Source organism: Bombina bombina, chromosome 3 (genome assembly GCF_027579735.1).
Source record: "Bombina bombina isolate aBomBom1 chromosome 3, aBomBom1.pri, whole genome shotgun sequence".
Lineage (NCBI taxonomy): Eukaryota > Metazoa > Chordata > Amphibia > Anura > Bombinatoridae > Bombina > Bombina bombina.
The window spans coordinates 624020644-624092732 of NC_069501.1; the positions used below are offsets into that span (position 1 = coordinate 624020644).

Consider the following 72089-nt stretch of genomic DNA (forward strand, 5'->3'; position numbering starts at 1 on the left):
AATACTAAACAAGCCCCATTTATATCTAAGATTAGTAAACTCATAACGCAGTGGAAAAACTATAGGATGATAATAGGAGGGGATTTTAATATGACTTTAGACAACAAAATTGATAGGACTCCTAGAGATGATGGTGTACCTGCTAACCATAAAAATCCCCAAAAATTACTAAAACACTTCTTCTTAGATCAAAATCTAATAGACGGATGGAGAACTATGAATAAAAACACTAGGGATTATACATATTTCTCGACAGTTCATAGCACATACTCCAGAATTGACTATATCTTATTAAGCCAAATTTTATTACCTTTACTAACTAGAGCAAAGATTATTAATTGTCCCTGGTCGAGTTAACGCTAACAGGATTACTAAATTTAAATAGAACTAGATCTTGGTCCCTACATCCAAGTCTTCTAAAAGATAGCATTATTGTACAAAAGCTCCAAAAAGGCATCGTAGAATTTATTGCCATAAACGACGGCTCCACTGCAAACCCAATTTATACTTGGGGGGCACTTAAATTATTAATTAGAGGGCTCTTGATCCAACAAATTAAGGAATTGAGAAAAAAATAGACTAGCTAAGCTTAAACAAGAGATCTTCACCTTAAAAACTCAATCTATACAATGCCCTAGCAAAAACTTAACTAAGAAACTTAGAGAAAAAAATACAGAATTAAACCAAATACTTGACAAAGAGGCAATATGGGCAATTAAACTTATAGGCACTCAATATTATCTCTATAGGAATAAACCTGGCAAAATGCTGGCCAACAAGTTAAAGGAGATCACCAGAAACACCTCAGTTCCCCAAATACAGCAAAAAGATGGTAGAACCACTAACGATCCTCTGAAAATTGCTGACACCTTCGCGGATTACTATAATGATCTGTATAATCTTTCTCCCACCGCTACAAATTCATATAAAACAATAGAATTGGAGAACTTTCTAAATTCTTCCCACCTACCAGAAATAATTTTAGAAGATAAAGATGCCCTGAATGCACCAATAACATTTCGAGAGGTCTCCTTAGCAATTAAAGATCTTAAGAAAAATAAAATTCCAGGTCCAGATGGATTTGGGGGCTTCTTTTATAAAGAATTACAACATTTCTTATACCACAGTTAGTCAAACTATTTAATCTAATCATGCAAGGTAATGATATTCCTTCAGACATGTTAATGGCCCGTATCTCAGTTGTCCCCAAACCAGGTAAAAGCCCACAACACTGTCAGAACTATAGGGCCATTTCCCTCTTAAACCAAGACATTAAGCTATTCACAAAAATCTTAGCGAATAGATTGAACATTGTCATTAAAAACTTAATTAATAACAATCAGGTGGGATTTATCACGCAAAGAGAGGCCCCAGATAATGTTTGAAAGATCATAGATCTTATAAATTATGCGCAAATTAGGGAAGTGCCTTCTCTGTTCCTTTCATTGGATGCAGAGAAGGCATTTGATAGAGTTGACTGGGACTACTTACATGCGGTCTTGACTAAATTCAGTATTGTGGGGCCCTTCCATAATGCCATATCAAAATTATATTCTAATCCTGAAGCATTTGTGAGATTGGCAGACTACCAATCCAAGAGAATCAAAATTAGAAATGGGACTAGACAGGGTTGCCCCTTATCCCCCCTTTTATTCGCACTTAGCATCGAACCCTTAGCTACTAAGATTAGAAATGATACAGAGTTTGCTGGGGTTTTAGTGGGATCACAGAACTTTAAGATTTCTTTGTTTGCGGATGATATTATACTTTCTATTACAAAACCACTCTTGTCACTTCCACCCCTATATTCAATAATTCATACATTTGGCCAACTCTCTGGGTATAAAATTAATGACGAGAAGTGCGAAGCTATAGGGGTACAAATACCTCAACACACAAAAAAAGTTATTACATTGGAGCAAATTTGATAGTGAGAAACAATGGGTTAAATTGGAGGCAGATCATCTTAAAACAGACCAAATATGCAGAGTTTTATGGTCAGCTAAAAAATATAGACCTTCAAGACTTAAGCTGTTTATAGCAATAGAACACACCATTCATCTGTGGGACGTACTGACACGCAGATTTCCACTCCTTAGTGCTAAATCTATGCTGACTCCCTTAATTAACGTTAGGATCACCAATTGAAGACTTAGTTAAAAGTAAATGGGCTAATAAGGGACTATATAGGATTGCAGATGCCTTCTGACAAAATAAAACCCTACCCTTCATTCAATATAAAAGTTTAGACCCAACTGGAGGCCACTCCTGGTTCACTATCTCCAGTTAAAATCAAGAATATATGAAGTAATGGGACAGAGACCACACATATCTACTACTACCTTTGAAACAATATATCTCACTAGACAATTCCTGCGACACACAATCACAACATTACAGTGGCATCACTAGGGGGGTGCGGGCCGCACCCAGTTGACTACCTCCAGGGGGTGACACCACAAAAAAATTTTTTTATTTTTTTTTAAATTTTATTGAAATTCAAAGGAATACAATGTAGAGATGCAAATATTTTTTTATTAGAGGGACCAGCATTTGTGAACATTAGTGGGACTGGGGAAGTTGTAGACACTTCATTTTTTTGCCCCTTGAGCCAGCGCTGCAATTTCCACAAATAGTTTTCCCTGCTGCTTTTGCTTGTTTGTACTTTGCTCCTCCCCTGCTCAATTTAACTATGAATGTTGTGGGTGTGCCATGGGGCTTGCAAAGTTGCGCTGCTAGCCTAAACCTGCCTGCCTATCTGTGCTCACTGCTCAGTGACGTGTGGAGCAGTGGAGTCACTCACTGCTGTGCTGTCTCTATAAATGGGAACTGGGAAATCATGAGGGGGATGCCTGGCACCTGACCGCATGACTGTCTGACACTGTCTCTAAAGTGAAGGAGACACGTATGATGCCCACCAGACCGGTATGGTTACGGAACGCTAAGTGCACACTAAAGAGGTAGGAGGGGAGGGCAGACGGGGGTCTGGGGGTGGGCAGAGAGTAGAGGTGCTTGGCCATAAGAAGCGGTAGGCACGCGGCCCAGATATGTGCACTGACAGACTTGGAACAAAGTCAGAGAGCAGAATTTTCTTAGTTTGCGCGCCTAAACCTTTTCATTTACTGATTTATTTTTAGAGTGCTCTGTTTATATTTCATTTGATGCTCTGCTGAGCCAGGGAGCAGCTCTATGCATGAGCTTTATAATTAATGCAGTTTACATATTTTGTATGTGTGTGTCTGAGTTTTTGTGTGTCTGAGTGCTTTTGTGTGTGTCTGAGTGTTTCTGTGTGTGTGCCTGAGTGTTTGTGTCTAAGTGTTTGTGTGTGTGCCTGAGTGTTTTTGTGTGTGTGTGTGCTTTTGTGTGTGTGTGTGTCTGAGTGCTAAGTGTTTTTGTGTGTGTGTCTGAGTGTTTCTGTGTGTGTGCCTGAGTGTTTTTGTGTGTGTTTCTGAGTGTTTGTGTGTGCATCTGAGTGTGTTTTTAAGTGTGTCTGAGTGTTTGTATGTGTGTTTGCCTGTGTTTTTGTGTTTGTGTGTGTCTGCTTTCTGGGGGGAGGGGGGTGACACCATAACTTACCGCACCGGGTGACACCAACCCTAGTGACGCCACTGCAACATTATACTCTATCTTTAATAACCCTAATAAAGAGAATAAACCGGCTTTTATCAGGAAATGGGAAAGTGAATTGAATAATACATGGCCTTTTGATCAATGGGAGACACATTTGTTTAAGGGGTCACCCTTTACTGTAAATGCTTTTGTGAAGGAAAACTTCTTGAATGTGGCTTTCAGATGGTTTTTTGATACCCGAAAAAAATCCATAGTGGAACAGATTTAGTGACTCACCCCTGCTATAGGAATTGTAAAGAGGAAGGTACATAGCTTCATATGTGGTGGGGGTGTCCCAGGGTTAGAGAACTATGGGGTCAGACCTCCCGAATATTGAGTAAGTTTTTCTCTAAATCCATAACCCTTAAACCTGAACAAGCCCTCTTACACTTTCCAATAGATTGCATTCTCCCACACCAAAACAAACTAGCTGCAATGATATGTACTGTCACTAGATTGAGTATTGCAAGATTTTGGAAAACAGAACCCCCTCCATTTAGCTATGTTTTAAACAAATTAGAGTACCACTATCAAAGAAGCAGCTTAATAGCCAGTATGTTAATTCAACAAAATAAATTTGTTATGGTTTGTGAACCATATATCAAGTTCTCTGAAGAAATGAGGAGGATAGATAATAGAGATATGACTGTTGACCTGGGGCAAGATGCGGTTCGTAATTGGATAAGATGTCCGGATGCTGTTACTCCTGAGGTGAGACTTTAAATGCAGAAATTGTTTTGAGGTAGATTATTTTAAGCTATATCAACTGTGTAGTAGAACTTATCAAGAAACGCTCATCAATGTAAAGCGAGATTTGTTTGTCTATATTGGAAGGTATTTTGTTTTTGTACCACTCACATAAGAATGTGCATATATTGTATTGTATAACTGTGCAATATTTTAACAATAAAAATTATTTCATTAAAAAAAAAAAAAAAAAAATAGCAAGAGAACAAAAAAAAATTGGTAATAGGAGTAAATTAGAAAGTTGCTTAAAATTGCATACTCTATCTGAATCATGAAAGAAAAAATGTGGGTTCAGTGTCCCTTTAACCAGCTTATTGCACAAAGCTATACAACTACAGTTACGCCATTACACTTCCTACCTGGAACTCTCCCCTACACATGACAGCCTATCAGTATGCAGCACACCCTCTCATCTGAACTACACAGATCATAGAACTGCAGGTAAAAGTGTGGTCCCCTCTGCACTGAAGAAAATTGAGAATCCTACGTATTATGTCTGTATTGTTCAGTTTTATACCCTCACTCCTTACTCTATGTCCAATTCTATTTGCCCCTTTCGTGTTTGTAGCTAGATACACATCTGCTCTTCCTGTGTCTTTTCTCTCATCCAAAACTTACATTTCTTCCTTGTATCTTAGATATACCATTATACTTCTCACCTTGAATTACCTCTCCAGCACATCACATGCTGTCTACCTGCAACCACACACTCTTGTCTGAATTACATATAAACTCTTTACAATACCCTAATTTGTATTTCCCTTTTTTTGCTATCAGGTTCAATGAAAAATAAACAGCCCCTTATTCTCTCTGCCACTGTATTCCATGCACTCCTTATTCTGCTACAATGTTCTTTTTGGTGAAGCTTGTTATATAAGTATTGTCTATCTGATGTTTGTAATGCACCAAGTATAGTGTTGCATTAAATGTTAGCGTTTAATAAATGGAAATTATTAAAATGCACCTCCTCATTATCGTGGCCTCCTAAGGGGGCAAGAGGCAATTCTGAAATGCACATCAGGACAATACAGATCTGGTAAGGAACATTTTTTACAATCTAGTCACGGCTAAAATAAAAAAAAACACATCACCCATATTGAATCCCGGATCCTAGTTATTGAATAATGACCACAACTTTACCTGTATCAGGTAACACTGAAACCAACCTATATTCAGCTTTACTTTCACCTCTAAAACAGGCTTTAATCACTTCCCACACCTTCAGGATGGATACCATAATAACAGATGAACTATTATTTTACTGAATATAATGTTTACAAACCAACTGGAAACCATCTTTATTTCGAATCTGGTGAGATTAGGATAGGATGTGACCGTTTCCTATGTGGTGTTAAAGGGACACTTAAGTCAAAATGAAACTTTCATGATTCAGATAGAGCACACAATTTTAAACAACTTTCCAATTTGCTTCCATTATCAATTTGTGCAAACTTTTTATTTGCATACTTTCTGAGACACCAGCTACTACTGAGCATGTTCAAGAATTCAGTGTATACGTCCAAGTCTAATTGTTTGTCACATGATACAGTGGGCAGGGAAATAGAAGCAATCTTTGAAAGTTCTTAAAAAAACAAATCTACAATTTGAAATTCATAGTAAGTGCTATTACATTGTCTTGTTGTGGTGCATTTGTGTATTATGGAATTATACGGTATTTAATAGTCCTTTAAGGGTCACTAGACTCTCTGAGATTGTTACCTTTCAGTTTATTTATAACTTTCCCTATTTGTATGGTACATTAGATAAGAAGATAATTTAGTTACAACGAAGTGTATTGTCCGTTTAAAGTTAAGGTAAATTTTCATGTGAAAGTGCCCGGTTTTTAAAAAAACTATTAAAAACAGGGGCACTTTCATTCATGAAAATTGACATTGCACCGTATTTTAAAAATACCTTGTTCTTCTGAAACACGGATCGCCGTTCTAAAACGATGCCACGCATGCTTTTTCCTGGTTTACTTACCTGGCAATGACAAAACCCGGCTTTGGAGGATGCCGGAATCGTCATTGCGGACGTATGAAGAGGCTTGCGACGGGCTGGTGAAGCACTGGAGCGGCTTTAAGAAGAAAAGGTAAGTATATTTTAAGAAAACGGCTGAAATGTCAATTTTCATGATTGAAAGTGCCCTTGTTTTTAATAGTTTTTTTAAAAAACCAGGCACTTTCACATGAAAATTGACCTTCACTTTAAAAACTGGTCTATGTAAATACCAGGTAAACCAATTATTTGCTCAGGCAGTTAGGTTTTCTTAGACTGTGGGATGTTGTACCAACTGTCGTATCCTTCCTCGCCGTATATCCATTTTCTATGAAAAGATTTTGACAGTTAATATTGTGGAGCACCTTATAAAACAAAATGGAACATATGGATTTAGCTTAAATGACCATTAAATACAATACAAGTTCATAATACACAAATGCACCATAAAATGCAATGCAATAGCACTTACTCTGAATTTCAAATTGTTTGTAGATTTTTGTTCTAAGAAATTTCAGATTACTTCTATGTCCCTGCCCATTGTATCACGTGACAGTCATCAGACAATTAGAGACTCATATGTATACTGTGCACTCTAGCACATGCTCAGTAGGAGCTGGTTCCTCAGAAAGTGTGCTTATAAAAAGAGTGAGCACAAATTGATCATGAAAGTAAATTGGAAATTGTTTAAAATTGAATGTTCTATCTGAATCATTATTTTCATTTTGTGTTTAGTATCCCTTTAAGAAATCCCTTTTTCCTAAAGTGGACTGGAGGGGAACTGAAGGGTCAAGCATAGATTATTTGGAGGAAATACAGCATCCTACACAAGTTTTATAGTTACCCTAAAGTGAAAGTGAAGTTAATAGCCCCAGAATTCATCCATCAGAGCAAAATACTAACTGCAATATGGTCGCTAACTTTTTTAAATATTTTTTTTTCCAAAATTAGACTTTTTAACTATATATTTTATATCACTGTTGCTGGGCGAACTCCTCGCATTTGCTCGTGCACGAAGTCCCTTTCTAATGCGCATGCGCGAATCGTCCTGTCACAGTTTAACGCGCATGCGCTCCGCGGCGATACCATATACAAAATAGGAGCACGCTAATGCGCATGCGCGATACTGGAACGCGCTCTAAACACAATTAGTCATAAAAAAGGTGCACATGCGCAGACTAAGATGTGGGAGGGTGACGTAGTTTGACGGCCGCCTAACGGCCAGAATTTCAATTGGGTAGATCTAAAACGTGACCAAGGCAGGAAAAAAGTGAGTAAATAACGGGCTAATTTAGGAGATAGAAAAGATAGTCAAATACCCTATCATATATCATACCCTACTATCTGCCCATAGACCCTACCTACGATTGTTTGTCGCTCTGATATCATACCCTAAAATCGAATCTACCCTTTGGCAACTAGGTGCCAATTTATTAGAGCTGGAGGTCTGTTGTGTTATATAGTTGGCGCTTAGTTATCACTTTTTATCATTTTTAGGAGATAGAAAAAATGTAATTTATTGCGGCGATAACTCTGTAAATAGAAAAATAGGAAAAAAATTATGAATGAAACTGCTATTATTTTTGGGTAAATAATATAACTGTGGATCGCAAACGTAAGTTAACTTTCACTTAAAGTGAAGGTAAAGTTTGGGCATTAAAAAATGATATTTATAATCCTTTTCCTGTGCTAAACCCAGTCGCTAAGTTTTTTTTTGCAATAAGTCTATTTTTAACATTATTTATATACCGTTATTTTTATGCTCGTTGCCTTGCGATTCTCCTCCCATTCAGCATTTCCTGCTTTCTTAGACAGTGACGTATAGAGCGGTCCCACCCGCTCTATACGTGTCTACTGGGCTTGTGCACATCGAGCATCTAACCAGGGCGCATGCGCATACTTTTGCCGTTTGCGGATCCGATGCGGTTGTAACAATGCCTGCCAAATGATCGTGTTAATGCGCATGCGCTAAACGTGGACGCGCTCGCTTTGCTAGTATGAACTACAGAAGTTTACGCATGAGCAGAAAGAAGCATCCACTCATTACGTCATTTGACGGCCACCTAACGGCCAAAGAATCAATTGGATGATTAAACAATGTGACCGTTGTTTAGAAAAAAAAAAATTAATTACGGGTTGATTTTAGGATGGCATAATCGATGCGAAATAAAGCTAATATCTAAGGTAATATTGAAATTGAGAAATAATGATGAATGAACATAATATTGATTTTGCTTGATATATTCATTGCAGAGCAGTTTAGTTTACCTTCACTTTAACGTTGTGAAACCACTAAGTTGTATTTTATTGTACAAAGATGTTATAAAGGAATGACTAAACTCCCCAATTGAAATAAACTACCAATCAATCTTACATATGAAACATAATGATCTGAAGTTAGTCATGAAAACTGATTTTATTACCCACACACCTAATTCCAAGAAATTTCACACCTTCACTTTGCAATGTCTTGCTCCAAATCTTCTCAAACTCCACCCTGGGTGACAAACACACCCTATACCTTAGTCATACAATGGGTGTCACACACCCTTAATCATCCTAGACACGTAATGCACTCTGGCAAGTTGCCCCAGAAACTCCCCCACTACTCGGGCGCGGCCCCTTTAAGACAGTCTCAGCCCTCGGGCGTTGTCACGTGACAAGACTCTTTGTCCGAACATTCGGGCGACGGAAGCATCAACTGTGAACCCTAAAGCGGGTGTGAGCAGGAAAAAGGGAAAACTGGTAAGTGGAAATCACCGGTAGGGTTGTTTGTCTATGAATTAAAGCGTACACACTGCAGCCTGGTGACCCGGGAGCGGAAGGACATCGAGAGCTTTCATTGGGATATTACCTCTCGAACACTAGATGAGCAAATAAAACAAGGGTTCTACAGCTCTCGGGTCACATTCTACCCCTAGGATATGTGTTTAGTTACAGCACCACTCAGATACCCTCAGTGCACACCAGTAGTGCGCTCACTGTGTAAGTCAGGGTGTATTTGGCCATCCCCTGTGCCCTGAAACCCCGAAATGGGTGAGGGATGATAGACTGATAGTGCAACCAATCAGAGCACATCAGAAGTAAATATTTCCCACATTTTGAATGACAGCGACATGAGTCAATCAGAGTCTTTTGTAAAATAAGAGCAGCAAATAAACCACCAATGAGAAGCTTTATTATCTGAAAATACTGCCTCAGTTTGTTGTCATGGTAGCGCTTATGCAAAAGCCCCGCCCTTTAATACAACATGAATATTACGTTGGTTATGGATGGTGACTGTACGGTGTGATTTAAAATAAATTATTAATAATAATAACAATAATAAAGCGCTGCTAATACAAAATAAACAAATAAATGAGCATCCAACTGCAGTGGGTTTTCTTCTTTGACAGGAGGGACGGACTATAAGTATTTACCGGGGACTTATGTTTGAAAAACATATAAATATTGATTTTTTTTTTGCTGTCTCCTGTCATATTGTCCTACTGAGCTATGTAGTTGACAAGTGTCCCTTATGAAGAAGGCCTTCTTTTAGGATATGTATGCACTTTCCCATATGTTTTTTTCTAAATAAAAGAAATGCCATTGCAAAAAACTATTCTGGGTTCTGTAAGGGCAATTTATTTAAAGACATAGTCAATTTCAAACTCAGATGTTGTTTCAATTAACCATATGGCAAGTGAGGGAATAAGGAGCAAGCATATATATGTTTGACCTAAATGTACTCAGGAGTTAGAAGGTTTAATGCAGACCTGAGAAGCAGGGCCGGCCTTAGGTGTTCAGGCACCCTGTGCGCCCCCCCACGTTCACCTAAACATCAACAAAAAAGGAAAGGGAAAAAAATATGATGCCACGCTTGAAGTAAGTCCGTCCCATGCCGGTGTTCTGTTAAGGGGCCAAACTTTTGAAAAGAGCGAACCATGTCACTTCCTGTGACGTTACATCAGCTGTTGTACACATTTTGGCCCTAATGCGCATGCGTGCCAGCGTCATCACATACCTGGTCGCATACGTCACTGGGAAAATATTTAGACCTGTGAAATTCAGAAGCCTTTCTATAGCGCATGCATGGGATTTTCTATCACAAATGAGGGGGTTATGGAAAGCTGTTTATTCTTCTCCTCAGCAATATTCGGAAGTCCACTGCAACTACTCCCATTAAGCTGAGTCTCCGTGCGTGTATCGCCAATGCGTGTATCCAATGCTTACTGCTGCAACAAATGTTTAAACAATGACATTGAAGGGAGCCTGTGAAAAGCTTCATTGGATCAGCAGAAGAAGCAGTGGCGATAGCCGAGTGGCTGTTTGTCATTACACGCACGGAGACTCGGCTTAATGGGAGTAGTTGCAGTGGGGGGGCAGACTTCAGAATATTGCCGAGGAGAATAAACAGCTTTCCATAAACCCCCCCCATTTGTGATAGAAAATACCACGCATGCGCTATAGAAAGGCTTCTGAATTTCACAGGTCTAAATATTTTCCCAAAATATTTTCCCAGTGACGTATGCGGCCAGGTATGTGATGACGCTGGCATGCATGCGCTTTAGGGCCAAAATGTGTACAAAAGCTGATGTAACGTCACAGGAAGTGACATGGTTCGCTCTTTTCAAAAGTTCGGCCCCTTAACGTAACACCGGCACTGTGCATGTGATGTCATCGCATGTCAGTACGTGACCTTGCGCGCCTCTGCGCACTGGCATTACGTGACCTCCTCCACTATTAAATTGTTTGTGCAGCCCAATACTATTAACCCCTTAATGACCAGACATTTTTTCAATTTTCTTACCCTTAAAGGGACATTAAACCCAACAAAAATTATTTCATTATTTAGATAGAGAATACAATTTAAAAAAAGTTTCCAATTTACTTCTATTATCAAATTTGCTTCATTCTCATGTTATTCTTTGTTGAAGGGATACCTAGGTAGGTAGCGTGCACATGCCTGAAGCTCTACATGACAGGAAATAGTGCTGCCATCTAGTGCTCCTGCTAATGTATAACATTGTTGCATCCCAGCTTTTCAACAAAGGATAACAAGAAAACAAAGAAAATTGATAAGAGAAGTAAATCGAAAAGTTGTTTAAAATTGTGTGTTCTATCGTAATCATGAAAGAAAAAACTTGGGTTTTATGTCCCTTTAAGGACAAGGGCTATTTTTACATTTCTGCAGTGTTTGTGTTTAGCTGTAATTTTCCTCTTACCCCTTTACTGTACCCACACATATTATATACCGTTTTTCTCGCCATTAAATGGACTTTAAATAAAGATACCATTATTTTTATCATATCATATAATTTACTATAAAAAAAGATAAAATATGATAAAAAAATGGAAAAAAACACACTTTTTCTAACTTTGACCCCCACAATCTGTTACTCATCTACAACCACCAAAAAAACACCCATGCTAAATAGTTTCTAAATTTTGTCCTGAGTTTAGAAATACCCAATGTTTACATGTTCTTTGCTTTTTTTGCAAGTTATAGGGCAATAAGTAAAAGTAGCACTTTGCTATTTCCAAACCACTTTTTTTCCAAAATTAGCGATAGTTACATTGGAACACTATCTGTCAGGAATCCGTGAATATCTCTTGACATGTATATATTTTTTTTTTTTAGAAGACAACCCAAAGTATTGATCTAGGCCTATTTTGGTATATTTCATGCCACCATTTCACCGCCAAATGCGATCAAATAAAAAAAAATTGTTCACTTTTTCACAAATTATGTCACAAACTTTAGGTTTCTCACTGAAATTATTTACAAACAGCTTGTGCAATTATGGATTCCATTTCCAACTGCAGCAGCCTAGCCTGGGTACAAATGTGCACTAGGTCACCATAATATACCTAGTACGCTCCATTTGCACTAAAGTGTGCAACACAATTTGTGAGTATTCCTTTGTTACCGCAAGTTGATATTTACTTATCTCCACCATTGATTTGCACTAGGGGTCGCCCTCTTTTTTTCTATATATTTACAAATGGTTGTAAATGCTTCTCTGGGATCCCCTTTGTACAGAAATAGCAGACATATATGGCATTGACGTTCCTTTTTGTCAATTAGAAGGCCGCTAAATGTCGCTGCACACCACACTTGTATTATAACCAGCAGTGAAAGGGTTAATTCGGTAGCTTATAGGGAGCTTGCAGGGTTAATTTTAGCTTTAGTGTAGAGATCAGCCTCCCACCTGACACATCCCACCCCCTGATCCCTCCCAAACAGCTCTCTTCCCTCCCCCACTCCACAATTGTTCCCACCATCTTAAGTACTGGCAGAAAGTCTGCCAGTACTAAAATAAGTTGTTTTTTGTTGTTGTTTTTTTTTTTAAATTATTTATTCAGCTGTGATAGACCCCCCCCCCCCCCCTTAGCCCCCAATCTCCCTGACCCTCCCCCCGCTACCTATTTGCCTCTATCTTGGGTACTGGCAGCTGTCTGCCAGTACCCAGTTTGCCCCCAAAAACAAAGTTTTTTTTTTTTAATAAAATATAGCTTTATCTGTAGTGAATCTGCCCCCTCCCCCTCCCAAATCCTTTGATATTTATTTATTTTAATTCCCCCCCCCCCTCCCTCTCACGCTGCAATTCATTGATCATTGGTGGCAGTGGTTGATGCGTGCACGCACACACATGCGCACCCTCGCATGCTCCCGGCACATTGCACTTACAGGAACCGGATGCCGGGTAGCGATGGGCTGTCCACCCACCTCACTGCTAAGCTCCCACCCACCAACGATCGGCACCATCGCTCTCTCTGCATCAGAGAGTGTCTCTCTTTGCATTGGATGCTTGAAAAAGGCTATTGGAGGATGCCTCAATATCGAGGCATCACTGCAATACCCTGAGAGCTGCTGGAAGCAATCAATTAGACTAAGGACGTACCAGGTACGTCCATTGTCACTAACAGTTTTTGCAGGACGTCCCTGGAATGTCCTTGGTCGTTAAGGGGTTAAATTGTTTGCCAGCTGTTTTAAAAAAAAAAAAAAAACACAGAAAACTTGGCACTCGCCAGCAGATTCACAGTAATGTTTAAAAGCAAAACTGGGGGAAGTCAGTTACATTTGGTGCCAAAGGATCAAGCCCAGGACCACGACAAGGTCTCCCCCTTCCTGGGACCCTAAACCAGCACCCACACAATGCATACTTCCAAACAAACCAACTGGGAACCTCCCAGGGTGACACAGGCTTTTGTAACCTCCCCTATGTAAATACAAAACACAGGAATGGACCGCACTTACAGACTGGACTGGGTACACATCCTAAGCCACAGCAAACTCTACAGCCCTGAACACTGACGGACAGCTACATAGTTCCAAGCAACCCAGGCAGTTAATCCCAATGGAGCCTGGCGCAAATTTCGTTATTTTCTGCGTCTTTGTTGATGCTAGTTGTTTTGGCGCAAAATCTTGTTTGTTATGACGCGAGTTGTGTCATTTTCTGGTGTTGGTTTTGCACCAAAAATGTTTTACTTCCTTTTGCGTAATGCGTCATTCTTGGTGCCAAAATTTTGTTATTTTACCCTTCTCCCTCTATTGCTCGCTGTTTTCATGAATTTTGAAAGCTAGTATGCCTGCTTTTTTATTTTATTTTTTGTTTTTTAAATCTTCTTTTTCTTTTACATTTTGCGAGATGTCTCATTCTGATCCTGACTCTGTTACTGTAGAAACTATGATGCCCTGAAACACAATTCTACAAAGCTAAGTGTGTTCTTTTCATTATTAAGCTGTTGTTATTTCTTCAGCTCAATTATGTGGCATTTATTTATCATATTTTATGCTAGTAATGTTTCTACATGTACAATAACATTTACTGTTTTTTACTTACTTCATGTACTTGATTTCATCTGCTAACATCACATGTTTTTGCTTATATCATAAAAGGTTATGGCTGCTATTATGCCTTTAAGTAAACTTACGACATCTTTTCAAAATTGTTAAAGGGACACTGAACCCAAATTTTTTTCTTTCATGATTCAGATAGAGCATGCAATTTTAAGCAACTTTCTAATTTACTCCTATTATCATTTTTTCTTCGTTCTCTTGCTATCTTTATTTGAAAAAGAAAGTCAGAACCCTGGATAGCACTTGTTTATTGGTGGATAAATGTATCCACCAATCAGCAAGAACAACCCAAGTTGTTCATCAAAAATGGGCCGGCATCTAAACTTACATTCTTGCTTTTCAAATAAAAATACCAAGAGAATGAAGAACATTTGATAATAGGAGCAAATTAGAAAGTTGCTTAAAATTGCATGCTCTATCTGAATCACAAAAGAAAAAAATTGGGTTCAGTGTCACTTTAAGATTTAATTAATTCTGTTTTGACCGACAGCATACTTAAAGGGACACTGTACCCAAAAATTTTCTTTTGTGATTCAGATTGAGCATGAAATTTTAAGCAACTTTCTAATTTACTCCTATTATCAAATTTTCTTCATTCTCTTGGTATCTTTATTTGAAATGCAAGAATGTAAGTTTAGATGCCGGCCCATTTTTGGTGAACAACCTGGGTTGTCCTTGCTGATTGGTGGATAAATTCATCCACCAATAAAAAAGTGCTGTCCAGAGTACTGAAACCAAAAAAAAGCTTAGATGCCTTCTTTTTCAAATAATGATAGCAAGAGAACGAAGAAAAATTGATAATAGGAGTAAATTAGAAAGTTGCTTAAAATTGCATGCTCTTTCTGAATTACAAAAGAAAAAAATTGGGTACAGTGTCCCTTTAAGTTTATTTTACTGATTAAGGTTTCTTTGGCTCAAAGGATCCTGTATCAGACAGTTTGTTAAAAAAAATCCTTATTTTTCATTTCAACATTTTTTGTTCTTTGTTAAGGAAATTTTGTTATTTATAGCTTTTAGGAGTCTAGTCCTCCTATTAACTATGTTAATAATCCTTTTCAAATCTGGATTTTAATATTTTTACTCTTGAGGTCTTTTCCTATTCAATATACTATCTGTATTATATTCTAGAGAATGGTTATCCTGATTCCCTCTTGGGACTGTACTACTATTTCTATGGAAATTGGTACTTATTTTCAGGATTCTTTAGAATTTGAATATAACCTTAGTAGAGCATATTCACGTACTGTTTATATTTTTAGCTCAGCCTTATCTGTGGCTGACATTACTGTTCTCTCAACCTTTGTTGAACAGTTAGCATAAGCAGTTTCAGATTCTCAAGTATATAACTCTGTTTATTTACTTCAGATGTATTTATTTAATTATGATTACTATATCTATTATTATGGTTTCAAATATATTTTATTATCTCTATCTTGTTAGGATAATAATTTGTTTGATTTCTATTATCTCAACTATTTCTGGAGCTTTAGAGTTTTTCTGCCCTACTTTTAGTCCGGTGATGTAGATCAGTTGGGGAATGTCCTGACTAAAAACGTTTGTTCTAGATCCAAGGGTCATAGAGTCATATCCTCTGTAGGGTTAATACAGCCATTCTGCCTTTTGAGGTCAATTTATTGTATACCATTTATTTGGGTAATAATAACAACTGTTTTTATCAGCTGCTAATTTGGTTAACTCAGAGTGTCTGCACTGAAAAAGTGTTTTTTGTATCTTTCTGGGAGAAAAACGCTATATAATTACTTGTTATTAGACTGCATGAAGGTGCGGTTCTCAAACCAGTACTTTTGGTGGGGGGCAGATTAAATTGTTTTTGGATTAATTCAGCCCAAAATCTATATTATTCTTAGGGTTTGAATAGATTTTTAGAATGAGACCTTCAATGGGAAGATTCTTTCTTTCTCAGTACACTCTGTGAATTTATTTCAGGAGTGATTTTACCAGTTGTTTAGCAGGAATAGGAATTGGGGTTCTATTGAATTCTATTCTTTGTCCCAAAGAAGAAAGGTTTATTCAGTCTAATCTTGGATCTGAAGACTTTTATTGTTTTGTTAGAGTCTCAACTTTCAAGTTGGCGATTATAAGGACTATTATGCCTTTTTGTTCAGCAAGGTCATTTCATGTCCACTCCATTTTACAGGATGTTTATCCTCATATTTTATTTCATTCAGACCACTTGTGGTTTATGAGATTCTCTTTTTAGATAAGCTTTACCAATTTATCACTTTTCCATTTGGTTTAGCAACAGCTTTATGAATCTTTTCAAAGGTTCTAGGTGCCCTTCTTTCTGTAATAAGACAGTAGGGTATTGTGGTGTTTCCTTACTTGGATGGTATATTGGTATTAGCTTAATCTTTTCTTTTATAAGAATCTCTCATGAATAATCTAGTTTTGTTTCTTCAAGACATGGTTAGAGGATTTAATTTACCTAAGAGTTTTGTGATTCCTCAGACAAGGGTCACCTCTTTTTGGGTTTCTAGATGGATTCAGTGTTCAGCCTGTCTAACTTACAGTCTAGAACATTCCTTTCTGTGGCTATGTGCATGGAAGTTTTAGGTCTCATAACTGCAGCATCGGGCGTGGTTCCCTTTGCTCGTTTTTCATCTGAGACCTCTTTTGCTTTGCATACTGAATCAATGGTGCAGGGATTGTTTTCAGATATCACAGTTGATATGCTTAAATCCCAACACTCAACTGTCTCTGATTTGGTGATTAGACTATCATAGTTTTATTCAGGGGACCTCCTTTTGTTCGTCCTTCCTGGACTGTATTCTTAATGGATGCAAGTCTTGCAGGTTGGGGAGCAGTCTAAGGGTCTCTGACAGCACAAGGGGTTTGGAAACCTCAAGAGGCAAGGTTTCCAATCGATATTTTGGAACTCCATGCAATTTTCAGAGCTCTTTCAGACTTGGCCTCTTTTAGGAGAGAACTTTTCATTTTGGTTTCAGACAGGCAATATCACAACTGTGGCATATGCCAATCATCAAATAGGGACTCACAGTTCCTTAGCAATTAAGAAGTATCTTGAATACGTTCTTAGGTGGAATTCATATCCTGTCTAATTTCTATGATTTATATCTCAGGTTTAGACATTTGGGAGGTGGATTATCTCAGCCGTCAGTCTTTACATCCGGGAGAGTGGTATCTCTATATAGATGTGTTCTCTCAATTTCCCAGGTACCTTTTCAGGGATCCCCATGCGGAAATGGTGGATGCATAAGCAGTGTCTTGGTTTTGCAACCTGGCTACATCTTTCCGCCTATGTTTTTTTCTTCCAAAGGTGATCTCCAAGATCATATTGGACAGTCTCATGTGTTTCTGATAGCATCAGCATGGCCTCACAGGTTTGGTATGTGGATCTTGTTCGGGCCAGCCCTCTCTTTCTCTTTGGCCAGCCCTCTTGTTTTAGGGGCTATTTTTCCATCGGGATTTCAAACTACTAATTTGAAGGTATGGAAATTGTTTAGTGTTTAGTCATAGAGGTTTCTCTGACTCAGTTTTTATCACTATGTTGCAGGCTTATAAGTCTGTTTCAAGGAACATGTATTATCAGGTTTGGAAACCCCATATTTTATGGTGTTCTTCTCATAAATTCTCTTGGCATTCTTTTAGAATTCCTAGAATTTTATAATTTCTTTAGGATGGTTTGGATAAAGGTTTGTCTTCAAGTACTTTGAAGGGACAAATCTCAGCTCTTTCTGTTTTATTTCATAAGAAAGATTGCTAATCTTCCTGACATTCACTGTTTTGTTCAGGCTTTGGTTCATATCAAGCCAGTTATTAAATCAATTTATCCTCCTTGGAGTCATAATTTGGTTTTAAGGCTTTGCAGGCTCCTCCGTTTGAGGCTATAGCCTCAACGCCGCCCCCTTCCGCCCCCTGCAGACTCGCGGCCAATCGGCCGCCAGCAGGGGGTGTCAGTCAACCCGATCGTACTTGATCGGGTTGATTTCCGGCGATGTGTGTCCGCCTGCTCAGAGCAGGTGGACAGGTTATGGAGCAGCGGTCTTTGTGACCGCTGCTTCATAACTGCTGTTTCTGGCGAGCCTGCAGAAACACGGGGCATCAAGCTCCATTCATGCCCCTATGTATTCTTTGGATATTAAACTACTTTCTTGGAAAGTATTGTTCCTTTTGGCTATCTCTTCAGCTAGAAGAGTTTCTGAATTGTGTGCTCTCTCTTGTGATTTCTCCTTTTCTGATTTTCCATCAGGATAAAGCTGTTTTACAGACTTTGTTTAAATTTCTTCCTAAGTTTGTGAATTCTAACAACATTAGTAGGGAAATTGCTGTTCCTTCCTTGTGTCCTAATCCTAAGAATACTCTTGAAAAATCTTTACATTCTTTGGATGTTGCAAGAGCCTTGAAATAATATGTCGAAGTTACTAAAGATTTCAGAAAGAATTCTAGTCTATTTGTTGTTTTTTCTGGTCCTAGGGAAGGTCAGAAAACCTCAGCCATTCTTTGGCATCTTGGTTAAAGCTTTTGATTCACAAGGCTTACTTGGAGGTAGGACAGTCTCCGCCTCAGAGAATTACAGCTCATTCTACTAGATCAGTTGCCACTTCTTGGGCTTTTAAGAATGATGCTTCGGTTGATCAGATTTGCAAAGCAGCAACTTGGTCTTGTTTGCATACATTTACTAAATTTTACCATTTTAATGTATTTGCTTCTTCTGAAGCAGTCTTTGGTAGAAAAGTTCTTCAGGCAGCTGTCTCAGTTTGATTCTTCTTCTTGTGATTTAAGTTTTTTTTTCTTTGAAATTTATAAGAAAGGCTTATTTTTTGTATGGATTTAATTTTTAAATTTTCATATTGGCAAGAGTCCATGAGACCCACCCTTTTTTTGTGGTGGTTATGATTTTTTTTTGTATAAAAGCACAATTATATTTCCAGTTCCTCTTTTTGTATGCTTTTTTACTCCTTATTTTATCACCTCACTTCTTGGCTATTCGTTAAACTGAGTTGTGGGTGTGGTGGGAGGTGTATTTATAGGCATTTGAGGTTTGGGACACTTTGCCCCCTCCTGGTAGGAATGTATATTCCATACGTCACTAGCTCATGGACTCTTGCCAATATGAAAGAAATTAATTTATCAGGTAAGTTCTTACATAAATTATGTTTTATATGCACATACTCACACCCTCATATATACATATATAGTATATATACACATATACAGTGTCACTTTCATGACAAACTAGGTCTGCGTGCTATCTCCATTTGAATTCCTCTCTCTTTTTTATGTGACTGTTGCTCCATCAGCCTCATTATTGGAATTACAAACTGATAGCCCTATAATTGTGTGTGTTTATGAGTGAAGGGGGAAGATGTGCTTTTCCCAATTAGTGCTTCAGATCCATAATCAAGCAGAATTCAGTAGGTATTTTGACCTTATCTTCCACATAGTGTTAATTATAAGTTTTGTACAATCAATATTAAGTCCTCAACCCCTCCTGATCAAATTATTTCTTTTTTCTTTTTTTCTAAAGCATCATTAAAACTTGGCTGTTATATTTGCACTTCTTATCTACAAACTTTATAAACACACAAACACTGTCCTTTTTCACATTCTGGGTATGATTTTTGTACCTGAATAGTATCTGTTGGAACAATGTAAAATATTGCACTGTGAATGGCAACTACTGCAAGTGAAACCAATAACTGAAATATGTGTATATACATGTGTGTATGTATGTGTGTGTGTGTATATATATATATATATATATATATATATAATGTGTGTGTGTGTGTGTGTGTATGTGTGTATATATATATATATATATATATATATATATATATATATATATATATATATATATATATATATATATATATATATATAATGTTGCCAGGATGTGCACTCTCACCTTCCAATCAACTACCAGGGTGCTAGTGGTATGCACAATAACGACAATAAAACTTGCACTCACTGGGTATTTGAAAAATCAGATTTACTGTGACAAATGTAACGTTCGGGGACTCTACATCCCCTTCCTCAGACAGCCAGGGGATGTGACAGCCAGGATTTCAAAGCAGAGCACCCGTGCTGCACTGGTCACATCATATGACTGCTTATTGATGCATCACATGGCTGACATGTCAGAGGGAGGCTTAGAAGAGGACTGCTCCGCTACTAGGATTTCCATTGCCGTTGTATTAGAGATTTATTACACATGCACAGGCAGTTCAGCCAGGAAGGAATACTGATTGCTAGACTGCATAGCACATGGGGACAACAGATACAAAGTCAAGGACCAGAATAAATGGACATTTGCTTGTCCGTTTTTTTTCTAGAAATTATACTGGGCAGTTAACAGAATTAAGATTTAGTTAGTTAACAGAATTACCCAGTGGCGCCCTCTGGGGTGTTGTACCCTGTGGGACTGCACAGGTGGCACACCCCAAAGGCCAGCCCTGCTGAGGAGTAATATATATTTTGCTAACAAAACGACTGTGGCAAGTCTTGACTACTCCAGTAACAAGTCCAGATTAGTTCATCCATACAAGGCAAGTGGTGCATACTTCCCAACTGTCCTGCCTCTTGTATGAATATCATGGGTTCAGAGGTATGAAATGCTCACAGCCTTTCAGTGTTCCGGTTTAAGTAACTTACTGTGCCCTCTCCAGACACAACAGCCCCCATCTGCACATAACCCACCCATTCCATGCAGATTCCCTCCCCCACACACACACACACACAAATTACTGGTGGGCCATTACCCAAAAGCTTTTAACCTCACACATCATCTGGCAGATGTTCAGAGGTATGGTGGTGGGTGGATCTTAGCGACTGAGAAACAAGTACAGCAAAGTGTTAAATATGTTCTAAAAACACACTCACATATTTGTTAATTTATTGCAAGGCTATGGAAAACTAAGGTCCCATTAAATAATCTTACCCCATCCAAAGTAGTCTAACTGATCTGACTTGGTAGTGGATCCTGACGACTGGAATTAATTATACCATTTTGTTCCTATCTTAAACATTATGTTTCTCATCCAATTTGCCTTTGTTCCTACCAAAAATCCTGAGACTGCCTAAACCCTAACTATCTTTGTCAACCAACTAGTCTGACTAATTAAAATAGCCTTATAAAATATATATATAACTGTGTGGGTGTTTTGCAAATGTTAGTAGTTAAAGAGGATCCACCTTCTATAGCTAAAGTATTTTTTAATGTACTGTATACTTGCTCCATCCTAACCTCCATCTCTTTTTTTAGGGGCCTTTTCAAAATGGATTTTGCATCACATCACACCCGTATTCTGCAACAGTTGGATGAGCAGCGACAAAAAGACCTTTTTTGTGATTGTCACATTTTAGTGGAAGGTCAACTTTTCAGGGCTCATCGTAACATCCTGTTTGCCAGCAGTGGTTACTTCAAGATGCTTCTGTCTCAGAGCTGCAAAGACATGGGTCAACCAACCACTGCCACCTTTGATGTCTTCTCTGCTGACACCTTTACTGCCATCTTGGACTTTGTGTACTCTGGGAAGTTGCCTCTTTCTGGGCAGAATGTCATTGAAGTCATGTCAGCTGCAAGTTACTTGCAAATGACAGATGTTATAAGTGTTTGCAAGATGTTTATCAAATCATCATTAGACATCAATGAAAAGGACAAAGACAGTTTCTTCGGTTTGTCAGACAGAGAGCCTGGATCCACTCCCAGCCAATGTGGTTTGTATAATGCAGGATGGGGAGTTAACAACTGTCCATCTGCACAATCAGAGGAGCATATTCCTGTATGCTTAGAGGATGAGGATACTTGGAACAATTGTGGGTTCTACCCTGGAACTGGATCATTGCCCTCGGGCCCCAATGACAAAATATCAGAAACTTCTAATAAAACCCCAAACAGACACCACAGGATACCTCAGTTTTCCAGCTCACCTTCATACCCTGGAGGAGAAACAGGAGGTTGCAGAATTCCACAGTCTAATGACAAAATCTGCCATGCAGAATTGGATGTACCTCAGAGCGGGTACCACCCTACACAGGAGTCTGAGGCCATTCCCAACTGCTGGACTGTAACACAACAAAGAGAAAGGAGAAAGTCTTCACATAAGACCAGTGCTTCCAAAGCAGACCAGCTATATGCCACAATGCCAACAATTATGGGCATCATAGGAGGCTGGGGAGAAGGTGAGAAGGGCTACCTGGTTTGATCTAATAAATAAACTGACAGCTGAATTATTTTGTGATAACAGTTGATTTCTTATTATATTATGAGTTTTTGCAACACACTAAGTTCTTTTCAACATTCTAGTTAATTATCATACTTATACAACAGCTTAATGGCTAATAGTGTCTTCAAATCCACTAGTAATTTCATAATATGACATAAAATAATTATTTAGGTAACCTATTACAAGGTTGCTTTTCAAAAATCCAGTATTTTGCATTAAAAAAATACTTTTTAATCACCACCAGCCACCTCATTGCTAAATCCTTTTTTTCCAGCATTTGACAGGCGGGTGGTACAACCAATAGCAAGAGCACATCCACCCTATGGCGAATTTAGTCATAGGCCTCTATTTATCAAGGTCTGGTGGACCTGATCCGACAGTGCCTTGCTGAATACGGCGAGCAATACGCTCGCCGTATTCAAATTCAGCATTGCACCAGCAGCTCACAAGAGCTGCTGGTGCAACACCACCCCCTTCAGACTCGCGGCCAATGGGCCACCAGCAGGGGGGTGATTTCCGGCGATGTCTATCCGCCTGCTCAGAGCAGGCGGACGGGTTATAAAGCAGCGGTCTTTGTGACCGCTGCTTCATAACTGCTGTTTCTGGTGAGCATGCAGGCTCGCCAGAAACAAGGGGCATCAAGTTCCATTCGGAGCTTGATAGATAGGCCCCATAGGGCTAGATTTATCAATGCTGAGGCGTACAGGGGCACGTATACTTGCCCCTGTACACCTCAGCTTGCCTATGGCTGGGCGAAATTACCCGCAGGTAATTAACATTGCACACGAGCACAATTTTGCGCTCACGTGCAATCCTGCCCGCGCACAGCCAATCACGCGCGGGCAGGAGCTGTCAATCTCCTCGGTCGGACTCGACCGAGGAGATTGAATTTCACCACAATAGAGGTGGCGTAGATGTTAGGGAAGCAGCGGTCTGGTGACCGTTGCTTGATAAATCCAGGCGAGCAAGTTCTTGAGAGAACTTGCTGCCGTAGGGGCTTAATAAATCTAGCCCATAGTGTCATTTTCTGGTGACTTTGCACCGTGTTAACCTAATACTGTGACAGTCGTATTCCACTAAGTAAACAGTTTTACAGTCTTGACCTCTTTAAATATATTTTGGCCTCTTTTAAATCTAATTTTTATGGCACAGCTTTTTTGGCATGCTCAGTTCACTTTTATTAATAAACACAACCGTTCCCTTTAACCTCATCTCAACATTTTCTAAACTAAAATGTCAGTTATAAGGTTCATTAATCATAATATTTATGTGTGATTTATGTAACTGAACACTGAAAAACTACATTTTAATATAATTAGTTGAGAAAAATTAAGTGAAAAAAACCTTGCATTTAGAAGGAACATGGAAATCAACAGGACTATTGCACTGCACTTCACCATAAACATAGGCCATATTAGCCCTTTTTTAACTTCAGCGCAAAAAGTACACACCTGGTGCACGTGTACAGGGGCTAGTTGACAGGATTGGTCCGTGTACATTACATATTTACCAATCAGCGCCCATGTTAGTGCAGTGATCAGCACCTTTCATGTTGTGCCAGTCTGGGAATTTAACTCAATTTACCAGTTGTATGGTCTATGTATTTGTGTGGGTTAAATAATTCAATTGGCAGCTAATCAGATGTACTGGACTTACTTTGAAAACAAAGCCACAATCATCTGAGGTGTATATGATGTTTTTCCACCGCAAACTCTAATGGTATAGAAGGGTACCAGGGCAATACTATACCTCACAGGGCCCCAAGGAAAAGCACCCCCTTTATTGCACAACACCACTTCCAAAGAGCCACTGCTAATAGTTATATTGTTCCACCATTAAAGCTACATAACCATAAGTGAATAATAACAAATATTTTCCACAAAATATTTGTTCTGGATGCTCAAACCCCTAAAAGCTGGGCAACATCTGAACTGGGACTGTCACTACTGTAGTTACATCCCTGAAGGGTGCTATTATTTTTTTTAATTGTAATTGTCTAACAAGTAAGGAATATGACGGGTATAAATGTCAAAACATGAACAATTATTAATATTACTATAAAAGGATCAGCGAGCTATTTCTAACATACTGTATTTATAATATATATCAGCAATTAAGCACTACATTGTAAAAGATCTGCATAGAAAACAAATGTTTTATAAGTATTTAAAATTTAATTTTGCTAACACAACACAATTTGCATTTGTAGTCCAGGGACAAACCCATTAAAAAAAACCTTGATTATTCTTTATCTCATTTGCTGTGGCCAGTAAAGAACCGCTATAAATAAGAATTTAACAGAGTTAAAGGGACATTATACTCTAGATTTTTCTTTGCATAAATGTTTTGTAGATGATCCATTTATATAGCCCATCTGGGTATGTTTTTGTAAAAATGTATAGTTTTGCTTATTTTTAAATAACATTGTGCTGATTTTCAGATTTATACTGATGTATACAGACTTCAGACTGCTTCTGTTTGTATAATGGGTGTTTTGATATGCAGGGAAGGGGGAGTGGGGAGGTTCTGCTATCAGCCCCTTTCAGTGGGTGTCCCAGGCTTATCTCATTAACAGTGTTAAATTGGGAGCTTCTAAGTAAGTTTTTAAAAGGTTTTACACTGGACTTTTATATCATTATCTGTGCATATTATTCTTTATAGTAGTGTCTATTACATGCAGTTAAATGAAGATTGGTGTATACTGTCCCTTTAAGCATGTGAAGCCTGGAGCATGCACTTCATATTCTCACAGGAATGTCACAGTTTCTAGTTAAATTACAGGAAGAAGGTGCAACATCAATTTTAAAAGTAAATTTTTTTAATAAAATACAGATGACATTTACAATGTGTACATGACACAAAGTTACACCAAGATGTTCCACAATGACTACTTATGGTTCCATCAGCTGTTACTTGTCCATGCGCAGATACCTTGAGTCAATCTACTTTAAGGGACAATAAAAACCTTGTGATTACAAAACATTTATGTTTTGTTGCTGTAGAATTACATACTAGCCAAGTCAATTTTGTTTCTTTTTATTATCAAGAAATATTTATTGAAATGTTCAAAATAACAGTCAATTGCAACATCATACAGAGATATGTAATAGTAAGAATCACACAAAAGTATACATAGTGACCGATTTATCATTGTCTGTCCGACATGATACGCTGTCGGAATTTAACATTGCACAAGCAGTTCACCAGTGTCAATCAGCCTGATCGTATAGGATCGGGCGGATTGCAGACCGCAAGCTCAGAGGCAGTGCACCAGTTATGGAGCAGCGGTGTTAAGACCGCTGCTTCATAACAAAGTATCTTCATTCTATAACATAAGACATACAGTACCTAAAGTGTGATGAAAACTCTAAGGAAAAAGAAAATAGTCCAGCCTACTAAGGGTAATTGAACGGCCATTGGTCTTGATGGGCGAGAAGTAAACAAGGAAAAGGAATGGAAGAGAGGGTATTCTCTTTGGCCTGAGAGCTGGCCCTTCACACAGTACACACACATTATTTCATAAAAAATAATTTAACTGTTAGGGCTACCTTAGATCCAGAATCCCAAGGCTCCCATATGGCACAATACAGATTGATTTGTAATTTATATTGCTAAACATATCCCTCCATACTCCTCAGGTGTTTTATAATATTAATAACACCTACCCAGTGTGGAGTACTCTGCTTCTTCCAGTTACTGGCAATAAAAAGCTTGGTGGCCATTAGAACATAGATTAATAGGAGCATCTGGGGTCGCTGAATCTTTTTTCATTAAAACCTTTGTGCAATAATGCAGATTCAGGTCGCAGCTTGCTCGAGAGTTACAAGAGGTTAAATAGTTTTAATGTTTTTCGACACTTGAGCATGCCCACCAGATGTGATAGGGAGTACCATCCTCTGCACACCCCCTTTAACAGACCAGGGAATATTTTATGCAACGGAGCAGGGACTACAGACATGGCTGAAAGTATTGGTACCCTTGCATTTTAAGACAACCACAAAAAAGTAAATCTGGGAGAATGTCCTTTAGACAGAAAAAACAAAAGTAGAGCTTTTTTGGCAAATCACAAAAACTCTGTGATTAAAGGGACAGTCAACACCAGAATTGTTATTGTTTAAAAAAATAGATAACCCCTTTATTACCCATTCCCCAGTTTTGCATAACCAACATAGTTATAATACACATTTTACCTCTGTAATTACCTTGTATCTAAGCCTCTGCAAACTGCCCCTTATTTCAGTTCATTTGACAGACTTGCATTTTAGCCAATCAGTGCTCACTCCTCTGTAAATTCATGTGCGTGAGGTCAATGTTATCTATATGAAACACATTAACTAATGCCCTCTAGTGGTTAAAATCTGTCAAAATGCTTTCAGATTAGAGGCGGCCTTCAAGGTCTAAGAAATTAGCATATGAGCTTCTTAGGTTTAGCTTACAACTAAGAATACCAAGAGAACAAAGCAAAATTGGTGATAAAAGTAAATTGGAAAGTTGTTTAAAATGACATGCCCTATATGAATCATGAAATTATTTTTGGACTTGACTGTCCCTTAAAAGAAGGAAAAAAGAAGCTTTAAAAGAAAGGAACACCATCCCTACTGGGAAACATAGAGGAGACTTAGTGAGTGATGTTTGGGGGTTGCTTTCTTGCCTCTAACACTGGGCGCCTATAATCTGTGCAGAACACAATGAAATCAGACATCTATTAAGGCAATCTGGAGCGAAATGTACTGCTTAGTGTCAGAAAGCTGTGCCTCAGTCTCAGGTCATGGGATAATGACCCAAAACATACCTCAAAAATCACCCAAGAAAACATTGGACCAATCCAGAGTGGCCTTCTATTGGTCCAGATCTAAATCCCATCAAACATCTGTAGAAAGAGATGTGGAAAAAGGCACACATCAAACCCGAGAGAAATGGAGCAGTTTGCTCAAGAAGAGTGGGCCAAAAGCCCAGTTGAAAAGTGTAGACATCTTATTCAGAGCTGCAGAAAGCACTTGATTGCGGTTATTTTCTATAGGCTGTGCTACGAAATATTAGGTTAAGAGTACCAATATTTTTGTCCGTGCCATTCTCATTTGTTTTACTGTTTTAAAGTAATGTGAAATCATAACTCAAAGTTGAAGTTTCATTTCTATTACATTTGAAATAAACAATCATGGATACCAAATACTTTTGTCAGTTTTTCCTTAGTTTAAAGAAAATTGTGCGTTTTCCTAAAACAGCCACATCTGTAAGGTCCACCTGATAAAGTATGAGACAGTATACCATAAATTTAGTAGAATGAAACTCTGACTGCCAGTTTTCATGAGAACTCCTTCTCTTCCAATACCTGACATATCTTGTTTTAACTTAAGTAGGATCATTTAGAATGCACTTTTAATGGGTTAAAAGAGGCATTACCGGTTGGAAACCAAAATTCACCTCACTTCCTAATGAGAAGGGGGCCAAGGTTGGTCCGTAAAGAAACCCCGTTATCTTAAAAGCACCCAAAGGTAAAGCAAATCAAAGTGAAAAAGATCAGCGAGTCACTGAGGTGATTGTGCAAGCGCTCCATGATTTTGTATGGAATTTGCCATATTTTGAGGAGCTGATCTGGGCTTCATTCTGAAAACAACAAGGCTAGTCATATTGTTAGTATAGAATGCAGTGTTTTGTAGTTGTTACCAATTAGGGACAAATATGTAGCAGAAGGCTTTAAGTCAGAAGGGTACATTTTTAGTTCTGAGTAATCCTCAATTTTCAGAGCTAAATTACACGAAAAGGAGGCAAAATAAATAATGAAAGTATATTGCAAAATCGTTTCATTACACATAACTAAACATATTATATACAAAAATCTCAAAGTGTTTACTGTCTCATTTTCATACTAACTAAATAGAATCTCTGAACTGCTTTTGATTTGCAAATTCTTATTTTGCCTCCTACAGATCTTTAGCAATGCAGTGATTAGTTGTTGATAAATGCAGTGTGTGTGTGTATGTGTATATATATATATATATATATATATATATATATATATATATATATATTTATATATATAGGGAGACTAAATACACACAGAGAGAAATGCACTCACAGGAACGAACAACCAGCTCAATACCATTGTTAGCCTGTTCTATGGCGATTTACCACCTGGGTGCAACTTCTTTTAGCCCAGCAATGCTTTACACAGAGTAGAACTTTCCTGTAGTATATCAGTCTGATCACGCCTATTACGGTCAGTCCAGCGCCGAAATACCAGGCAATTCCTCTCTGAACAAGGAACAAAGCAACCCCAGACGATCGTTTCGGCCTTCATTGGGCCTCGTCAGTGAGGTGTAGCAGTATTCCTCTAAGCATACTGAGCAAGGAGTCCACGTCTGGTTTCCCCTTTTTCCCATAGGGAGACTAAATACACACAGAGAGAAATGCACTCACAGGAACGAACAACCAGCTCAATACCATTGTTAGCCTGTTCTATGGCGATTTACCACCTGGGTGCAACTTCTTTTAGCCCAGCAATGCTTTACACAGAGTAGAACTTTCCTGTAGTATATCAGTCTGATCCCGCCTATTACGGTCAGTCCAGCTCCGAAATACCAGGCAATTCCTCTCTGAACAAGGAACAAAGCAACCCCAGACGATCGTTTCGGCCTTCATTGGGCCTCGTCAGTGAGGTGTAGCAGTATTCCTCTAAGCATACTGAGCAAGGAGTCCACGTCTGGTTTCCCCTTTTTCCCATAGGGAGACTAAATACACACAGAGAGAAATGCACTCACAGGAACGAACAACCAGCTCAATACCATTGTTAGCCTGTTCTATGGCGATTTACCACCTGGGTGCAGCTTCTTTTAGCCCAGCAATGCTTTACACAGAGTAGAACTTTCCTGTAGTATATCAGCCTGATCCCGCCTATTACGGTCAGTCCAGCTCCGAAATACCAGGCAATTCCTCTCTGAACAAGGAACAAAGCAACCCCAGACGATCGTTTCGGCCTTCATTGGGCCTCGTCAGTGAAGTGTAGCAGTATTCCTCTAAGCATACTGAGCAAGGAGTCCACATCTGGTTTCCCCTTTTTCCCATAGGGAGACTAAATACACACAGAGAGAAATGCACTCACAGGAACGAACAACCAGCTCAATACCATTGTTAGCCTGTTCTATGGCGATTTACCAAACGATCGTCTGGGGTTGTTGCTTCCCTTGTTCAGAGAAGAATTGCCTGGTATTTTGGCGCTGGACTGTCATTGGGCAGGATCAGACTGATATGCTACAGGATATTTTTTCTCTGTGAAGGGGCATAGTGTGCTAAAAGAAATTTGCACCCTGAGTTATAAATTTAAATGAACAGGCATGGAAGTTATTCTAGCTTTTGTTCTATCTCAGGGGTGCTGTTCTCTTTTTTCAAATTTATATATATATTTCTCCTACATTGGTGTGTCCGGTCCACGGCTTCATCCTTACTTGTGGGATATTCTCTTCCCCTACAGGAAATGGCAAAGAGAGCACACAGCAAGAGCTGTCCATATAGTCCCCCCTCTGGCTCCGCCCCCCAGTCATTCTCTTTGCCTGCTCTGAACAAGTAGCATCTCCACGGGGATGGTAAAGAGTATGTGGTGTTAGTTGTAGTTTTATTTCTTCTATCAAGAGTTTGTTATTTTAAAATAGTGCCGGTTTGTACTATTTACTCTACAACAGAAAGTGATGAAGAGTTCTGTTAAAAGAGGAGTATGATTTTAGCAACAGTAACTAAAATCCATTGCTGTTCCCACGCAGGACTGTTGAAACCAGAGAACTTCAGTTGGGGGGAACAGTTTGCAGACTTTTCTGCTCCAGGTATGACTAGTCTCTTTTCTAACAAGACATAGTAATGCTTGAAGACTGTCATTTTCCCTTATGGGATCGGTAAGCCATTTTCTTAGACTCATAACAGAATGAAGGCTTATAAATGGGCTCTATACTGGTTGACACTATTGTGGGCTAAATCGATTGATTTATATATTATTTATATGACTTTTGGAGTGTTTTGTGACTTTGAAACACCTTTGGGAACGTTTTTATTATATATCTAGGGAGAGAGAGAGCGCTGAAACAATTCACCTCAAAGTATACAGGTTGATATCAAAAAATCCCCAGATAAAATTGATGATTGAAATCTATGTAAATAGTCTTCCTGCGCTAAAGGCCAGATTATGTGGACCTAAAGCTAAAACATTTGAGGTGACACTGAATAGATGGAAATGATCACTCAGGACATAAAATATGTTAAATATGAGCTAATATTTATTATTAATAAAAGAGATGATTAAAAAAATTTGATTAAAAATAGAATTTAATTGAATTTTGTATTAAAAAGCTGATATAATAATGTTTTTCAGCAAAAATAACAGAGGCAAAAAAGATGAAAAGAAAAGATATAAGTGAGGTGAGTGTACTGAGCAGAGGATATAGTTAGTATACACAGCACATTTAGTTAGTATGTTAGTATAGTTAGTGAGGTTATTCAAACAACAGATGCGGTTAATATACAGCAAGTGTAATGAGTGCAGTGGATTTGATTGAGGTTAAAGTGTAAACTAAAAATGGGTCAGCTAAAGGTGTATAAGCTCAAGTGGTGTGTGCTAAAAGTGGTGTGTGCTAAAAATGTATTATAAATTAAAATTATGTCAACTAAACAGCTATAAAATAAATATACCTAAATTCATCAAGTGGACAGTTGTGCAAAAAAGCAATGTAAATGAAACTTAGCTAAAAAATAAAGTTAAATATTAAAGTTAAATAGAGCTAGGTTAATAAGGCAAAGTTAGTACAACTAAAACAGCGTAACTAAAATTTGGTATTAAAAATTGCCATTTCAAACACAATTGTGATAGAACTGTAAAATGAAAGTTCTTTTCTGTGCACAGATAAAGAGTGTTGGCATATGCAAAATGTTGGGCAAGTGAAATTTTCAGTGCCGTCTCCTTTTTATGTTAAAAGTACCTTGTAAGATCAGACTCACAGTCTTTTTTGTAATTCAATCCTATGGTAAAATCAAATGAAGTAATCCAAAGTTCAGGTAATACCAGGTTACCTTAAGCTGCTTTTATTCAAGGAAGCATCTGTCAGGTTGTTAATATAGTACCTTGTTTCTTTCCTTGTCCTTTGTGGTAAAGCCAGGTTACCACTATGAATTTCAAGCCGCATACAGGGCTGGTGTGACGTTAATGTGGTGCTTCCGCGTCTGGAAGCAGAGTAGTTCTCGTCTGGTCTTTTTCTTGATGATGGTAGTCTGACGTCACAGACTACGGTGGCTCAAATTGGCCAAAAAGAAGTAACGCGTTTCGGTCGTGGACCTTTCTCAAACTTCTGATTTGCTCCGTGTTCGTCTTGGTCTTTATATAGCAGAGCTTGTAACTTGACGTATGTAAGCACCTCCTTATTTGTTGTCAAAGGGCTAACATCACTATGTAGAAAAGGTACTTTTAACATAAAAAGGAGACGGCACTGAAAATTTCACTTGCCCAACATTTTGCATATGCCAACACTCTTTATCTGTGCACAGAAAAGAACTTTCATTTTACAGTTCTATCACAATTGTGTTTGAAATGGCAATTTTTAATACCAAATTTTAGTTACGCTGTTTTAGTTGTACTAACTTTGCCTTATTAACCTAGCTCTATTTAACTTTAATATTTAACTTTATTTTTTAGCTAAGTTTCATTTACATTGCTTTTTTGCACAACTGTCCACTTGATGAATTTAGGTATATTTATTTTATAGCTGTTTAGTTGACATAATTTTAATTTATAATACATTTTTAGCACACACCACTTTTAGCACACACCACTTGAGCTTATACACCTTTAGCTGACCCATTTTTAGTTTACACTTTAACCTCAATCAAATCCACTGCACTCATTACACTTGCTGTATATTAACCGCATCTGTTGTTTGAATAACCTCACTAACTATACTAACATACTAACTAAATGTGCTGTGTATACTAACTATATCCTCTGCTCAGTACACTCACCTCACTTATATCTTTTCTTTTCATCTTTTTTGCCTCTGTTATTTTTGCTGAAAAACATTATTATATCAGCTTTTTAATACAAAATTCAATTAAATTCTATTTTTAATCAATTTTTTTTAAAAAAATTTAAAAAATTATTTTACTAATAAATTTTCAAAGAAAATATTTTAATCATCTCTTTTATTAATAATAAATATTAGCTCATATTTAACATATTTTATGTCCTGAGTGATCATTTCCATCTATTCAGTGTCACCTCAAATGTTTTAGCTTTAGGTCCACATAATCTGGCCTTTAGCGCAGGAAGACTATTTACATAGATGAACGTTTTTATTATGCCTGGCAGTTGTTTAGACACCTAATCTAGTCAGGAAGGCCCCTTCACTCTGGTATGCAGAGGGAGGAGGCCTCATTTTCGCGCCTCAGTTGCGCAGTTACTTTTGGAAGCAGTGCATGCAGCTTCATGTGAGAGGGTCCTGTGTCCATAAAAACGATTTCAAGAAGGCTTATTTCTGTGGTGAATAACCCCCAAGGAAGGTAAAAGCTGCAGCAAAGGCTGTGGCAGGGACTGTAGTGGGCTTAAACTGGTAAATTGAACAATTAGCTCCGGTTTGCTTATTTAAGGGGTTAGAGACTTGAAATTTGGTGTGCAATACTTTCAAAGCATTAAGACACTAGGGTGCAAATTTTGTAAAGATCGGATATTTTCCTTCATAGTTTTTCAAACATTCAGAAATAAAGTGTGCTCTTTTTATTATTTAAAGAGACAGTAACGGTTTTGTTTAAAAACGGTTTTATTGCATTAATAGCCTGCCAAAGTCTGTCTAACATGTCTATACCTTCAGATAGCATATGTTCTGTGTGTGTGGAGGCCAAGGTGGTTCCCCCTTTAAATGTATGTTCAAATTGTGCCATGGTGTCCAAACAAAGTAAGGACAGTACTGTCACATTTAATAAGGTTGCCCAAGATGATTCTTCAAATGAAGGTATTGGGGATAGTTCATCATCCTCTCCTTCTGTGTCAACACCAGTTTTGCCCGCGAAGGCGACACCTAGTACATCTAGCGCGCCAATGCTTGTTACTATGCAGCAATTAACTGCAGTAATGGATAATTCTATAGCAAATCTTTTATCCAAACTGCCAGCATTTCCCAGAAAGCGTGATTGCTCAGTTTTAAATACAGAGGATGAGCAAGTGGGCGCTGACGATAATTTATCTGTTATACCCTCACACCAGTCTGAATTGGCAGTGAGGGAGGGTCTGTCTGAGGGAGAAATTTCTGATTCAGGAAAAGTTTCTCAGCAGGCAGAACCTGATATCGTGGCATTTAAATTTAAGTTAGAACATCTCCGCTCCCTGCTTAAGGAGGTGCTAACTACTCTTGATGATTGTGACTCTTTGGTGATTCCAGAGAAATTGTGCAAAATGGACAAATTCCTAGAGGTCCCTGTGCACGCTGATGCCTTTCCGATACCCAAGAGGGTGGCGGACATAGTGACCAAGGAGTGGGAGAAGCCAGGTATACCTTTTGTCCCACCTCCTATATTTAAGAAAATGTTCCCCATTGTCGACCCCAGAAGGGACGCATGGCAAACAGTCCCTAAGGTTGAGGGGGCAGTTTCTACGTTGGCCAAGCGCACAACTATTCCCATTGAGGACAGTTGTGCTTTCAAAGATCCTATGGATAAAAAATTTGAAGGATTGCTTAAAAAGATATTTGTTCAGCAAGGTTTCCTTCTCCAACCAATTTCGTGCATTATTCCTGTCACCACGGCGGCATCTTTTTGGTTCGAGGAACTAGAAAATTCGCTCCATAAGGAGACTCCATATGAGGAAGTCATGGACAGAATTCATGCACTAAAGTTGGCTAATTCCTTTATTTTAGATGCCGCTTTTCAATTGGCTAAATTAGCGGCGAAAAATTCTGCAGCCTCTAGAGGGTAATGCTTCCCAGCCTAAACCAGCATGGAAACCAATGCAAGGCTGGAACAAGGGTAAACAGGCCAAGAAGCCTGCTGCTGCTACCAAGACAGCATGAAGGGGTAGCCCCCGGTCCGGGACCGGATCTAGTAGGGGGCAGACTTTCTCTCTTTGCTCAGGCTTGGGCAAGAGATGTTCCGGATCCCTGGGCACTAGAAATAGTCTCTCAGGGGTATCTTCTAGAGTTCAAGGAACTTCCTCCAAGGGGAAGGTTCCACATGTCTCGCTTATCTTCAGACCAGATAAAGAGACAGGCATTCTTACATTGCGTAGGAGACCTATTAAAGATGGGAGTGATACACCCAGTGCCAACAGCGGAACAAGGTCTGGGGTTTTACTCAAACCTGTTCGTAGTTCCCAAAAAAGAGGGAACTTTCAGGCCAATTCTGGATTTAAAAATTCTAAACAAATTCCTCAGAGTTCCATCATTCAAAATGGAAACCATTCGAACGATTTTACCAACAGTCCAGGAGGGTCAATACATGACTACCGTGGACTTAAAGGATGCGTACCTACATATTCCTATCCACAAAGATCATCATCAGTTCCTAAGGTTCGCCTTTCTGGACAAACATTACCAGTTCGTGGCTCTAATCCAAGCGTCGTCCCTTTCCAGATCAAGGGCTCATACAGACATTGTATTAGCTTTTCTCAGGTCTCACGGGTGGAAGGTGAACGTAGAAAAGAGTTCCCTGTCCCCGTCTACAAGGGTTCCCTTTCTGGGAACAATAATAGATTCTGTAGAAATGAAGATTTTTCTGACAGAGGTCAGAAAATTAAAACTTCTAAACGCTTGTCAAGTTCTTCAATCTATTCCTCAGCCTTCCATAGCTCAGTGCATGGAGGTAATAGGACTAATGGTTGCAGCAATGGACGTGGTTCCTTTTGCTCGAATTCATCTAAGACCATTGCAACTGTGCATGCTCAAACAGTGGAATGGGGATTATGCAGACTTGTCTCCCCAGATTCAAGTAGACCAGGTAACCAGAGACTCACTCCGCTGGTGGTTGACTCAGGATCACCTGTCTCAGGGAATGAGTTTCCGCAGACCAGAGTGGGTCATCGTCACGACCGACGCCAGTCTCTTAGGCCGGGGCGCGGTCTGGGACTCCCTGAAAGCTCAGGGTCTATGGTCTCGGGAAGAGTCCCTTCTCCCGATAAACATTTTGGAACTGAGAGCGATATTCAATGCGCTCCTGGCCTGGCCTGGCCTCACCTAGCGAAGGCCAGATTCATAAGATTTCAGTCGGACAACATGACGACTGTAGCGTACATCAATCATCAGGGGGGAACAAAGAGTTCCTTGGCGATGACAGAGGTATCCAAGATCATCAAATGGGCGGAGGATCACTCCTGCCACCTAACTGCAATCCACATCCCATGGGTAGACAACTGGGAGGCGGATTATTTGAGTCGTCAGACTTTCCATCCGGGGGAGTGGGAACTCCACCCGGAGGTCTTTGCCCAGTTAACTCAACTATGGGGCACTCCAGATATGGATCTGATGGCGTCTCGTCAGAACTTCAAAGTTCCTCGATACAGGTCCAGATCCAGGGATCCCAGGGCGACACTGGTGGATGCATTAGTGGCGCCTTGGTCGTTCAATCTAGCTTATGTGTTTCCACCGTTCCCTCTCCTTCCCAGGCTGGTAGCCAGGATCAAACAGGAGAAGGCCTCGGTGATCCTAATAGCTCCTGCGTGGCCACGCAGGACTTGGTATGCAGACCTGGTGAATATGTCATCGGCTCCATCATGGAAGCTACCTTTGAGACAGGATCTTCTAGTACAAGGTCCATTCGAACATCCAAATCTAGTCTCTCTGCAACTGACTGCTTGGAAATTGAACGCTTGATTCTATCTAAGCGTGGGTTTTCAGATTCAGTTATAGATACTCTGGTTCAAGCCAGAAAGCCTGTGACTAGGAAAATTTACCATAAGATATGGCACAAATATATCCGTTGGTGCGAATCCAAGGGTTTTTCTTGGAGTAAAATCAAAATCCCTAGGATTCTTTCCTTTCTCCAAGAGGGTTTGGAGAAAGGTCTGTCAGCTAGTTCTCTAAAGGGACAGATATCTGCTCTGTCTGTCTTGTTGCACAAATGTCTGGCAGCCGTGCCAGATGTACAAGCGTTTGTACAGGCGTTAGTCAGAATTAAGCCTGTTTACAGACCTAGGACTCCTCCATGGAGTCTAAACTTAGTTCTTTCAGTTCTTCAAGGGGTTCCGTTTGAACCTTTGCATTCCATAGATATTAAGTTACTATCTTGGAAAGTTCTGTTTTTAGTTGCTATTTCTTCTGCTAGAAGAGTTTCTGAATTATCTGCTTTGCAGTGTACTTCTCCCTATCTGGTATTTCATGCAGATAAGGTAGTTTTACGTACCAAACCTGGTTTTCTTCCAAAAGTAGTTTCCAACAGGAATATTAACCAGGAAATAGTTGTTCCTTCCCTATGTCCGAATCCAGTTTCAAAGAAGGAACGTTTGTTACACAACCTAGATGTGGTCCGTGCTTTAAAATTCTATTTAGAAGCAACAAAGGATTTCAGACAAACATCATCTTTGTTTGTCGTTTATTCTGGTAAGAGGAGAGGGCAGAAAGCTACTGCTACCTCTCTCTTTCTTTTTGGCTGAAAAGCATCATCCGATTGGCTTATGAGACTGCCGGACGACAGCCTCCTGAACGAATTACAGGTCACTCCACTAGAGCTGTGGCTTCCACATGGGCCTTCAAGAACGAGGCTTCTGTTGATCAGATCTGTAAGGCAGCGACTTGGTCTTCTCTGCATACTTTTGCCAAATTTTACAAATTCGATACTTATGCTTCTTCGGAGGCTGTTTTTGGGAGAAAGGTTTTGCAAGCCGTGGTGCCTTCCGTTTAGGTAACCTGACTTGCTCCCTCCCTTCATCCATGTCCTTAAGCTTTGGTATTGGTTCCCACAAGTAAGGATGAAGCCGTGGACCGGACACACCTGCCCTGGCTTTTAGTCAGGTTTGAAATTTTTTTATTCCATACACTACAGTCACCACGGCACCCTATAGTTTCTCCTTTTTCTCCTAACCGTCGGTCGAATGACTGGGGGGCGGAGCCAGAGGGGGGACTATATGGACAGCTCTTGCTGTGTGCTCTCTTTGCCATTTCCTGTAGGGGAAGAGAATATCCCACAAGTAAGGATGAAGCCGTGGACCGGACACACCGTAGGAGAAAGAAATTTATCAGGTAAACATAAATTCTGTTATATATATATATATATACACACACAAATGCTTTCATACCTCTAGCAGCGTTTTGTAGCTTTGTTAGACAATGTCGCAAAACACTGATGCCATTGAGTACTAAGAGTACTCTTATGAGCCTACCTAGTTTTACTCTAAAATAAAAGATACTAAGAGAACAAAGCAAATTTGATAACAGAAGTAACATTGTTTAAAATCGCATGCTCCATCTCTGGTTTTCAAACCAGTCCTCAGGCCTCCCTAACAGGCCACAATTTGAGGAAATCTGAACTTGAGCACAGGTGAAATTATTAGCTGATTAGTAAACGTGGTGATTTTTACCTGCTCTCACCCAAGCTAATCCTGAAAGCCTGGCCTGTTGGGGAGGCCTGATGACAGGTTTGAAAACCAGTGCTCTATCTGAATCATGAAAGTTTAAGTTTGACTGTTCCTTTAAGTGACTTCAACTTGCATCATTACCTTTATAGCCTTTGTTGAAAATCCTACCTTGATTGTCTCATAAGCAGCAATGTACAACGTGAAGCTATCTGGTGATTGGTGACTACACACATATGCCTGCTGTTATTGGCTCACTATCACCTAGATTACGAGTCTTGCGTTAGCCTTAAAAAGCAGCGTTGAGAGGTCCCAACGCTGCTTTTTAACGCCCACTGGTATTACGAGTCTGGCAGGTACAGGTGTACCACTCACTTTTTTTCCTCGACTCGAGCATAACGCAAATCCCCTTACGTCAATTGCATATCCTATCTTTTTAATGGGATTTTCCCAACGCCGGTATTACGAGTCTTGGAAAAAGTGAGAGGTACAGCCTTTCCTGTCAAGACTCCTACCGCATTTAAAAGTTAGTAGTTAAGAGTTTTATGGGCTAACGCCGGAACATAAAACTCTTAACTAAAGTGCTAAAAAGTACACTAACACCCATAAACTACCTATTAACCCCTAAACCGAGGCCCCCTCGCACATCGCAAACACTTAAATACATTTTTTAACCCCTAATCTGCTGACCGGACATCGCTGCCACTGTAATAAATATATTAACCCCTAAACCACCGCACTCCCGCCTCGCAAACTCTAGTTACATTTTATTAACCCCTAATCTGCCGTCCCTAACATCGCCGACACCTACCTACATTTATTAACCCCTAATCTGCCGCCCACGTCGCCACCACTATATTAAATGTATTAACCCCTAAATCTAAGTCTAACCCTAAACCTAACCCCCCCTAACTTAAATATAATTTAAATAAATTGAAATAAAATAACTACAATTAACTAAATTAGTCCTATTTAAAACTAAATACTTACCTATAAAATAAACCCTAAGATAGCTACAATATAACTAATAATTACTTTGCAGCTATTTTAGGATTTATTTTTATTTTACAGGCAAGTTTGTATTTATTTTAACTAGGTAGAATAGTTATTAAATAGTTATTAACTATTTAATAACTACTTAGCTAAAATAAGTACAAATTTACCTGTAAAATAAACCCTAACCTAAGTTACAATTACACCTAACACTACACTATAAATAAATTAATTTTAAACTAATTACACCTACTCTAATCTCCCTAATAAATTAAAAAAGCCCCTCAAAATAAAAAAAAACCCTACCCTATACTAAATTACAGATAACCCTTAAAAGGGCCTTTTGCGGGGCATTGCCTCAAAATATTCCAGCTCTTTTACCTGTAAAAAAATTACAATACCCCCCCAACATTACAACCGACCACCCACACACCCAACCCTACTCTAAAACCCACCCAATCCCCCTTAATAAAACCTAACACTAGCCCCTTGAAGATCACCCTACCTTGAGACGTCTTCACCCAACCGGGCAGAAGTGGACCTCCAGACGGCCCGAAGTCTTCATCCGATCCATCCAGAAGTCTTCATCCAGGGGGCATCTTCTATCTTCATCCATCCGGAGCGGAGCGGGTCCATCTTCAAGCCAGCCGACGCGGAGCATCCTCTTCCAACGACATCCAATTGAAGAATGAAGGTTCCTTTTAAATGACGTCATCCAAGATGGCGTCCCTTGAATTCCGATTGGCTGATAGGATTCTATCAGCCAATCAGAATTAAGGTAGGAAAAATCCTATTGGCTGATGCAATCAGCCAATAGGATTGAGCTCACATTCTATTGGCTGATTGGAACAGCCAATAGAATGCGAGCTCAATCCTATTGGCTGATTGCATAAGCCAATAGGATTTTTCCTACCTTAATTCCGATTGGCTGATCGAATCCGATCAGCCAATCGGAATTCAAGGGACGCCATCTTGGGTGACGTCATTTAAAGGAACCTTCATTCTTCAGTTGGATGTCGTTGGAAGAGGATGCTCCGCGTCGGCTGGCTTGAAGATGGACCCACTCCGCTCCGGATGGATAGAAGATGCCGCCTGGATGAAGACTTCTGCCCGTCTGGAGGTCCTCTTCTGCCTGGATCGGATGAAGACTTCTGGCCGTCTGGAGGTCCACTTTTGCCCGGTTGGGTGAAGATGTCTCAAGGTAGGGTGATCTTCATGGGGTTAGTGTTAGGTTTTATTAAGGGGGGATTGGGTGGGTTTTAGAGTAGGGTTGGGTGTGTGGGTGGTGGGTTGTAATGTTGGGGGGGTATTGTAATTTTTTTTACAGGTAAAAGAGCTGATTACTTTGGGGCAATGCCCCGCAAAAGGCCCTTTTAAGGGTTATTTGTAATTTAGTATAGGGTAGGGCTTTTTTTTATTTTGGAGGGCTTTTTTATTTTATTAGGGGGATTAGAGTAGGTGTAATTAGTTTAAAATTCGCCCATAGCGATTACTTTGCAGGACATGCTGCAATCATGAATAATACCCTGTTAGAGGTATTATCCAGATTGCCTGAATTGAGAGGCAAGCGCGATAGCTCTGGGGTTAGACGAGATACAGAGCGCGTAGATGCTGTAAGAGCCATGTCTGATACTGCGTCACAATATGCAGAACCTGAGGACGGAGAGCTTCAGTCTGTGGGTGACGTCTCTGAATCGAGGAGACCTGATTCAGAGATTTCTAATTTTAAATTTAAGCTTGAGAACCTCTGTGTATTGCTTGGGGGGGTATTAGCTGCTCTGAATGACTGTGACACAATTGCAGTGCCAGAGAAATTGTGTAGGCTGGATAAATACTATGCAGTGCCGGTGAGTACTGATGTTTTTCCAATACCTAAAAGGCTTACAGAAATTATTAGTAAGGAGTGGGATAGGCCCGGTGTACCCTTTTCCCCACCTCCTATATTTAGAAAAATGTTTCCAATAGATGCCACTACACAGGACTTATGGCAGACTGTCCCTAAGGTGGAGGGAGCAGTTTCTACTTTAGCAAAGCGTACCACTATCCCGGTTGAGGACAGTTGTGCTTTTTCAGATCCAATGGATAAATTAGAGGGTTACCTTAAGAAAATGTTTATTCAACAAGGTTTTATTTTACAGCCCCTTGCATGCATTGCGCCTGTCACTGCCGCGGCAGCATTCTGGTTTGAGGCCCTGGAAGAGGCCATCCATAAAGCTCCATTGACTGAAATTGTTGACAAGCTTAGAACTCTTAAGCTAGCTAACTCATTTGTTTCTGATGCCATTGTTCATTTGACTAAACTAACGGCTAAGAATTCCAGATTCGCCATCCAGGCACGTAGGGCGCTATGGCTCAAATCCTGGTCAGCTGATGTGACTTCAAAGTCTAAATTACTCAACATTCCTTTCAAGGGGCAGACCTTATTCGGGCCTGGTTTGAAAGAAATTATTGCTGACATTACTGGAGGTAAGGGTCATACCCTTCCTCAGGACAGGGCCAAATCAAAGGCCAAACAGTCTAATTTACGTGCCTTTCGAAATTTCAAGGCAGGTGCAGCATCAACTTCCTCTGCTTCAAAACAAGAGGGAACTTTTGCTCAATCCAAGCAGGCCTGGAAACCTAACCAGTCCTGGAGCAAGGGCAAGCAGGCCAGAAAGCCTGCTGCTTCCTCTAAGACAGCATGAAGGAGCGGCCCCCTATCCGACAACGGATCTAGTAGGGGGCAGACTCTCTCTCTTCACCCAGGCGTGGGCAAGAGATGTTCAGGATCCCTGGGCGTTAAAGATCATATGTCAGGGATATCTTCTGGACTTCAAAGCATCTCCTCCACAAGGGAGATTTCACCTTTCAAGATTATCTGCAAACCAGATAAAGAAAGAGGCATTCCTAAGCTGCGTACAAGATCTCCTTGTAATGGGAGTGATCCATCCAGTTCCGCGGACGGAACAAGGACAGGGGTTTTATTCAAATCTGTTTGTGGTTCCCAAAAAAGAGGGAACCTTCAGACCAATTTTGGATTTAAAGATCCTAAACAAATTCCTCAGAGTTCCGTCATTCAAGATGGAAACTATTCGAACCATTTTACCCATGATCAAAGAGGGTCAGTACATGACCACAGTGGACTTAAAGGATGCCTACCTTCACATTCCGATTCACAAGAATCATCATCCGTTCCTGAGGTTTGCCTTTCTAGACAGGCATTACCAATTTGTAGCTCTTCCATTCGGGTTGGCTACAGCCCCAAGAATTTTTACAAAGGTTCTGGGCTCACTTCTGGCGGTCCTAAGACCGCGAGGCATAGCGGTGGCTCCTTACCTGGATGATATCCTGATACAGGCGTCAAGCTTTCAAATTGCCAAATCTCATACAGAGATAGTTCTGGCATTCCTGAGGTTGCATGGGTGGAAAGTGAATGAAGAAAAGAGTTCTCTATCTCCTCTCACGAGGGTTTCCTTCCTAGGGACTCTAATATATTCTGTAGAAATGAAAATTTACCTGACGGAGTCCAGGTTATCAAAACTTCTAAATGCTTGCCGTGTTCTTTACTCCATTCCGCGCCCCACGGTGGCTCAGTGCATGGAAGTAATTGGCTTAATGGTAGCGGCGATGGACATAGTGCCATTCGCGCGCCTGCATCTCAGACCGCTGCATTTATGCATGCTCAGTCAGTGGAATGGGGATTACACAGATTTGTCCCCTCTACTAAATCTGGATCAGGAAACCAGAGATTCTCTTCTCTGGTGGTTATCTCGGGCCCATCTGTCCAAGGGTATGACCTTTCGCAGACCAGATTGGACAATTGTAACAACAGATGCCAGCCTTCTAGGTTGGGGTGCAGTCTGGAACTCCCTGAAGGCTCAGGGTTCATGGACTCAGGAGGAGAAACTCCTCCCAATAAATATTCTGGAGTTAAGAGCAATATTCAATGCTCTTCTGGCTTGGCCTCAGCTAGCAACACTGAGGTTCATCAGATTTCAGTCGGACAACATCACGACTGTGGCTTACATCAACCATCAAGGGGGAACCAGGAGTTCCCTAGCGATGTCAGAAGTCTCCAAGATAATTCGCTGGGCAGAGACTCACTCTTGCCACCTGTCAGCGATCCATATCCCAGGTGTAGAGAACTGGGAGGCGGATTTTCTAAGTCGTCAGACTTTTCATCCGGGGGAATGGGAACTCCATCCGGAGGTGTTTGCTCAATTGGTTCTCCGTTGGGGCAAACCAGAATTGGATCTCATGGCGTCTCGCCAGAATGCCAAGCTTCCTTGTTACGGATCCAGGTCCAGGGACCCAGAAGCGGCACTGATAGATGCTCTAGCAGCGCCTTGGTTCTTCAACCTGGCTTATGTGTTTCCACCGTTTCCTCTGCTCCCTCGTCTGATTGCCAAAATCAAACAGGAAAGAGCATCGGTGATATTGATAGCGTCTGCGTGGCCACGCAGCACCTGGTATGCAGGCCTAGTGGACATGTCATCTGCCTCTGAGACAAGACCTTCTAATACAAGGTCCTTTCAATCATCCGAATATACTTTCTCTGAGACTGACTGCATGGAGATTGAACGCTTGATCCTATCAAAGCGTGGCTTCTCCGAGTCAGTAATAATACCTTAATACAGGCACGAAAGCCTGTCACCAGGAAAATTTACCACAAGATATGGCGTAAATATCTTCATTGGTGTGAATCCAAGAATTACTCATGGAGTAGGGTTAGGATTCCTAGGATATTGTCCTTCCTCCAAGAGGGTTTGGACAAAGGATTATCAGCTAGTTCTTTAAAGGGACAGATTTCTGCTCTGTCTATTCTTTTACACAAGCGTCTGGCAGAAGTTCCATACGTTCAGGCATTTTGTCAGGCTTTAGTTAGATTTAAGCCTGTGTTTAAACCTGTTGCTCCTCCATGGAGCTTAAACTTGGTTCTTAAAGTTCTTCAAGGGGTTCCGTTTGAACCCCTTCATTCTATTGATATCAAACTTCTTTCATGGAAAGTTCTTTTTCTGATGGCTATTTCCTCGGCTCGAAGAGTCTCGGAGTTATCTGCCTTACATTGTGATTCTCCTTATCTGATCTTTCATTCAGATAAAGTTGTTCTGCGTACAAAACCTGGGTTTTTACCTAAGGTGGTTTCTAACAAGAATATCAATCAAGAGATTGTTGTTCCATCATTATGTCCTAATCCTTCTTCAAAGAAGGAACGTCTTTTGCATAATCTAGACGTAGTCCGTGCCTTGAAGTTTTACTTACAGGCTACTAAAGATTTTCGCCAAACATCTAACCTGTTTGTTGTTTACTCTGGACAGAGGAGAGGTCAGAAGGCCTCGGCAACCTCTCTTTCTTTTTGGCTTCGGAGTATAATCCGTTTAGCCTATGAGACTGCTGGACAGCAGCCTCCTGAAAGGATTACAGCTCATTCTACTAGAGCTGTGGCTTCCACCTGGGCCTTTAAAAATGAGGCCTCTGTTGAACAGATTTGCAAGGCTGCAACTTGGTCTTCCCTTCATACTTTTTCCAAATTTTACAAATTTGATACTTTTGCTTCTTCGGAGGCTGTTTTTGGGAGAAAGGTTCTACAGGCAGTGGTTCCTTCCGTTTAAGTACCTGCCTTGTCCCTCCCATCATCCGTGTACTTTAGCTTTGGTATTGGTATCCCACAAGTAATGGATGATCCGTGGACTGGATACACTTAACAAGAGAAAACATAATTTATGCTTACCTGATAAATTTATTTCTCTTGTAGTGTATCCAGTCCACGGCCCGCCCTGTCCTTTTCAGGCAGGTCTAAATTTTAATTAAACTACAGTCACCACTGCACCCTATGGTTTCTCCTTTCTCGGCTTGTTTCGGTCGAATGACTGGATATGGCAGTGAGGGGAGGAGCTATATAGCAGCTCTGCTGTGGGTGATCCTCTTGCAACTTCCTGTTGGGAAGGAGAATATCCCACAAGTAATGGATGATCCGTGGACTGGATACACTACAAGAGAAATAAATTTATCAGGTAAGCATAAATTATGTTTTTACAGGTAAATTTGTACTTATTTTAGCTAGGTAGTTATTAAATAGTTAATAACTATTTAATAACTATTCTACCTAGTTAAAATAAATACAAACTTGCCTGTAAAATAAAAATAAATCTTAAAATAGCTACAATGTAATTATTAGTTATATTGTAGCTATCTTAGGGTGTATTTTATAGGTAAGTATTTAGTTTTAAATAGGACTAATTTAGTTAATGATAGGAATTTTATTTCGATTTATTTAAATTATATTTAAGTTGGGGGGTTAGGTTTAGGGTTAGACTTAGATTTAGGGGTTAATAACTTTATTATAGTGGCGGCGACGTTGGGGGTGGCGGATTAGGGGTTAATAATTGTAGGTAGGTTGCAACGACATTGGGGGCGGCAGAGTAGGGGTTAATAACTGTAATGTAGGTGTCGGCGATGTTGGGAGCAGCAGATTAGGGGTTCATAAGTATAATGTAGGTGGCGGCGGTGTCCGGAGCAGCAGATTAGGGGTTAATAATATAATGCAGGTGGCGGCGGTATCGGGGGCGGCAGATTAGGGGTTAATAAGTGTAAGATTAGGGGTGTTTAGACTCTGGGTTCATGTTAGGGTTTTAGGTGTAGACATAAATGTATTTTCCCCATAGGAATCAATGGGGCTGCGTTAGGAGCTTTATGCTGCTTTTTTGCAGGTGTTAGGTTTTTTTTCTGCCGAAACTGCCCCATTGATTCCTATGGGGAAAATCGTGCACGAGCATGTTTAGCTAGCTCACCGCTACCGTAAGCAGCGCTGGTATTGAGGTGAGATGTGGAGCTAAATTCTGCTCTACACTCACTTTTTTGCGGATAACGCCGGGTTTAAAAAAAAACTGTAATACCAGCGTTGTTTGTAGGTGAGCGGTGAGCATAAACTAAGCGTTAGCACCGCACAGCCTTACCGACAAAACTCGTAATCTAGCTGTATGTGTGTTCAGCTAGGTCTTAGTACTGCTTTGATGCTCTGGAGTTGACAAACTATTTATTTATGATAACTTTATGCAACACATCTGACAGATTCATCTGGAATGATTAACAGTGGATGCTTTTTTCTTCTTGCAAACAGGGCGGCCATGTTTCCTGCCTTATTACTAAATGTGGGCCAAAGAGTTTGCTGTTTCAAAATGAACACATAGTGGTCGATTTATTAAGCAGGGGATGCTGCATCGATGCCCCTTTGATTCAGGTCCACCTGAAAAGAAGTTAAGAAGCCAATCATGTCCGCTGGACCATTAATAAATCTACCCCATATTCTTTCCTAGCTTCTACAAAGTTATGTATTTTAGATCAACCTTGCAATATATCATGCAATCTGTGTTAGATGGATATAGATTTTTTTTTTTTGTAATGAAACAAAATCTATATAAACCAGGGTTATAATATTGACATTTCAAATGATTTATTAATTTTTTTTTGTAAAGGTTAGCACACTTGAGCATTTTACTAAATGTACACTGCACACCATCACCATCAACTATGTTGATCAGTCCATGTGGGGTTTAATATATAAAGAAAAGAAGCAGCAAAGTTTTTCAGGAGCACCCCTTGCTTTATGTACGAATTCTGACCATGGTGATTAGGAGTTTGAGGCCTAGGATAGAACTTGCGGCTCAGTACAACACTCCTATAAAACTGTATTGTTTGTGGGAACCTTGTGCTTTGTAATATATGTTCTGTAGTTTGTTAAGTTTGTAGCATATGTTCTTACTGTTCTTATTAGCTCTTTTGCATGAAACCCAGACATATTTTGCTCCTTTGCATAGCATTTATAAAGTATAATAAACCGTCCGATACCTTCTGGATTGAATATACAGTTCCTATCATGGCTGTCTACTTAGGTAGGACTGCTGGAGCTCACACAAGTTCTGAGCTGCACATATTGACGTGCTGCTTGTTTCAATGTGAAGGAAGCGGGTTTGCACGTGCAATATATGCAGTGAAACACTTCTGTGTTTAAACTATAAAAGAACATAGTGCCTGCTATTTATAAGGAAACAAAAACTAGTTACCTGTTTTAGTGGCTGGAACCAGTATCGCAGAGATCAGGAAGTTCATTATAGAAGATAGTTTAGTAGAACAGGCCAGGAGTCAAAGCCAGAAGTTCAGTCCAACAACAGGCATCGGAGTAGAAGGGCAAAACAAGCACATAGATCCAGGTACTATTCCAAGGATCAGAAGCCAAAAAGTAATCAAGTATCTCAGCAGTAGAATTAAACAGATAGTGTAGTTTAGAAACTTTGCAGGGGTTGTTAACAGGGAGACAGGCCAGGAACATAAGCTCTTTGGACATCATATAATAACCAAACACTGAATGGGAGTCCAAGATGGCCTTTTAACATCTTCCATTCAGGCTTGGCTCCAAAAGCAAGGACATTACAATTCCAAGCGTGCCAAGCCACCAGCACTTCTTTACACACAGTGTGGCCCTGACCCTGCTGCAGCAGGCACCTAGTAAGGACAGCATGGCTCTGGCTGCACTGTCGGCAGGGCCGCCATCAGGGGGTGACAGGGGTGACTCCTGTCAGGGGCCCAATGGGCTAGGGGGGCCCCATGAGGCAAGAACTAAAAAAAAAAAAGATTTGGCAGCCACCAGTGGGTACTACAGCAGAGTGCTAATTGAGCATGGGAAATGTTACTACAAGGAGTAAAGTATTAGCATGTGAGAGGATTTCTGAGTATGCACTAAACCACTATGCACAGTGTGAGACAGACTTGGCACTTTGTTTGTACAGTGTGTGCCTGAGTCAGACGGCAGATCACTTTCATTTGCAGAGGAGGTAGGACTTACTTAGCAAATGTTTTTTATTTCTTTGTGCAATTTAAGATTGTAACTTCAGTGTGGTAGTAGTTGTATGGTGGGGCCAGGGGTCCATAAAAACACATTTTTTTTTAGCAGCAGTGTATTTATGATTATTTGACAATGCTGTACAAATTCTATATTTAAAACCATGCAGAAATGTTTCCCCCTCAATACACAAATTATATATATTACATTCCAGTTTACTGCCCCTTTATGCAAGGACTTTCCAGATACAAGGAGGCATTTTATCTAAGATTTTTACATCTGCATAACATGTTATACTCTCAGACTAAGATTGCTCAGTGTTGGAAATGAGACAGGTTAACTTAAAACTGTTCAGTTTACTCTACAGCTGACTTAATTTTTAAATGCATACCAACAAGCTTGAATCCTGCATTTAACCAGATCTAATGGTATGAGTACCACAGCTTATGGTTCCACCAAGACCATATAGAGTACAGCATTTTCAAAATCCACAAGTACAGCTGACAGATAGGAACATTTGTACACTATATTTGAAGTGGTGCTCTTGGTTGGGGAAAATGGGGAAAATATCAAGCAAACATATGTCAACCTTTTAAAAGTACTTTTCTTCATCTAGCCATCTACCCAAATCATTAATGTATAATTTTGAATTCACAGAATTATTTTTGTTTGCACATTTACAAATATGATTCTTTAAAAAGTGATCTCTTAATTTCTGCATTTTTTTTTATCATGCATGTCACACACTGTTGATTTAGGGGATGCAAGGTGCATAAATGTTTCCTCCTGTGATTGTTCCTGTGGGTGTCTGCGTTTATGTCTTTGTGCTTTGGTTTGTGTCTCTATGAGTGTGTATGTATTTTTTTCTGTTGGTATCTCTGTGAGGGTGGGTGTGTATGTCTTTGCATTTTCTGTGGATGTCTGTGAGGGTGTGTGCATATGTCTTTGAGCTTTTTCTATGGGTGTCTCTGTGAGGGTGGGCGTGTGTCTTTGTGTATTTTCTCTGGATGCCTCTGTGAGGGTGGGTGTGTATGTATGTCTATGCTTTCTGTGGATGTCTCTGTGAGGGTGTGTATTTTCTGTGGGTGTCTCTGTGAGGGTGTGTGTATGTCTTTGTGTGTTTTCTGTGGATGTCTCAGTGAGGGTGTATATGTATGTCATTCTGTGTTTTCTGTGGGTGTCTTTGTGTGTGTGTGTATGTCTTTGTGTGTTTTCTGAGGCTGTCTCTGTTGGTGTTTCCTTGGGTGTATGTGCAAGTTTGAGTTTGCGTGTGTGTGTGTCCATTGTCTGTTCCTTTTTAGGACATTTTGACCTTACTACTGATTATTCACATCTTTCTACAGACTTTGAGACTAATGAGACCTTTCCGGAAGTCACCAATCTACCATTTAACCTTTAAATGATTGTTTAGGCAGTTCAGGGCCCTTCCTTTCAGCCACTGCATGCTGTTGTCATCATTTAGTTGGCATCTTCCTTTACAAAAAGATAATAAGAACTCCATATTTTGTTTTATAAATCTCCTTTTTTTTTTTTTTACAAAACTGTAGTTTACCTCATTACTTGTCAGGTCAATGTAAACAAGTACTGAGTGTCTGTTTGGGTGTCTGTTTCTCAGTTTCTTTGCGTGTTTGCTAGAGTGTCTATATGTGAATCCTTATGTGTGAGTGTGTGTGTGTGTTTCAGTGTATGTTACTACCTTTACAACATTTCCAATTTTAAATAGACACTTAAGAATAAAGTGCATATACGTTTTAGTCACTTGGTCAAAAATTGCACCTGTCAAAGGAGGGGGGGGGGCCTGATCAATGGTTAAGTCAGGGGCCCCAAAATTTCTAGTGGCGGCCCTGACTGTCGGGTAAGATCTTACACTATTGCACATACATAAGCCATAGTGACACACAGCGTTAGCATTCAGGAGCATGCACATAATGCATTAGCATACTTTCAGTTGAATTAGAATATGCACTCTGATTAGCCTCATATACTTCAGGGTTTTTTTTGTAGACTGTTGCAACTTCTCAGTCACTTGAATTATGATCAAGTATCAGCTAAAAATAAAATATATATGCAAGATAAAGTAAGTGTTTTTACTTGTGCAATGTTACATACTCCAGACCAATAGGATTTAGTGGTCATGTTGCGTGGTCAATGTTGAATGTCCCTTTAAAAAGATATGTGTGGGCTTCTACTACAAATTGCAATTTCTTTTAAATATTGTCTTTCTCCTGTTAAGTGTAGTCAGTCCACGGGTCATCATTACTTATGGGATATTAACTCCTCCCCAACAGGAAGTGCAAGAGGATCACCCAAGCAGAGCTGCTATATAGCTCCTCCCCTCTACGTCACACCCAGTCATTCTCTTGCACCCAACTAATAGATAGGATGTGTGAGAGGACTGTGGTGATTTAACTTAGTTTTTTATATCTTCAATCAAAAGTTTGTTATTTTAAACGACACCGGAGTGTGTTGTTTCCTTCTCAGGCAGAATTTGAAGAAGAATCTACCTGAGTTTTTGTATATGATCTTAGCGGACGTAACTAAGATCCGTTTGCTGTTCTCGGCCATTCTGAGGAGTAAGGTAACTTCAGATCAGGGGACAGCGGGCAGGTTCACCTGCAAAGAGGTATGTTGCAGTATATTATTTTCTAAGGAATGGAATTGACTTTGAAAATACTGCTAATACCGATATAATGTAAGTACAGCCTTAAATGCAGTAGTAGCAACTGGTATCAGGCTGACATGTATATATGTTAACACTTAAGTATTTCTGGGGAATGGCACTTCACTGGGAAAATACTGTATGCATATATCTTTTAGCCTAACTTGCAGTGGGAGCAACTAGCAACAGGCTTTTTAAAGACATTTCATATATATTGATTTTAAACGTTTGCTGGCATGTTAAATCGTTTAATTCTCTGAGGTACTTGGTGAAAATTGCTTTGGGCTTTATTTTCCACATGGCGGTCGTTGTTTTAAATTAATTAAAACATAAAACAGTTTACTGAGCTCCCCTCACTGTTGTAGTGTGAGTGGGAGGGGCCTATTTTGGCACTTTTACTACGCATCAGAAATTCAGTCACAGTCTGTCTTTTTCTCCCTGCATGATCCAGGACGTCTCCACAGAGCTCAGGGGTCTTCAAAACTAGTTTTAAGGGAGGTAATCACTCACAGCAGACCTGTGAGACTGTGCTTGACTGTGATAAAAACGTTTATATTGTCAATTGTTATACGTTTTTTTCTGATATTAAGGGTTAATCATCCATTGCTAATGTGTGCAATCCTTTGCTAATTTTCATATATATAACTAATCCGGTTCATTGTTATTCAACTGTGATACTTTTTTGTGTGCTTCTTAAAGGCACAGTAACTTTTTTACATATTGCTTGTAAATTTAGTTGAAAAGTATTTCCAAGCTTGCTAGTCTAATTGCTAGTTTGTTTAAACATGTCTGACTCAGAGGAAACTCTCTGTGCAATATGTTCAAAAGCCGAGGTGGAGCCCAATAGAAATTTATGTACTAATTGCATTGATGCTACTTTAAATAAAAGTCAATCTGTACATGTTAAGCAACATTCACCAGACAACGAGGGGGAAGTTATGCCGACTAACTTGCCTCACGTGTCAGTACCTGCATCTCCCGCGCAGGAGGTGCGTGATATTGTAACGCCAAGTACATCAGGGCGGCCATTACAAATCACTTTACAAGACATGGCTAACATTATGACTGAAGTTTTGTCTAAATTGCCAGAACTTAGAGGTAAACGAGATCACTCTGGGATGAGAACAGAGTATACTGATAATGCTAGGGCCATGTCTGATACTGCGTCACAATATGCTGAGCATGAGGACGGAGAGCTTCATTCTGCGGGTGACGGATCTGATCCAAATAAATTGGATTCAGACATTTCAAATTTTAAGTTTAAGCTGGAAAACCTCCGTGTGTTACTAGGGGAGGTGTTAGCAGCTCTGAATGATTGTAACACAGTTGCAATCCCAGAGAAAATGTGTAGGTTGGATAAATATTTTGCGGTACCGACGAGTACTGACGTTTTTCCTATACCTAAGAGACTTACTGAAATTATTACTAAGGAGTGGGACAGACCCGGTGTGCCTTTCTCACCCCCTTCTATATTCAGAAAAATGTTTCCAATAGACGCCACCACACGGGACTTATGGCAAACGGTCCCTAAGGTGGAGGGAGCAGTTTCTACTTTAGCTAAGCGTACCACTATCCCGGTGGAGGATAGCTGTGCTTTTTCTGATCCAATGGATAAAAAGTTAGAGGGTTACCTTAAGAAAATGTTTGTTCAACAAGGTTTTATATTACAACCCCTTGCATGCATTGCGCCTGTCACGGCTGCGGCTGCATTTTGGTTTGAGTCTCTGGAAGACACCCTTGACTCAGCGACATTAGATGAGATTTCACTTAAGCTTAAAACCCTTAAGCTAGCTAATTCATTTATTTCCGATGCCGTAGTACACTTAACTAAACTCACGGCTAAGAATTCCGGATTCGCCATTCAGGCACGCAGAGCGCTGTGGCTAAAATCCTGGTCAGCTGATGTAACTTCTAAATCGAAATTACTTAACATACCTTTCAAGGGGCAGACTTTATTCGGGCCCGGTTTGAAAGAAATTATCGCTGATATTACGGGAGGTAAAGGCCATGCCCTGCCTCAGGAGAGAGCCAAACCTAGGGCTAGACAGTCTAATTTTCGTGCCTTTCGTAACTTCAAGGCAGGAGCAGCATCAACTTCCTCTGCTCCAAAACAGGAAGGAGCTGTTGCTCGCTACAGACAAGGCTGGAAACCTAACCAGACCTGGAACAAGGGCAAGCAGGCCAGAAAACCTGCTGCTGCCCCTAAGACAGCATGAAGGGAGGGCCCCCGATCCGGTAACGGATCTAGTGGGGGGCAGACTCTCTCTCTTCGCCCAGGCTTGGGCAAGAGATGTCCAGGATCCCTGGGCGTTGGAGATCATATCTCAGGGATATCTTCTGGACTTCAAAGCTTCTCCTCCACAAGGGAGATTTCACCTTTCAAGGTTGTCAACAAACCAGATAAAGAAAGAGGCGTTTCTACGCTGTGTACAAGACCTTTTACTAATGGGAGTGATCCACCCTGTTCCGCGGTCGGAACACGGACAAGGGTTTTACTCAAATCTGTTTGTGGTTCCCAAAAAAGAGGGAACCTTCAGACCAATATTGGATTTAAAGATCCTAAACAAATTCCTAAGAGTTCCATCATTCAAGATGAAAACTATTCGGACAATCTTACCCATGATCCAAAGAGGTCAGTACATGACCACAGTGGATTTAAAGGATGCTTACCTTCACATACCGATTCACAGAGAACATTACCGGTATCTAAGGTTTGCCTTCCTAGACAGGCATTACCAGTTTGTAGCTCTTCCCTTCGGGTTGGCTACGGCTCCAAGAATCTTTACAAAGGTTCTGGGCTCTCTTCTGGCGGTACTAAGACCGCGAGGAATTTCGGTAGCTCCGTACCTAGACGACATTCTGATTCAAGCGTCAAGCTTTCAAACTGCCAAGTCTCATACAGAGTTAGTACTGGCTTTTCTAAGGTCGCATGGGTGGAAAGTGAACGAGGAGAAGAGTTCTCTCTTACCACTCACAAGGGGACTCTTATAGATTCTGTAGAAATGAAAATTTACCTGACAGAGGACAGGTTAACAAAGCTTCTAAATGCTTGCCGTGTCCTTCATTCCATTCAACACCCGTCAGTGGCTCAATGCATGGAGGTAATCGGCTTAATGGTAGCGGCAATGGACATAGTTCCTTTTGCACGCCTGCACCTCAGACCGCTGCAATTGTGCATGCTAAGTCAGTGGAATGGGGATTACTCAGATTTGTCCCCTACGCTGAATCTGGATCAGGAGATCAGAGATTCTCTTCTATGGTGGCTTTCTCGGCCGCATCTGTCCAGGGGGATGCCGTTCAGCAGACCAGTCTGGACAATTGTAACTACAGACGCCAGCCTTCTAGGTTGGGGCGCTGTCTGGAATTCCCTGAAGGCTCAGGGATCATGGACTCAAGAGGAGAGTCTCCTTCCAATAAACATTCTGGAATTGAGAGCAGTTCTCAATGCCCTACTGGCTTGGCCTCAGTTAGCAACTATGAGGTTTATCAGGTTTCAGTCGGACAACATCACGACTGTGGCTTACATCAACCATCAGGGAGGGACAAGAAGTTCCCTAGCGATGATGGAAGTCTCAAAGATAATTCGCTGGGCAGAGTCTCACTCTTGCCACCTGTCAGCGATCCACATCCCAGGAGTGGACAACTGGGAGGCGGATTTCCTAAGTCGCCAGACTTTTCATCCGGGGGAGTGGGAACTTCATCCGGAGGTCTTTGCCCAAATACTTCGACGTTGGGGCAAACCAGATATGGATCTCATGGCGTCTCGCCAGAACGCCAAGCTTCCTCGTTACGGGTCCAGGTCCAGGGACCCGGGAGCGGTCCTGATAGATGTCTTGACAGCACCTTCGACCTTCAGGATGGCTTATGTGTTTCCACCATTCCCGATGCTTCCTCGTTTGATTGCAAGGATCAAACAGGAGAAAGCATCAGTGATTCTAATAGCACCTGCGTGGCCACGCAGGACCTGGTATGCAGATCTAGTGGACATGTCATCCTGTCCACCTTGGTCTCTGCCTCTGAGACAGGACCTTCTAATTCAGGGTCCTTTCAAACATCAAAACCTAATTTCTCTGAAGCTGACTGCATGGAAATTGAACGCCTAATTTTATCAAAGCGTGGATTTTCAGAGCCAGTAATTGATACCTTAATACAGGCTAGGAAACCTGTTACCAGGAAAATTTACCATAAGATATGGCGTAAATACTTACACTGGTGCGAATCCAAGGGTTACTCATGGAGTAAGGTTAGGATTCCTAGGATATTGTCCTTTCTACAAGAAGGTTTAGAAAAGGGTTTATCTGCTAGTTCGTTAAAAGGACAGATCTCAGCTCTGTCCATCCTTTTACACAAGCGTCTGTCAGAAGTTCCAGACGTTCAGGCTTTTTGTCAGGCTTTGGCCAGGATTAAGCCTGTGTTTAAATCTGTTGCTCCGCCGTGGAGCTTAAACTTAGTTCTTAACGTTTTACAGGGTGTTCCGTTTGAACCCCTTCACTCCATTGATATCAAGCTGTTATCTTGGAAAGTTCTGTTTTTAATGGCTATTTCCTCGGCTCGTAGAGTCTCTGAGTTATCGGCCTTACATTGTGATTCTCCTTATCTGATTTTTCATTCAGACAAGGTAGTTTTGCGTACAAAACCTGGGTTTTTACCTAAGGTAGTTTCCAATAAGAATATCAATCAAGAGATTGTTGTTCCATCATTGTGTCCTAACCCTTCCTCAAAGAAGGAACGACTTCTGCACAATCTAGATGTAGTCCGTGCCCTGAAATTTTATTTACAGGCAACTAAAGATTTTCGACAAACTTCTTCCCTGTTTGTCGTTTATTCTGGACAGAGGAGAGGTCAAAAAGCATCTGCTACCTCTCTATCCTTTTGGCTTCGTAGCATCATACGTTTAGCCTATGAGACTGCTGGACAGCAACCTCCTGAAAGGATTACAGCTCATTCTACGAGAGCTGTGGCTTCCACTTGGGCCTTTAAGAACGAGGCCTCTGTTGAACAGATTTGCAAGGCTGCAACTTGGTCTTCTCTTCATACTTTTTCCAAATTTTACAAATTTGACACTTTTGCTTCTTCGGAGGCTGTTTTTGGGAGAAAGGTTCTTCAGGCAGTGGTTCCTTCCGTATAGAGATCCTGCCTGTCCCTCCCGTCATCCGTGTACTTAGCTTTGGTATTGGTATCCCATAAGTAATGATGACCCGTGGACTGACTACACTTAACAGGAGAAAACATAATTTATGCTTACCTGATAAATTCCTTTCTCCTGTAGTGTAGTCAGTCCACGGCCCGCCCTGTTTTTTAAGGCAGGTCTAAATTTTTTAATTATACTCCAGTCACCACTGCACCCTATAGTTTCTCCTTTCTCGTTTGGTTCCTGGTCGAATGACTGGGTGTGACGTAGAGGGGAGGAGCTATATAGCAGCTCTGCTTGGGTGATCCTCTTGCACTTCCTGTTGGGGAGGAGTTAATATCCCATAAGTAATGATGACCCGTGGACTGACTACACTACAGGAGAAAGGAATTTATCAGGTAAGCATAAATTATGTTTTTTGTGCTGTAGAACTTTAAAGATATGGTGCTTTTCTATTTATTAAATCATTTTTACTTTCAGTATAAACTAAATTGCTACTAAGGCATCAGTAAAATCACATCTGTTAAGAATGTTTTAAGTCTTTTACATTTCACCACCTAGCATACACTTTATTCTATAACGCTTTTTTGACAGTTTAATACAGGTAGGAAACCTTTTATCCAAACAGCTTGTGACCGGAAAGGGTTTGGATTTAGGAATAGTTCGGATTTTGGAATATTTGTATATTTTCATCTGTAAAATGGGACCAAGGGGTAGATTTAACAAAGGTTGAGCGGATATGATTCGCTGTAGCCAATCATGTCCGTTCGACCTTGCTAAATCTCGACAGCATACGCTGTCAATCATCCTGATCGGAACGGATCGGGATGATTTCAGTTCGCCACCACGACTGCTGCTTCTTAACTTCCGTTTCAGTCGGACGTGAAACGATGGGGCTTCAAAGCAGCATCCGCTGCTTAACAAATGGACCCCCAAGTATAAATAACAATATCTTTATGTAACTTAGGCATTATTTACATATCATAATACAGTTTATACTTGCAACCTAAAGGTAGTTTTATATCATTTGTATTACTTTTGTATATATAAAACTATCATAAAGATAGCACAGTACTGTAATAAGAAAGGTAACAGTTGTTTTAAATAAATATAGAGGAGCATTAGCATTTTAGAACACAAAAACAAAGATTCAGGCTTTGTGACTTAATAATGGGAAAAAAGTAGTTTTTAATCATTTTATTTTTTTAAAAAAAATATATGAATAAAAAAAGTTTGGATTTTGGAATTCTGGATTTGGGTAAGGAAAGGATGTGTTTCTTACAGCTCCAATAACACTTATTTCATGCAAAAAAGTATATACTTTAATATCCTGTTCCTTTGATTTTACACCCACAGATGATTTGCCAAGTATGCGTTTCAAGTGTCCATTTTGTACCCACATGGTCAAAAGGAAGGCAGATCTTAAAAGACATCTGAGGTGTCATACCGGGGAACGACCATACCCCTGCCATGCCTGTGGAAAGAGGTTCACCAGGCTGGAACATGTGCGCACTCACTATAGAACGGTGAGTAATGAGGAACAAGGTGTTGGATAAGAGATTTTTTTTTTAATGTAATCTGAGTTAAAGGGACACTGAACCCAAATTTTATCTTTCATGATTTAGATAGAGCATGCAATTTTAAGCAACTTTCTAATTTACTCCTATTATCAATGTTTCTTCATTCTCTTGCCGGCCCATTTTTGGTTCACAACCTGGGTTGTCCTTGGTGAATGGTGGATAAATGCTGTCTAGTGTTCTGAATCAAAAATGGCTGTCTCCTTAGCTTAGATGCCTTCTTTTTCAAATAAAGATAGCAAGAGAACAAAGAACAATTGATAATAGGAGTAAATTAGAAAGTTTCTTAATAATGAATGCTCTATCTTAACCATGAAAGAAAAAATGTGGGTTTAGTATCCCTTTAAGGAATCAAATAATAAAAGGGTAGTAATAAAGAAACAGAAAATGTACTTCCAGTCCACAAAATAATATATGAAGTTGTGTAACCTATATTTGCCATATTTCTCATCTTTCGTCGGTGTGATAATATAGGTTGTGGGTGGTAATTGTGTTTTGGTTTTTCAGATCCACGAGGCAGCAAATCCGGTCTGTAGAAGGTGCAAACGACATGTTACAGAGGAATCTGGGCAAGTAGTGCAGGAGGGGACACGACGTTTCCGCCTGTGTAATGAGTGCTTGGCTGAAGTTGGGGTGGACAACTTTCCTATAGATCTGGATGATGATGAGGCTCCAATTGTCTTGTCTGGGGACGAGGACAAGGAAACATCATGGAATTATAATGATGGGAGACAGACTTCTGATCCAGAAATTATTGAAGATAACTCCTCTGACTTAGTAATTCATGAGGTAGAGGACAGTGATGATGAAATCAAACCAACTAACCTCTGAGCAGAGGGAGTATCTCTAGAGTTAGTATGCTCTCACATAAACACATCACTGTTTGGATGCTGGATTATACAACTCTTTTGGAAGCCAAGGTTTTCTATTGCTTATATACATCCTATGAGTTTGGTGTGAACCTACTTTATACAAGTAAAAGGAAACTGCCTTGATGGTGTTGGTTCATAGTTATAGGTAAAAAACTATAAGACATTTCTACTAGTCCTGGACAACTAACAAATTGCATTGGACAAGAATGAATTTAAACTTGTTAGTATATTTAACATTGAATGGACAAGTACACTTTTCCCTCCAAACTAGTAATGTTAAAGATCCACTGTATCTAATTTTATAACTGAAAATGACAATGGAGCAAATTTTTCTTTTTTCTCTGGCATGAAATATTTTAGGAATATGATAAAACTATGGCCCTCACCGGATTTTAGAACACTGCATGTACTATATACTTTTTTTTAACTAGTCTATACTTTATTTTTCTGGTACTTTTACCTATATATGTTTAGTAAAGTTTATTTATATGAAGTACAGGAACTCTACAAAGAGGATGTTTATAATTTAACAAATAGGCTTGAAACTCTAAACTAGAGTTAAAAGGGACCCTGTGAGTACATTTGTAATGTTGTGATTTCTCTAATTTATTGTTTAAGTATTCATTTATATAAGATATCAATCTGGTGGTAGTAGGAAGCACTTTTCTAAAGGCCTTTGAACCTATTGTACAAATTTCAAATGGGCATACTGTTTATTATTTATATATACTGCTGGCAATGACGTGTGTGTATAATGCAGTATGTTACACCTTAGCAAGTAAAGATGAAACAGAGTTATATAGCTGGAATATATAGCTCTGGTTGAACTGCAGGGTGCAAGTGATCCTCTTCTCATGTTAAGGGAACCCTTAAAATGTAATATTATGAAGGCTTACAACTTTAATGTATTTTGTTTGTACAAAGTGTGCAATATAATATATGCTTCATCATGAAATAGTGTTTCTCTGTGTGTACAAGCATGAGTGTGTGTGTGTGTATGTTATATATGTATCTGTGTTTGTGTGTATATAAATATATGTACGGTCATGTGAAAAAGAAAGTACATCCTCTTTGAAGTCTATAATTTTATGTATCGGGACATAATAACAATCATCTGGTCCTTAAAAGGTCATAACATTAGGTAAATACAACCTCAGATGAACAACAACACAAAACATATTACACCGTGTCATGATTAAACAAAAATAAAGCCAAAATGGAGAAGCCATGTGTGAAAAACTAAGTACACCCTTACTGCTTCCGTAGGAATTAAGAGGCTAAGTAGCAGCCAGGTGCTGCTAATCAAATGTCCTTCATTAATTGATAATCAGCAAGTGTCACCACCTCTATAAAAGCCGTAGTTTTAGCACTTTGCTGGTCTGGGGCATTCAGGTGTGTGTTAACACAATGCCAAGGAGGAAAGACATCAGCAATGATCTTAGAAAAGCAATTGTTGCTGCCCATCAATCTGGGAAGGGTTATAAGGCCATTTCCAAACAATTTATGTCCATCATTCTACAGTAAGAAAAGATTATACACTAGTAGAAAACATTCAAGACAGTTACCTTCCCAGGAGTGGACGTCCCAGCAAAGTCACCCCAAGGTCAGACTGTGAAATGCTCAGAGAAATTGCAAAAAACCCAAGAGTTACATGTCAGACTCTACAGGCCTCAGTTAGCATGTTAAATGTTAAAGTTCATGACAGTACAATTAGAAATAGACTGAACAAGTGTGGTTTGTATGGAAGGGTTGCCAGGAGAAAGCCTCTTCTCTCTAAAAAAGAACAATGTCTTTTGGACAGACAAGACAAAAGTGGAGATGTTTGGCAATAATGCACAGTGCCACGTTTGGCGAAAACCAAACACAGCATATCAGCACAAACACCTCATACCAACCTTTCTTGGCGGGATCAGACTGATAAACTACAGGAAAGTTTTCCTCTGTGAAAGCACACTGGTCTAAAAGCGACTGCTCCTGGGTGGTAAATCGCCATAGAACTAGCTGATGAGCTGTTGTTCATTCCTGGTAGAGCACTTCTTTCTTTGTATGCAAATATATATATGTATATATATGTATGTATATAAACAGCAGGCAGGCCAGCACTCACGGTTAACATTTCATTCACCTAGGGTGCTTCCATAGTATTGATAGTAGTAAAGAATGGGGATGCACTCGCCAGGATTTCCAAAGTTACCTTTTAATGACATTAAAAGGTAACTTTGAGGTTGACATTAAAAGGTAACTTTGGAAATCCTGGTGAGTGCATCCCCATTCTTTACTACTATGTATGTATATATTTGTGTATATATGTGTGTGTGTATATATATATATATATATATATATATATATATTGCATGTGTGTATACAGTGTGTGTGTATATATATATATATATATATATATATATATATATATATATATATATACACATATACACACAAATATATACATACATAGTAGTAAATAATGGGGATGCACTCACCAGGATTTCCAAAGTTACCTTTTAATGTCAACCTCAAAGTTACCTTTTAATGTCATTAAAAGGTAACTTTGGAAATCCTGGCGAGTGCATCCCCATTCTTTACTACTATGTATGTATATATTTGTGTATATATGTGTGTATATATATATATATATATATATATATATATTGCGTGTGTGTGTGTGTGTATACAGTGTGTGTATGTGTATATATATATATATATATATATATATAAAATGTGTATGTGTATATATATATATATATGTGTATGTGTGTGTGTGTGTATATATGTGTATATATATTTTTATATATATATAAATGTGTGTGTGTATATATATATATATATATATATATGTATGCGTGTGTACACTATATATATATATATATATATATATATATATATATACACTGTGTATATATATATATATAAACAAAGAGGTATCAGCGCACATCCATTTTCAAAAGCACAACATATTTTTTACTGCTGCAAAAAATTGCCTGCATATACATCAAGAGACAACTATTCTTTTTTAAATAATATTAGGAACTTAGTCACACAATATGGCCATATTTTGCTTAGCCAGTCACCACTTTCAAGGTGCCCCAATTCGACTGGTCCTACTCTAAGTCCTTTTGCCACAGAGGGCTGAAACATTTGTGCTTTTGAAAATGGATGTGCGCTGATACCTCTTTGTTTGTGTAATTACTGGGTCATATTGGCAGCACTCCCAGATGTTGATTTAAATTTTTTGTAAGGTGTGCTAAAAAAACAAATTTTGTATTTGTATTTAAAATTACCAGGGAGACTGACCATCTCCCATTGGTTTAAGCACCCCACCCAAGTTCAGGTGTGCTCATAACAGTGTTAAAGAGTTGTGAATAAAAAGCCAGAGAGTCTCATTCTATTATGAAGAGTAAAAGCAGGAATGTTTCAGCCCTCTGTGGCAAAAGGACTTAGAGTAGGACCAGTCGAATTGGGGCACCTTGAAAGTGGTGACTGGCTAAGCAAAATATGGCCATATTGTGTGACTAAGTTCCCAATATTATTTAAAAAGAATAGTTGTCTCTTGATGTATATGCAGGCAATTTTTTGCAGCAGTAAAAAATATGTTGTGCTTTTGAAAATGGATGTGCGCTGATACCTCTTTGTTTATATATATATATATATATATATATATATATATATATATATATATATATATATATATATATATATATATATATATATATATATATATATATATATACACATATATATACACAGTGTATATATATATATATATATATATATATATATAGTGTACACACGCATACATATATATATATATATATATATATACACACACACATATATTTTTGCAGCAGTAAAAAATATGTTGTGCTTTTGAAAATGGATGTGCGCTGATACCTCTTTGTTTGTGTAATTACTGGGTCATATTGGCAGCACTCCCAGATGTTGATTTAAACTTTTTGTAAGGTGTGCTAAAAAAACAAATTTTGTATTTGTATTTATATATATATATATACACTGTATGTATATATATATATATATATATATAATGTAGAAAAGTTCAGTATCTGCACTCTCACCAACTTTCCACAACTGCCAGGGTGCTCTCAGGAGTATATAGTAGGAAAATGATTCAAAGCACTCTCTGGACTTTTGATAATAAAGGCAAATTTAATTGTGATAGTGACGTTTCGGGACCAAACCTGTCCCTTCTTCTGACAGTCAAACAATGCAAAAACCAAACTTAAATAGGCCATTCAGACCCTCCCCTGTATTGCTACCAATCACAGGTAAGCGTGTGCAAAAGTGAAGACCACACCAAAATAAGGTGTGGAAGAGTGGTTGTGTACAATGTGTAATTATAAAGGTGTCTAAAATTTATATAAAACTGAAATCTCATATTAGTGTGATAATCATATATGTTTCTAAGTGAGCTTTGATCAAAATAGTTAAGTTATAAGAGCAATTACTGCCATTTTTCAAAATACATATCAAGGATTCACCCCTCCTTTAGAGTGCACCAAATGGATACTACCACTATTCAAAGGAACCACCCCTATTCATTGATAGGTTCTAGTCCATAGTCATAACATTACTACATAATATAACTATCCTGGTCATCTAGCCACTGAACACAGCTATTTTCTATTGTTATAACTTCACAGCACCCCATATATGTGGTATTATTGAACCACACCACAAAAAAACGATTATACACACCCTGCGATCAACTAACCATTAGATGCTATTGATATCGTCGCATTTGCTGACACACCCCTCCTGCTCTCATAGGTTACGCCTAAACAGCACCTCTCAATTTTCATATGTGTCAAAAACTAAAATAAAATAAAATAAAATAAGCGTTAGCAACCAGATCCTTATAAGATTAAATGTCAGAGACTTTGGGTACATATCTGTCTTAAGGTGTTTGCCACTCAGATGTTCAGATTATAACAGTATATATCGTGCGATCAGACCGCAACTGAGATCTGTTGTCATCTGTAAACACACCCCTCCTACTCTCATAGGTTAAGTCTAGACAACACCTCTAAAATTCCCTATGTATTGGAAAATAAAATTAGCGTTAACACCAGGATCCTGCTCTCATAGGTTCAGTCTAACCATCACCTATCGATTTCCATATATGTTAGAAAATCAGTTAACATAAGCAACAAAGTCCTTATTTGATTAATATAATTACAACAATGTAAGCCGTGCGATCAGATCGCAACTGTAATCAGCTGTCATCTGGAAACACACCCCCTCCTGCCCTAATAGGTCAGGAGTAAACCGTGCCTCTCCACTTTCATACCTACACAAAAAGCAACAACATGTATACATAGTTTAGTTGTTGACACCTTAATAGTGCCTCTCCCATAGGCTTATAGCAGAATAGGAAGTGTGATCAGATCACCGCTGAAGGTAACAGTCATCCTGACATCTGTCCCTCATGTTGTTATTGATCACAAATAACAACCGCTTCACGCCCCAAGCGTAATCTAGAACGTAAATAGGCAAAAAACAAACCTATCTAAATCAACCCCTAGGGAATTACTAAAACCAAAATGCTACGTGTTAACAGTATATATGCTAAGATCCCACTGTCCAATCACAACCATACTGGAAGTCTCAGACGTGACGTCCTATATCGCTAATACCCTTCAGTATGCATTTCATCAAAGCAGTCAAAAACTTGAAGGCACAGAGCCCTTGTTAGTAATCAGGTAGGTGATGCCTCAGCATCACAATAATCCCTATTTCAGTATAAAGTAATATCAAACACAATAGGCAACAATCAAAACAACACAAAAAGGCATAACACCTAAGAGCTAATATAATACAAAATGTGAACATACAAAAAGAAGTTACAACCCCTACGTCTGCTATATAGATCCCTTATCGAATGTAAGTTCCCAGCATCGAAATAATTAAAAAGCAAATTAAATACCAAAACATATACATGAATAACAAAACCTCTATGAAGGCTATGAACAGGAGGGGTCAAAACGGTAAAATTTAGGTATATAGGGCCAAAAAGTTACCTAAAGACAAAAACTCCCCATTGGGCACTCAAGGGGTGTGAGTCTTACCAATAGAGTTGATCAGGCTCTAATGAAAATAAGTGAACATATAACGGTGTATTACAAAACTCTATGTGATGCATAGTGAAATGTGCAAATAGTTAAAATCATATATTACACATACTAGACATAAATTTAAAATAAAAGCACTGGTATCTATTGTATGAAGACATAACTATAATGGGAAGAACCCATATGTACTGGGCCCCATATATAATACTAAATAAATGGAAAAGGCTAGGAGTAAAATACTGTTACATAAGAGACAAAAGCATGACTAGGCCATCATATTCTTTCCTTTATATGTAATGAATCAGGACTCTCATTTGATCATAATGTCCTTGAGTTAACCCAAGAAGGCTTGCCATCCGGATTGTATGTTGAGACCTCTGGGCACCAATGTACCCAATTCATGGATCCAGCGAGCCTCCTTTTGGAGCAGGATCTTTGCTCTGTTGCCTCCCCGTCTTAATGGTGGCACGTGATCAATCAGGCGAAACCTGAGATCAGTGACTGAGTGGTTATTGTCAAGAAAATGTCGAGCAACAGGCTGTCCCGATTTTCCACTATCTAGTGCAGCTCTAATGCTTGAGCGGTGGTTAGCCATTCGAGTTCTGGCATCATCTGTCGATTTTCCAATGTAAAATTTCCCACATGGGCAGTTGAGGAGGTATATAATATGTGTGGTAGTACATGTTAGGAACCAGTTGATCTTATACTTCTTCTTTTTTTCGGGGTGTTGGAACACATTACCAGTGTGCATACTATTACATGTAACGCAGCTTAAACACTTAAAGCACCCCTTTTTCTTTTTGAGCCATGATTGTTTTTCACTCAGTGGGGAAATATCAGTTTTCATAAGACGGTCTCGTAGACTTCGCCCTCTTCTGTATGATAGTCTTGGTGCCTTCCAATGTTTAAACGGTAAGTTACTGTCTGTTTCAATAATCTTCCACTCATCTTTGATTGCTCTCATGATACGATACTGATCTGGTGAATACGTTGTGACAAATGTCATTTGTTTCTCAGCCACATTACTAGTGGTCTTAGCCTCCGTCTGGTTGGTTCGATCACAAGTGGCTAGTAATTCTTTCTTCTTATACCCTCTTTGTGTGAATCTTTCTGTCAACTCAGTCAGCTGAGTGAGGCATAAATCACCATCTGTGTTGTTTCTCCTGACCCTCTGGTATTGGGCTTTGGGTATATTCCTAATCAGTGATGGTTGATGACAGCTTCTGGCATGTAATACCGTATTCCGATCTGTGCTTTTCCTGTAAAGTGTAGTGCCAAGTACGCCATTCTTCTTAAATACTCTTACGTCCAAATAATCAACAGTGTCTTTACTGGCCACATATTGGAACCTAACAGTACTCTCCATGGTATTCAGTGTATGTATCCATTGGTTCAAGGATTCTTCGTCACCTCTCCAAACGAGGAATAGATCGTCTATATACCTGCAATAAAAATTGATTGATGAATTTTCATAGACGCTCATCAGAGTGGTTTCATACTCCTCCATAAACAGATTCGCCAGTGATGGGGCCACATTCGACCCCATCGCTGTTCCAGCAATTTGTAGGTAAAAGATGTTGTTGAATTTAAAGTAGTTCTTCTCAAGGCACATAGAGAGGAGGTCAATCAGGACATATTCTGGTGGGCCAACATAAGGCATTCGTCTTAGTGCTTTTACTACCGCTGTTATTCCTGCAGAATGAGGAATGATCGTATAAAGACTTGAGACATCCATGGTGACAAGTAGATCAGTTTCCCTAATATCTTTCAAAGAGATGATTTTCTGTATAAATGTTGTTGAATCCTGGGTGAAAGATTTCATTCTTCTCACTAGGGGTTGTAAGAAGTGATCCACAAATATGGCCAAAGATTGTAGAAGTGACCCCCTTGCCGAAACAATCGGTCTCCCTGGGGGGTGTGTAGGATCTTTATGGATCTTGGGGAGTATATACATAATTGGTATAATAGGGAAATCCTTACGTAAGAATCTTGCTTCGTGTTCTGTAATAGACCCCTCTTGTTTCCATATCGCAATTTTATTATCAATCTCACGTTTTAGAGCCAATGTCGGATCTTTATCAAGTATCTTGTATGTTGTTTGATCAGAGAGTTGGCGAATGACTTCGTCCTTATAATCCGTTGTGTTCATTATTACGACCGCCCCACCTTTATCAGCCGGGCGGATCATAATGGTAGAATCATCACCAAGGGTCTTCAAAGCCGCTCTCTCCTCCTTGGAGATATTTTTGCAGCAGTAAAAAATATGTTGTGCTTTTGAAAATGGATGTGCGCTGATACCTCTTTGTTTGTGTAATTACTGGGTCATATTGGCAGCACTCCCAGATGTTGATTTAAACTTTTTGTAAGGTGTGCTAAAAAAACAAATTTTGTATTTGTATTTATATATATATATATACACTGTATGTATATATATATATATATATATATATATATATATATATATATATATACACTGTATATATATATATATACACACACACACACATATATATATATATATATATATATATATATATATATATATGTGTGTATATATATATATATACTGTATATATATATATGTGTGTGTGTGTATGTATGTGTTTATATATATATATATATATATATATATATATAAACAGCACTCCTCAAATTTTGCAAGAAAGCAATTAATCTTAATTTATAGAGCCCCAAATTGCATTTCTTTTTTTAAGTATGTAAATTTACATAACCAACTACAGTAGATTATGCTCAAGGGCTTTCATTTAATCATTATAGCTAAATTGTCATATACCTTTATTTTAAAAATGATGCTATAAATATCATGGATGATATTACTAAATCCTATGTCTGCGAAGTCCACTTTGCTGCTTTAAAGCAGAGATATTAAAGGATTACTTTCTGTTATAATTTTTAAGCTAAACAACTAACATATTAAAGTTAATAAACATTAATTAAAACCTACTGACCTATATTTTCTCCAAAACGAAGTTTCATAACGTTCTAAAAGTTATATCTTTTATTCGCCGATGATGTCACGTTATCCTGCCCACTATTTTCAGCACTGAGTGTTCAAAATACTTAAACCAATAAGTTTGTGTTTAAAGCGCCATTTTGAAACCTAGGTATTGTAAACGGATTGGTACAGAGCATAGGATACTCACGGAGTGGGTTTGGAAAACAATTAAATTTGAAGACAAGATTTCTGATATACGGTAGAGATATGTTAATGAAATGCTATTGATAAAAAGCGTATTTGGGGTAGTTAATTAGTAACAGGCATAGAAAATATTTACTTACAGTGGCCCTTTAACATTTTCTGCACAAGAAACAAAGATTTGAATGACTGTGTCCCCAAACCCATAAGTTTTGCCTGTATTTGTAGATAGGATTGCAAGCTGTCCTCCACAAAAATACCAGATGACCTGTTAGTGACTTGGCATATGTGGTATGTGGGTTCAAAATGCCCCCTCCTAATTGCACTACCTTAAGCCTCACACTCAACCCCATTATATATTTTTTTCAGTAGTGATTTGTTTCCCCCTTGGCTGCATGTAACATATACAAATAAACAATTTTACTTATTTGACTGCCAATAACATACACAGCAATGGTTTGACACTTCCTTGACTTCCAGCAGCAAATACTGCAAATGTTGCCCCAGTTGCTACACATACAGTATTTTTTTTTACCCTTCTTTGCTGCCAGTAACAAAGAGTAGCACATGTGCAATCTCACTTCTCTTTAGGCCATGTTTGCCTTCCAAATTTAGCTGCCACTCAGCGGACCTTAAAAACTGGACAAATAAATGTCCAGTATTTTTGCATAGATTTTACTGGCCAGCCTGGTAAAAAAACAACAACAAAAACTTGACTGTCTGGTTAAATACTGGACACCTAGCAACCCTATTATGTATAAATCTGGAAACTTGATGCAGGGAGTAGTGTGTTTTGTTGAGGCCATGACCAGACCAGGAACAAGTAAAAAGTCTGAGAAAGTAGCTTGAGAACTTGGCCAGGCAATCAAGCACTAGCATCATGCACAAGGCAGAGTGGATTAATAACCATACAGTTGTTTTATCAGAACTCTGCAACACATTGCAGGAGACCATGGGAGCATTGGTAAAACCGTTGCTAGGCAGACATGTTTTTTTTTTTTCAAAAATCCTGCGGGGCTGTTTTGTTACGTACTCTTTATAATGTAGAGCTAGAGGACAATCCATCTTGCGAGAGTTGTAAGTTCAAAATGCTTTTGTAACCTTGAAAAATTAGAAAGTCTTTTGGTTTTCCAGAGTTGTTATCGTGCAACATTCAAAATCTAAATCTTTTGTTCCTTGTCTGTTGTAGACCCAGGACCAAAAAAAATCATTATCTAGTTCAACGTGGAAGCTGGTGACTACCGTAGCTAGAAGATCGCAATCAAAAGTATAATCTTGATCAAATATGAAATATGAAGCTACTGCCAATACTGCCTGTAACTCTGTCACCGTTTTACTGAAATAACTTTTACTGTTACACTATAAATTAACACCCTTGATTATGCAAACTGTCTTTTTTATTTTTAAAATCAATTTGTGGGATATTTTAGGGCTGACTTGCTTTGCAGCAAGAGAAAGTACAGGAGACACTCAGAACCACAATTCAGCAGCTAAATTTAATTGAAAAATAATGTTTTGAGACTATATATACTGTGCCATCAGGAAACTATGCGATTAAATGCGCTAGCAAGTAAAATTCAGGTAGGGAAATATACGTAGCAGGGTTAGCCTTCAGTGCAATGAGCTTTTCCAGTTCTGAGAATTAGAAAATCCACACTTTTTAGAGCTAGGTTACATGAAAAAGTGGATAAATAAATAATGAGAGTATATTGCAAAGTTGTTTTACTATGCATAACTAAACATTTTATATTAAAATCTCAAGGTGTTTGCTATCTCTTTAAGCCTCAGGGTTGCAAAACATAAACAACTACATACATACACAACACTCACACACACACAAACATATATATATATATATAATGTAAACCCAGGCTTGGCTTGTATCCTTATGGGTATTACATAGCAGGCAATCACAGGTCCTTGTAAAAAGCCTTTATTGAACACAAGACAATAAAACGGCCCTATGCCATAACGTTTCAGCTCAAGCGTTGCCTTTGACATACAGCACAAGCAGTTCTTCAAATACCTACAAACAAATCACTTCATAAATATGTACAGCTGCCCATCGCTAACCGGCATATATTCAATATGTTGAAACACGGCGTCTGTAGACGTCATCAGCCTGTCTACCACTTCATAGCCTTTGGGGTCTGAGGAAAATGTTAAAGGGACACTGACCCCAAATTTTTTCTTTTGTAATTCAGAAAGAGCATGCAATTTTAAGCAACTTTCTAATTTACTCCTATTATCAATTTTTCTTCGTTCTCTTGCTATCATTATTTGAAAAAGAAGGCATCTAAGCTTTTTTTTTGGTTTCAGTACTCTGGACAGCACTTTTTTATTAGTGGATGAATTTATCCACCAATCAGCAAGGACAACCCAGGTTGTTCACAAAAATGGGCTGGCATCTAAACTTACATTCTTGCATTTCAAATAAAGATACCAAGAGAATGAAGAAAATTTGATAATAGGAGTAAATTAGAAAGTTGCTTAAAATTTCATGCTCAATCTGAATCACGAAAGAAAATTTTTGGGTACAGTGTCCCTTTAAAGAAATGTTGGACTCTGATGCTGGCTCCATCCCGGCTGCAATTGAGTTTAGTGCTTTGAATGTATTAAATCAGTTAAAGGGACACTTAGTTCAAAATAAATGTTTATGATTCAGATAGAACATGCAGTTTTAAGACACTTTCCAATTTACTTCCATTATCAAATTTTACAGTCTTTTTATATACACACTTTCTGGGGAACAAAATCCTACTAAGCATGTGCACAAGCTCACATGGTATACATATACTAGTCTGTGATTGGCTGATGTCTGTCACATAATACAATGGGCCGGACAATGGGAGAAAAAATGTATTGTCAGAAAAAAATTACTGCTTATTTGAAATTCAGGGTAGGTGTTTTAATTATGTACTTGTTAATTATGCAATTCTACTGCATTGAGTGGTCCTTTAAGGATACTATACACTGTCGGAAAAAATATGCAAACATTGTACCTTTAGGGGTACAACAGCTTGTCATTGGGGCAGTACCCTCAAAGTTACACCCGCTGTACCCTTTTACATGGGTACAAATTGGTACCCCTTGCAGATTGTACCTTTGAAAGGCAAATATGTAACTTTGGTGACTAGATTCGACCTCAGTGCTATGGTACCATAATATACCCTTAAAAAATGGTGCAAATTTGGCCTTTTAAGGGTACTGCCCCAGTGACAAGCCCTTTGTATCTCATGATGGCAAATTTGTACTCAACACAGCATATTAAAATGCTGTTCCGTCAAATTGATAATATAACATTCAAATATGCATTCATTTAATGTATAATTTTTCATACAGTATTACAATAGCCACAATGCAGTTGTATAAGTTTGGTTAGTGCAGCCAAACAGCAGGTCCTAAGACTGCTACAGAAATGTCTGAAAGAACCAGGATAAACAACCAGTTCCAAAACGAGCTACTCAACATGTTTCTTTCATTTTGTACTAGACTTTAACAACAACCCATTTAACTTAGGGTGACATGCCACATAAAACATAAATATATAGAAAACAACAATAATAAAAATGTAACTCTAACGAAAGGAAGGGAGATTCAGGGGAGGGATAAACAATAAAACTTATAACTATACATTGAATTGTCACTCTATGCAAAATATATGCAAATTAGTCTATTTCCCCAGTACACATTTTGGTGATGAACCTTCTACCAATAGATGGTTCTGTGTTACACATGTCAAGGAACTTTCAACCAATAGATGGCGCTATGGCGTGTTACAAAATGTCCATGTATGTGACTGGGGAATGGTTACAATTTTATTTTTTTTAAAATAGATTCTTAAACAGCTCTTGTTTATAGAGTTTAAAACAAAACATTTTCTCTGTAATTTTAGTTTACTTTATCTTTAAGAGTTATCGGGGCCTAGTTATCAACGTGTCAACTTTCCTGCCTTCGCCAGCCCAATACGCCCGCCTAAGCTCGCCTCACAATGCCGCCGCGGACCTGAAAATTTTCGCCTAAGTTATCAAATAAAGCTGTCAAAAAGCCGCGCACCAAGTACGGGGCGATGAGCAGCGGACTGTGAGAGTTATCACTCATCCGATCTCGCTGCTCTTCGGCTTTTTTACAGCTTTCTTGCTAGCCTGTCACTAAGCACCCACACTAAACTACACTGTTCTACCCCCTATACCGGCGCCCCCGGAGCCTCCCGCAACAAAATAAAGTTACTAACCCCTAAACCGCCGCTCCTAGACCCCGCCACAACTCTTATAAATGTATTAACCCCTAAACCGCCGCTCCCGGACACCGCTGCCACCTACATTATACCTAGTAACCCCTATCCTGCCCCCCCTATACCGTCGCCCTCTATAGTAAAGTTATTAACCCCTGCCCTGCTGATCCCGCACCTCGCCGCAACTAAATAGTTTAACCCCTAAACCGCCGCTCCCTGAACCCGCCGCAACCTATATAAAATTTATTAACCCCTATCCTGCCCCCCCTACACCGTCGCCACCTATAATAAATTTATTAACCCCTATCCTGCCCCCCACTACACCGCCGCCACTGTAATACAATTATTAACCCCTAAACCTAAGTCTAACACTAACCCTAACACCCCCCTAACTTAAATATTAATTAAATAAATCTAAATAATATTTCTATTATGAACTAAATTAATCCTATTTAAAACTAAATACTTACCTTTAAAATAAACCCTAATATAGCTACAATATAAATAATAATTATATTGTAGCTATCTTAGGATTTATTTTTATTTTACAGGTAACTTTCAATTTATTTTAACTAGGTACAATAACTATTTAATAACTACCTAGCTAAAAGAAATACAAAATTACCTGTAAAATA

General features: G+C 39.2%; 1 protein-coding gene across 1 annotated transcript; it reads left to right on the forward strand.

Annotated features, from left to right (window-relative positions):
* Positions 1-8985: 8985 nt before the first annotated feature.
* Positions 8986-58935, forward strand: LOC128653771 (zinc finger and BTB domain-containing protein 8A.2-like). Its single transcript, XM_053707258.1, has 4 exons — positions 8986-9099; positions 21441-22360; positions 56888-57057; positions 57616-58935. Exons 2-4 carry the CDS (start codon positions 21454-21456, stop codon positions 57937-57939), a joined length of 1401 nt encoding a protein of 466 aa, XP_053563233.1. The 5' UTR covers positions 8986-9099; positions 21441-21453; the 3' UTR covers positions 57940-58935.
* Positions 58936-72089: the final 13154 nt, after the last annotated feature.

What these genes read in the sequence shown, in the direction of transcription:
- LOC128653771 (XM_053707258.1), top strand. Translation starts at nt 21,454, where the DNA reads ATGGATTTTGCATCACATCACACCCGTATTCTGCAACAGTTGGATGAG. An exon ending in CATAGGAGGCTGGGGAGAAG is followed by an intron (nt 22,361 to 56,887) that starts GTGAGAAGGGCT and finishes TTACACCCACAG; the next exon opens with ATGATTTGCCAAGTATGCGT. An exon ending in TGCGCACTCACTATAGAACG is followed by an intron (nt 57,058 to 57,615) that starts GTGAGTAATGAG and finishes TTGGTTTTTCAG; the next exon opens with ATCCACGAGGCAGCAAATCC.